The sequence below is a fragment of the Microtus pennsylvanicus genome, chromosome 2 (assembly GCF_037038515.1).
Source record: "Microtus pennsylvanicus isolate mMicPen1 chromosome 2, mMicPen1.hap1, whole genome shotgun sequence".
Classification (NCBI taxonomy): Eukaryota; Metazoa; Chordata; class Mammalia; order Rodentia; family Cricetidae; genus Microtus; species Microtus pennsylvanicus.
Genome location: NC_134580.1, coordinates 92,394,396 through 92,459,459, shown reverse-complemented (window position 1 = coordinate 92,459,459; position 65,064 = coordinate 92,394,396). Strand labels below are relative to the sequence as shown.

Sequence of the window (65,064 nt, the reverse complement as noted above, 5' to 3'; positions counted from 1 at the left end):
TGGTAATCACAGCACACAGAGGGGACTCCCATACCATTGAAAACCCACTTTCTTCAAAATCTATCAGCAAGAAAGGATAAGCAAGAGGCTGAGGAGATGAGCCAGTGCTTAAGAGCACTGGCTGCTCTTTCAGAGGACCTGGATTCTGTCTGTAGCACCAACATGGTGGCTCATGACCATCTATAACTCCAGTTCCAGGGGTTGCAATGCCTTCTTCAGGCCGCTGAAGGCACTAGCCAGACATGTGATGAACAGACATACATGCAGATAAAACACCTACACATGTAAAATAATAAAATAAAAACATTTTAAGAGAAAGTAAAAGCCATGAAGAAAGTGTCACAGTCACTTGATTGAGCCTCACATGGCTCTTGTGTACAGAGAAAAAGTAATTAATGTTTGTGAACTTGGAAGATGACAGCGGGTGGTGGCACTGACTTCCAGGGATGATGGCCCAGAAAGGAATCATACTGGTCTAACGCTAGAAAGATGTTTTAAAAGGGAAGGAGTACCAGACACTAAAAAAGGAAATGAGAAGTACGATTTGACAAGGGAAATCAGAGATGATATTTGCGGCCAAGGTCTGACTGTAGAATGCAGGGGAGGAGGCAAAAAGGAAGAAGGAAATGCTGTTAAAATCTTTGGCCGTTATACTGGGTCCATAGTAACCATAATCCAGGTTTGAATTTTCCTATCTTCTGAAACTGAGTAGCTTTTCATGTGTTCCTTGGCTGTGTAGACAGACCTCCAGCAGGGGACCTTCTAATTTGGGAGTAAACAGATAATAAAATTGCAACCCAGGAGACAAGTGGACAGGCTGGGATGGCTCCTGGTATGTCCGGAGAATAAAGGAAATCTGAGGGATTTGATTAGGACAGAGTTCATCTATGCAGGTTATTTTGACAACAGGTTCCCTGGCACTTGGGATGGCCTTAGGAGATTGGCAAAGTGGTTGACAAGTGTTGGCAATGACTGGGAAACATAATCCTATGTCATAGCTGGCAGTTCTATATTTAGTTGTTAAGTAAATTTATTATTATTATAATATTATCATTTATTATTATTATTTTTTTTACTTTACCCCTTACAATGTAGTGCTAGGGATAAAACCCTGGGCTAGGATGTATTCTAGGCAAGGTCTCTACCATTGAGCTCTGGCCCGGCTCAACTTAGCACTCTCCCAAGAAAAGAGGTGATTTCAGTGGGTTAGTTCTGTAAGGTGCCTCCTGAAGCAGGAAGCCAAGGACATTCATTCCCAGAGTCTTTCATCCGTGTTTTAGGGGGAAAGGCTGAAAGGACCCCCTTTTCACAGCTGTGTGAACAGTTTTTGGAGCCATGCCTCTCCTAATCCTTCAGTCTGTCTTCATGCGGGCTTGTCTGTGCTTCTTAAGGATTGACAGGCATTCCCTGTCTATCCTGGATTGGAGTCCCTTTGCTGCATGGATAGCGCTGTGAGTTCCTCTCCCCCACGATGTCACTCACCTTTTTGGTCTCTTGGGTGACTCTCAGAGTCAATGTGTCATTGTTCTGTTTGTCATTTTCATTTGAGTCAGGAGAGTATTTTCTGTTAAAGAAATCTGTGCTTAAATATATTACTCTGTGTTACGTTCTAGGAGCATAACTCTTTAACTTAGTCATTATCTATAATTCACTTAGAGCTGATTTATGTATGTAATAATACTGTAATGTTCATTTCCCCCCAAATAGCTATCCAATGGATTCAGAACCATTTACTTAAAAGGCCATGATTTCCTCAGTGTTGTTTGAGGTGACATGTGTTTCAGATCAAGTATGTTTGCATATATACATATATTTATACACACACATACACACAGTATTGTCTAGATTCTCTATTTGTCTAATAATATGGCATCAATATTCTTTCTTCATTTTATAGCTTTATAATAAATTTCAATAACCTGTCACTCCAACTGTGTTATTATTTAAAGTTATCTTTGCTTTCCTTAGTCCTTTGGGATCCTATGAAATTTTAGAATCAGCATTCACACAAACACACACATACACACAGAGTAATAACTTGATATCAGGACCCATGTCCCTTGGCTTCTTTTTGTTTCTAGTGGTAGTGAGGTGAATACCTTTCTTTTACTCTGAGCTCCTGCACTGTGGCTTATTGCTTTATTACAGCTACTAAGCCAAACAACGGTAAAATAGAAGTCCCAGAAACCATGGTCCCAAGCAATCCTCTTCTTCATGTATTTATCTCCAGTACTCTTTCACAGCTACAGAATGATAATGTTATGACATCATACTCTTTTTATATTTCCCTCTCAAATTTTCTGTACCTTGGTATTTTAGGCACACCATGATGGTGGCAACTCTTATAAAGGCAAACATGTAATTGTGGTTGCTCGCTTACAGATTCAGAGGTCCAGTTCATTGTCACTATAGTGGGAAATGGTGGCGTGCAAGCAGACATGGTGCTGGCTCCATGTTGATCAAGAAATGATCTCTGACACTGGGAGTAGGCGAGAACAGAAGATAAGACCAAAGCTCACTCTCACAGGGACACACTTTCCCCAACAAGGAAACAAAGCCACACCTCCTAATAGTGTCACTCCCTTTGGGGGCCTTTTTTTTTAACCACCACATCTAGTATGACCATCTTTCTCTTTCAATTGGATTATTACTTCACTTATAATAATGCAGCTTTTGAGTCTCCCTAACCCCAATCTCTCAATTCTACAAATGCTGCTAAATGTAATACATTTTGAGTACTGATGTACAACTGAAACTGAGTGGTACTCAACCGATGATACGGAGAATGAAAGTATTTTCAATCTCCCCAAAATCCAAACCTAAGATGCTTCTCTCCCTAAGCATTTTTGAAAGAAACATAGGAGTATTAGTAATGTATTTATCATCTTAAACTTTGTCTAGCCTTTTCTAGATTATAGATGACAGATTTATTTACTTACTTACTTTGATTTATTGATTGGCTCATGGCTTGACATAGTTTTCTTAGTCTATCCAATCTGACTTCGAATTTACATCCCTCTGCCTTTGCCTCCAGAGAAGCTGGGATTGTAAGTGTGAGTCACCATCCTCATCTTTGATTCAGTGGGTTCATTATTTCATTTCTTCCCTTCTATTGACTTATTACAAGTGTACTCATACTCTTATGGCTTCCCAGTATAATGTAACTTTTATTCTGACTTGTCATAGACTAACACATGTTCATTCTTTCACATGTCCCGGCCAATGCAAGAACATTTTGAACTCATTAGCTTAATTCCCACTCAGCCAAATCTTCCTTCTACTTGTTACCCTACTCCCTGTGGCTTTCACGTTTGCTCCTTTCCTGCTTGAGGCTGACATGCCCTTTTCTTTGGCTACATTTAGGAGTTCCTCTCGCTTCCAGATGCTTCAAAGAATGCGTTTCATCTGGTTTTCTATGCATTTGCTCCATTTAAGTTCATAGAATTTGGCCACCAGGTTGAGTATCTTTCTTCATGTGGGGGTAATTCTTGACCTTTGTTTTATTTAAACTTTGGTTTTTGCCACATTGTTTTCTGCTAGTAACCGATCTGGGATCCCAAGGAAATGGCCACATGGTCAAACCTATTTCATGAGGTGTCATTACATGAACCTGTCTTCTGCCAATAAAAATATGTGGTAGAGAGTTGCATTTGGTTGGCTTTTAATGGATGAAAATACAACAAAGGGATCAGATGTATAACTTTGTTTTTCTCTAAATGAAAGGCTTTGTTGCACTGTGATCGTCATGTTGGGTCCTTGAGTCTACATAGGCTGTGATGATATGCATTTTAAGCCAGATATCCCATACATTATTTTATTCATATGATTACAATAACATAAGTGGTAGATTCTATTTTTACAAATCATAGGTAATTTTACTTGGTGCACTAGACATGATTGATCACAAGTTCACTAAAAGATAACAAGAGGAGCAGTAGGTCAGCACATGAGGCAGAGGAAGAGCCATAGCAAAAGACGTTGGTTATGGTCAAAGCAGGTAGAGCTAGAAGGAATGGTAAGGTTACTAGGATGAGGTCAGGTACACTAGCAATGGCAAGGAAAGGAGCCTGCAGCAGGGTAGGAGATAGCCAAGCTGTCCGCACAAGATGGAGGACATTGGGAATATCTCCAGTACTGGCAAACCAGAAGGTGCCAGTGTTTCCCTGTGGAGTGGTCACAGACCATGGCTGTCCTTTCACCTGCTCTTGCCTTTCTCTGCAGTTAATTATATGAATTGAAACATTTTAAAACATCATATTTTTACTAGTTCTTTGAGAGTTTTATAGATGCATACAGTGTATTTAAATACTATTTGCCCTCCCCCCAATACTGCCTCCCAGATCCAACCTCCCCTGCACATCTCCTTTTAACTTTGTATCATTTTGATAACCCACTGAGTCCATTTTGTGCTGCCCATGAACTCACTGGCATGGGGCCATCCACGGAATCACAGTCAACCTACCAGAAGCTACCCATCAAGAAAACTGATGTTCTTTTCCCCAGAACCATCTACTGACAATAGTGACTCACTTAAGGGTAGCAGCTGATGGTACCCCCGCCCACGTAGATATAGGATAATTGGCATCCCAGGAAGGAAACTACTTCCATAGGCAGGAAGCCAGATAGGAGCCACCAAGACAAACTGCAGCTATGTCCTGGTAGTCGTGAAAGGTGTTAGCACCCTGTTGTAGTAAAACTACAGGCATAGAGAGGAGAATAAAGAAAGCAGAGCCAATCAGCATCTGCCTAGTTCTGAGACCAGTAACACCTTCAAAGTCAGCAGATAGCAACACCGGCCAGGGCTAATGACCAGCAGACAGCTAAGGGCAGCAGCTAACGAAGTAGAAGCCAGAGGTGGACAGAGAGAACTTTCAGCCGTTCTCCTAGCTTTCTTAATTAAGCAAGCAGCTCATGACTGGTACATGATCATCTCCCCGCGTGGCCCAGGGAGACAAGGGTAGATAGCATGGGCTCTCATGTGGCTCACCTTGCAATAGTTCAGATAATGAACTAATCTTAATAGAAATTATCTCAGTCTTTGTCTGGGTTTGGCCATAAATTTGGGAAATAGCTTCAATAGCACAGTTCCGTAGGTTTTCCCTTGCCCAGGGCCCCTTCCCATATGGGAGGTGATCTAACCTTTACGGTCACCATCTCTTACATCCCCTCCCCAGTCTCTCTGCTTGATTTGCAGAATGCTGCCTTCTGCAATAGATCTTCAAAGTTTCTTCTTTTAGTTTTCTCTCAATAGGAAATCTCTTGTTGATTTTGTTTACATTTGTCTGTGTGTGTCTGTATACGTGTGTGTGCATGCACGTGCGTGCATGCCACTGCACTTGTGTGGAGGTCAGAGAATAATAGCATATAGTAATTACTTCTCTCTACCCTCTCGGCACTGAGAATCAAATCCAGGTCTTGGCAGTAAGCCCCCACTGAGTCATCTATCACCTTAAAAAACTCCCTATTGAGCACAGCCTTCCAGCTGTCTGTGAATTTCATTCTTCAAATCTGCAAAACAAGGACCTGAGCTGCAGGCTTGGAGGAAACTGTATGTGTCTGCGGGGGTCCAAAGTTTCTCCTCCTGAGTTATGGAAACCCGGCTTGCAGCAGCCTTTGCTTTTCTTATTTCATGATCACCTTAGAAGACAAAGCTCAGGTTTTGGATCTTTGTCCTCCAAGAAATTGTGGGTTTGTGGCCGAGGTAAAGATGTTATGAATGGCTCCACTTCAGGATGCTGGAAGCACACAAAGGGAAATCTGGTCTAGGAGGATGAGCTTACATTGACCACAACTGCCAGTTTGTCATGTTACAGACATCCTATGTCATAGACATGCTGAAAATAAGAAACTCTCTGAAATTTTTGGAATCCCGGGCATTTCTAATCCCTAATATGATTGTTAGCATAAATAGCTACTCATTGTTGTACTAGTATTGTTTTGTAGTTAACAGCGTGACTTTTGGAGTCAGGATGACTGGGTCTAAATTCTAAGCCTGTTCTAACAGGTTTCAATTTGAAGTAAAGGTAAGTCATATGTCTGAACCCCAGCTTTCTCATCTGTAAATGGGAGAAGTAATCCTTCACAAGATGGACTTGGGGTTAAATTAACATCATATAGATAATGCATTTATTGCTGATAAACTTTTAAAATTGGGCAGAGCAGCAGCCTTATTAGTAAATAAAGCAGTTTTTCTTCTTTTGTTCATGGAGAAATTCAAGTTTAGTGAGAGTTAGTTACAATCATATGGTTGCTAAGTGACAGAGGCAACAGGGAGATTTAGGCCTCCGTGAGTTTGTTCATTGGTTTGTACTTTTTCTCTGTCCAGATGTTTGCATCAACCACAGTGGCTGGGGAAAAGAGGAGGTAGAGATGATATCTCGATAAACATGTGCCTTCAAATGAGTCAGAGTGTTCATAATCGTCTGGGAGTTTTTGGGAAATGGGCACCTCATGCTTCTATTCCAGACATGCCCAGTCAGAAACTGCAGGGCTGATCTCACTCTGTTGTTCTCCAGGTCACCTGGATGTAAATTTAATGATGGTGTGCCTTAAGGAGAGTTCCTTTGTGTTTATGGAGTTGTAAGAAAATTTCAGCCATGATGACAAGTGTTAGCTTTTTTGTTGAGCCACAGTTCCTAGGATTGTTTATATTTTTAGTGCATTTTTTTCTGTTCATATTGCATGAATCCTACTGATCTGTGCTTCATTGTACTGATTCTATTTTTTCATTTTCCCATAGTTTAATTAGTTTTGTTCATTTGAGATAAAACCTTTAAACTAGCCTGAAACTCATCCCATGGTCCAGGCTGTCTTGAAATGATGGCAACCCTCCTGCCTCAACCTCTTGACTGCTGAGATTAGAATTGTGGTGATCATGCTTAGGTACTGGTTTGTTTGTTTCTGTCCATTTGGGGTGTAGATGTGCATGTTCTTGGCAAATGTGTGCTCATGCACATGTGTGTATAGACTATGCACATGTGTGTAGACCATGCACGTGTGTGTAGGCCATGCACATATGTGTAGACCATGCACGTGTGTGTAGACCATGCACATGCTTGTATAGATCATGCACATGCTTGTGTAGACCAGAGGTTAGCAACGGATGTTCCTTAGGAGATGTCCACTTTAGGTTTTGAGACAAGATCTCTCACTAGATCCCCGGGGCTCTCTGCACTAGGACACCAAGACATCAAACCCCAGGGATCCTCCTACTCCTGCAGTCTTGGTACTGACTTTACAGGCACGGCCACCATACTTGGCTTTCTTTTCCTGTGGGTTTTGGACCTCAAGTTCAGGGCTTCCTGTTTGTGCTACAAGCATGTCACTGACAAAGCTAGCTCCTGTTTTATTTTGTTACATACAGTCATATAAATCTATCTATCTATCTATCTATCTATCTATCTATCTATCTATCTATCTATCTATCTATCTACCTGTAGTAATATGGGCGGCGGCAGGGCTGCGTCCCCAAACACCCCAGCCGCCTGCCCTGCCCGGCTAGCTTATGCCCCAAATAATTACACGGACACTGTATTCATTTAATCACTGCTCTGGCCCATTTCTACCTAGCCTCTTCTAGGCTAATTCTCACATATTAATTTAGCCCATTTCTAATCATCTGTGTAGCGCCCCTAGGTGCGCTTACCAGGAAGATTCTAGCCTAAGTCCATCCTGGGTTGGAGCTGGGGCATGGTGTGCGTCTTCCCTGGAGCAGGTAGCATGGCGTCTCTCCTGCGTCTGCTCTGGAGAGGAGAGCTGTCGAATCTGAGCTCACTTCCTCTTCCTCCCAGCGTTCTGTTCTGTTTACTCCACCCACCTAAGGGTGGGCCTATCCAATGGGCCTAGCAGTTTCTTTATTGCTTAGCCAAAGAAATCAACAGATTGATATATGACACTCCCACATCACTTCCCCTTTTTCTGTTTAAACAAAAAAAAGGAAGGCTTTAACCTTAACATAGCAAAATTACATATAACAAAACAGTTATCAAGTAAAAATTACATCAGAAACATTTATACATGTAACAAAATTGACCGTAAATCTCTATCAATACAAATTATTCATACCTATATCATTTCCCCCTTTTAATGTAAAAGAACATTTATAAACAATATTTGGGAACATGGGCGCAGTTTTTTCTCTCCAAACTGCTTCCTGCTGAATGGGGGCGTCGTTAATTAGGTCTTTCATGGTATAACCTGTGTGCTAGTTTCATCTCAGTTGGCAGTTGAGCAAAGCAATTTTCTGAAGATGTTCACAGCAACCCTTCAGGAGGACGTGGTCCATCATACCAGATCGGGATTGAAGAAATGAACAGGGTCTCATCCTCTGTGAAAACAAAACAAGAAACTCCTTTCCAAAGCATCATGTCCTTAGATCCAAATTTCGAAATCGTAATACCCTTATATCCATTCTGGTTTAGCTTGGCAGCCCATGTAATGAAATGTCTCTCTGTACTTAGCTCCTTCACAGTCAAAAATTTTAAAGAAAACACAATGTACATAATCCAGACTCTCTGTGAATTTTTCATTTTTACGCGGCTTATTTATTTTTTATTTCTTTTAATCTCTTAACTATCTGTACTCTGTCTCTTTAAAGACTTTACCTTTTACTTTTTTCTTTTTAAACCATTAACTTTATTCTCTATATTCCTTTTCTTCTCTCTCCCAAGCCTACGTACATTCATCCAACAGTGTGACTCATTCAGTGGTCTGAATCTGTCCTATTGTGAATCTGCAATTTTTTACTATCCAGGAGCACTTTTGATTTACGCCTTTAAATCACTAGGCGCTTAAGAATCTAAGCTGTGACATTCCTACGTTAACTTTTTGCTTTTTGAGCTTACATCTGTAGACCAGGCTGTCTTTGAACTCTCAGAGATCCACCTGTCTCTGCCTCCCAGGCATTGGGATTAAAGGCATACATTACTACACCTTGAACTCACAGAGATCTGTTCGGCTCTGCCTTCTAGGCACTGGGATTAAAGGCGTGTGCTACCACACCTTGAAGTCACAGAGGTCTATCTCCCTCTGCCTCCCAAGTGTTGGGATTAAAGGTGTGTACACACAACAACTCTCTTCCTTTTTTGTTTTTTGCTTTAAGAACTTCAACTTTTAGCTTGCATATATTTTTAACACACTTTAAACCATTCAGAAATTTTCTCTGTCTTTGACGCTCTCTTTACTGTATCTCTCTCTGTTTTTCTGACCACATGAGTCTTTAATTTACCAAGCAATATCAGTAGGACTAAAGGTGTGGCTTTGCCGGCTGGATCCTTAGCTTTACAGACTCATGGCTGAGGTACTGGCTGTAGCCATGTTTATAGCCACAACTGGCATTTCAAGGTCCCTGCCAGCCAGCGAGCTACAACAGACAACACTCAAGTCCTCTCTCGGTAGCCGGCCCTCCTGCCTCAAACAGTCAGAGTTTGCCCTGGCAGGATGGCCCAGAAAGCCGGCATTTTTAAACGCGCAGCTTTTTTCCTGCTACGGCTGAAAACCGAAAAGCATGTGTTCAGCTTTTCGTCAACACCATTTAAGTGTTTCGTGGCAGGACCTCTTAATGAGCTGCAGGCTTTGCAGCTGAAGCTGAGTCAGGAAGCCTCTCTTAGATGAGGCGCTTGCTTGCCTCTAGCAAGCAGAGTAGACCCAAGAAATCACTACTATCAATAAAACATGCTTTACTCTTTACCAAGCTTTCTCAGGCTTTCTGTGGACTCAGTTAGCCACACGTCTGGGCGTCATCTGTAGTAATAAGGGGCGGCGGCAGGGCTGCGTCCCCAAACACCCCAGCCGCCTGCCCTGCCCGGCTAGCTTATGCCCCAAATAATTACACGGACACTGTATTCATTTAATCACTGCTCTGGCCCATTTCTACCTAGCCTCTTCTAGGCTAATTCTCACATATTAATTTAGCCCATTTCTAATCATCTGTGTAGCGCCCCTAGGTGCGCTTACCAGGAAGATTCTAGCCTAAGTCCATCCTGGGTCGGAGCTGGGGCATGGTGTGCGTCTTCCCTGGAGCAGGTAGCATGGCGTCTCTCCTGCGTCTGCTCTGGAGAGGAGAGCTGTCGAATCTGAGCTCACTTCCTCTTCCTCCCAGCGTTCTGTTCTGTTTACTCCACCCACCTAAGGGTGGGCCTATCCAATGGGCCTAGCAGTTTCTTTATTGCTTAGCCAAAGAAATCAACAGATTGATATATGACACTCCCACATCATCTACCTAATCTTATCTATTTAGCTGCTATTTCTTTGCTATAATTTTCTATTTATTTAATTTATTTCAAAATAATTTATAAATGCTTATTGAAATATTTTTAAGAGTAGCATCTTTAAAATTCTTGTTTGATACTTACAGCATCAGATTTGTATTGATGCTGGCTGCCTATTGCTTGTCTTTTCTCTTTATATTTTATTTTTCACTGTAGTGCTAGGGGCTGGACCCAGGGTCTGATACATGGTATGGACACACTCTACCACAGAGCTATATCCCCAATCCTAGGCTGAATTTTAAAATTATATCCTGACAGTCTTGACATTGCATCATGACACCCTTATTTTATTAACAGGAAATTCTCCAGTTGAGTTACAGAAAGCTGGGTTCATGTCTAGATTTCTGACTCTATCTTGGCCAGAGTAGAGTGCCTAACCACATTATCTCATTGCAAAGGATGGGTGGGAGAAAGTTCAGCTCCCCTTGACCTCACTGACACCTGCCCGAGGAAAGTTAGGTCCTGACTCCTGCCATCCCATTTTCTTCAAAAGGGGATAAAATTTAGTTTCCCAATGGGAACTAACTCCATTGTCTACAGGGAGGCAAGGAACAGAAGACTGACCCATAGGGCTCTGCTGCTTCCAGGTGAGGGCATGAGGTCAGTTCCCCACTACTGAATCAGACAGGGGGAGAGAAGAGGATCCTCTGGTTTCTGCACTTCACACTCCTGTTTTCTAAAGCTGGGTAAGGGCTATAGGGAGTCAAGAGTTCCTCTTAGCTTCGTTCCTGTTGTGTCTCTTTGTTGACGGAAGCTCAGCACCCCTTTGGACCTTGCTGACCCCATATGTGGAGTACCGCCTGCAATTTGCACAGCCCCATCTTGTGAATGATAGGAGAGCATGAAGCCTCAGACTGGAGGCTATTGACACTTTTCTGTGGGAGAAGAGTAATGCTGTCTTAAGTGGAGATCAGCATCTGATGAAATACCCCTGCCACAAGGTATAGCAGAGATACCTGAGCACCAAAACCTGACGCCTCCAGATAGAGAATGGGAAGAGCCTACACCCACACTGACTGAAGCGATGGATGGAGACATAGTTTTCCCATTACTTTGTCATGAGAGGGCAGCTATTGCCAAAATGGCTTTTCCAACATTGGGTCACCCTTTGCTTGATCTTTTTATTAAGAGAACCGACTTCTCTTAGAGCTGATTTTGTCTGTACCTACTGCTAATTCAGGACATATGAGGCAACCCCAGAACTCACTGGCATTTGGTTCCCAAGCCCCAGGTTCCTACACAGTTCACCTTCTTCATTCCTCCCTGTGTTTGTTCCCTGGGGTCCGGCACTGGGAGGACTAGGATGCTCCCATCTGGGCTGGGACCAGAACTTTGATCTATACTCAACCTTAAAGGGGAACCAGATAACAGGTGTCCAGTGAATACCAACAATGAATTCATATAAATCATGTTTCAGGTAGAATCCTGTATTTTGATTGTCCTGAGAGTGTTTGGCCCAGTATCTAAATCTGTCATCTACACTTTGACACATCACAAGAGTCACTTTTCCAAATCAGAACATTCTGGAACGAACTTCTGAAGGAGCAACACAAATGCAACTATCTCTGCAGTTTTGAGTGGGAGTGTCTAGATGGGCTCGAGCCTCCCACCGACGTAGCTTTCAGTTGACCAGAAACACAGCATTCAATCAATTTGACTAAAAAACATTTTATTGCACACGAAAAACTGAAGAGGAGTTCAATTACAGAGGAAAGTTGAAAACAGGTTTAAAAATAACCATACTGGTGGAAACGATGTGAACCAACACTCAGAGTGGCGATGTCTTTCTTCAAGTACATGGAGGTTTTTGTGCAGGCTTCGCAATTGGGTAAACAAGACAAAAATAAGGCTTGACATTCAGCAAGAGGAGCCTAAGTCAGACTGCTTTCCTCCCTTCTTCAGTTCCTGAGATGAATACACGTCCCTGCAAACATATTCAAATAGTGTCTCAGCAGAAGATGAAAAATACAGTCATTTCCTCCTCTTTCCTCCATACCAACTTTATTCATATTGGAGTTCAGAGGCAGCCGCCAGCAGACGAAGGTTTCTACGGACTGATGATACTGAAATCTTCCTGGAAAATTTCCGTCAGCCATGGCAGATGACTCAGGTTAGTAGGGAAGCACTTCCGATCAGGTTCAGTTTGGCTTTGAAATTTGTAAAAAATAAGATGCAACTGTCTTCTAAAACACTACACACACATACACACACAGAGACACACATACATACACACACACATACAGACACACATACATACACACACACATACAGACACACATATAGACACATACACACATACACCCATACACACACACACACACATACACACAGACACACATACATACACACACACATACAGACACACATACACACACACATACAGACACATACACACATACACCCATACACACACATACACACACATAAGTACACATGTGCTCATACATACACACACTCTCCATTTGCAAGGGTCACTTGGTAGCTATCAGTAACACTTAGGTTGAACTCTACAAGGAACCTCAGAACTGTCGTCTCAGAAGAATGGGATGTGGTCTCACTGGTCAACCAGCATCCGCTGAAAAAGCAAATCTCTTTAAGACACAGTAGCATATACGCTTCTGCTTTGCTCGTGATGCTGTGTTTTGACTCTGGTCCAAGACTCTGCAGCAGTACTCGATACCAGCTTCCTTCCTTGAACTCTCACCAGTCAATGGCGGCAGGCTTAGTTGAGAGTTAGCAGAGCTGCGTCCTGTTTGCCTCCCCCTTGAAGGTCTTTGCATGAATCTAGTGGTCTCAGACTTTCATGTTAAGGGAATTAAAAAAATAACAGCTTTTAGCTAGTGTTCATGAAAAGTGGTCACAGTACCACACTACTCGAGAGAAGCCCTACACAATCCTTCCTGCATTGTCCCAGCATCCTGGGAGCCTCTGCTGGAGATGTGGAGTCAAATCTCAAGTACTGCTTTGCAGTCATGCCCTGCAGTGCAGATGCAGGACAGAAGGTACCGTATACCTGTTTGTATAAGCATGGTGGTGGGCACACTGTATCTGACCTGAGAACATTTCCTTTCCAGATGCTGTCTGGAAATTAATTTTATTTTCATTTTCATGTGCGTTGGTGTTTTTTCCCACATGTATGTCTGTGTGAGAGTGCTGGGTCCTCTGGAACTGGAGCTCCCGACTGCTGTTGAGCTGCTACATGGGTCGTGGAATTGATTCCGGGTCCCTGGAAGAGCAGCTATTGCCCTTGACTGCTGAGCCACCTCTCCAATGAAGCTCGGTTGATAAAAATTCAGAGACAGAAATTGGGGTTCAACCTGAAGATCCAAAAAGCAAAACAGTCAAGGCTCTTATCTTGACCTCAGTGCAAAAATGGCGATTTGCAAAATGAGACTGTGTCTGAGAGCTGTCTCCTCACATCTTGTATTCCTCTCTAGAACTGGGATTAAAGGCATGAACTGCCTGGTTTCTATGGCAACCAGTATGTCTACCGGGATTAAAGGTGTGTGTTACCACCGCCTGGTCTGTAAGGCTGACCATTGGGCTGTTTTACTCTATGATCTTCAGGCAAGCTTTATTTATTAAAATGAAATGAAATGCCATTCCACCCCAGCCCCCAAAAGCTAATTAAAACAAAACAGAACAGAACACCACAAAAACGCGCCATAGCAGTACCCGAACTGTGCTGCTTTCTGTTTTTGGAATGATTGATTGCTTGTTTTTCAATCAGAATGCAGTGGATGATTTATCAATTTTGTTCAGATGACCACGGACTTTGGAAAAGCTGTTGCTGCAATGATATATAACATATTAATACTGTTTTTTGCATATAAATATGTTTGTATACATATATAATTTGAATTTGTGGAAACTTTGGCTGTACTATCAACTTTGCATAACACTTCTCCAGTTTATCAGGTTGAGTCGACATTGTAGATGTATCAACAGCTGTCTTGGTCTTGGAATGTTAAACTTAATTTTTTTTTTCCATTCGTACACGAGTAAAGCACTGTCCTGAATATACGGTCTTATCTTGTGGGTTTGATTACAGAAACTAGTGTTCTTTAAATAAAAACTGATTGTGGTAGAAAATGATTTTATAAACACAGTATAACATGATAAAGCTTACTCAGTAATTCCTTCTCCTAGTGTTTTGTCTTTGAAACGTCTAGTCATTAGCACTCGTGTCCTTTCCTCTGACTCCCATGGAAAATTATGCCAAGTTGATGTGGGTTAGAATTGGGAAGGAACTATTATTCAACCAGCCTTTAGAGGCATAATTCGAATTATATAGACTATGAAGTCTTCCTAGAATGTCTAATGAGAAAAACTCTTTTCCATATCCCAGCTCCCTACCCTTGGCTTAATGCTTCTTTTACATGTGCGGCACACATTCGTGTTAAGTACTGTCTGTGTGAAGCATTGACCTGTGTTCATGCTCTGTCTCACTCATCCTGCGCCCCCTCCGTAGCCGGTGCAATGCTGTGTCTAGACATGCCATGTGCTGAGAATCAGTCAAATCAGTGGACTGCATTAACCACATCTGGCTTTCAATCGACTGCACAAACTACATCTGGATCTCAAAGGTACATCACTTCACCACAGAATCGGATTTGAGTCGTGTTCACATATTTACATTTGCTTGATAAGCATCTGTATTTTGATTGTCCTGAGAATGTTCTTTCAAGTGAAGGTCTTTATTCATCTTTTAGTCAGGCAACAGGACTCTGGGTGAAGACACTTGCGGCCAAGCCTGATAACCTGAGCTGGCTCCCTAGAACCCACATGGTAGAAGGAGACAATCAACTTGTTCAATTTCTCCTTTGACCGCTACACATGGACGGCAGCACAGAGCTATCCGCTGACTGCCACGCATGAATGGCACCAAATGAACACACTCCCAATAAATGTAAACAAATGTGCTCTATTCATCTCAAACACTTTGTCAAATTATTGACAGAAAATGAAGGTTTGGGACACGGAGTTTTATTGATCCTTCAGTTTACCAGAGAAAATACTTGAAGACCTCTGTCTACAACTCGCTGCTGAGATTTAGACATCTTCATAGTTGATGCTGAGAATTTAAATAATATTCAAAGTGATCAGGGTTGTAAAAAAATTACTTTCTTGAAACAGCACATGCCCTGACAAAAGGACTCTCCTAACAAACAGACATCTCTGGAAAGAAACCTCTGTTCATTCAAGGCCTTTCTTCAGGTTCTTTAAACTTTTCTCCACGCTGCAGCTGAGTCAGGGGCTCTGAGTTCCCTTGTCACTGCAGGGGGCAATGTAGAATGCAGAACCAACAACCCTTTCACCACAACTGATTTTCTCACGTTCACGTATGTATGTTCCCTGAGAGAGAGCAGGCAGACTTAAAGCTTAGCTTTTAACATTTAGTCAGATAAGTGCTAGTTGATCAGAGAATGGACTTTATAAACCACAGAACAGTGTTTCAGAATTTAAGATTTAGGTCTTAGTTATGGATGTTTCTCGAAGGTGTCAGAACACAGGAGCTACCGGAAGGTGCAAGGCTCCCTTCCTCATAGACTACTCATGAGCACAGTTTGCCTAAGACTCCCCTCTACCAAATAAAAGCAAAGGCTAGTCCTTGGGCAACACCTGTCTATGTTTCAGACGCAGAATATTTGGTTTAAAGAGTTTTTTTTTTTGTGTGTTTTGTTTTGTTTTTTGCTGTTTGGCTTGGTTTAGAGACAGGGTCTCCCTATGTAGTCTAGACTAGCCTCCATGTTCTTGATCCTCCTGCACCATGATGCCTTGCTCAGCCTCTAATTGTAGACATTAAAGCAATGAAGGCTTGGTCCAAAGCCAGTGATCTGCATTAGTTTAGGGGAAGAGACAAAGATGGTGACTTCTGAGTGCTGGAATCCCAAGCACGTGCTTGTTCTCTGCTTAGAAATTTTAGTTTTCTATTCACAACCTGTTGCGTTCCACCAGCCCTTCTTGCCCCCCATCTATCAGTGTGGGCCGGCAGCTTGGGGATCAGATTTTTTTTTTAAATTTCATTTTGCATTTCAACCACAGTTCTTCCTCCCAACCTCCTGAGTCCCCACCAGCCCACCTCCCATCCACTCTTCTCAGCAGGGAAGGGCTCACATGGGGAGTCAACAAAGTCTGGCACATTAAGTTGGAACAGGACCAAGCCTCTTCCCACTGCATTAAGGCTGATCATGGCATCCTATCTTAGGGAATGGGCTCCATCAAGCTAGCTCATGCATCAGCAAATAGTTCCTGGTCCTACTTCGAGGGGCCTCTCAGATAGTCCAGGTTTCACCATTGTCTTCCACATATGGAGATCCTAGTCTGGTCCCATGGAGGCTCCACAGCTGTCTAGATTCAAGATTTTCTACAAACTTAGTTCAGCTGTCTTTGTAGATTTTTCCATCATGATCTGGAACTCCCTTGCTCATATATTCCTTCCTCCCTCTCTTTAACTGGGTTCCCAGAGCTCAGCCTGGTACTTGGCTGTGGACCTCTACATCTGGTTCCATTAGTTATTGGATGAAGGCTCTATGATGATAGTTGGGATATTCACCAATTTGATTACAAGGGAAGACCAGTTTAGGCACCCTCTCCACTATTGTTAGTAGCCTTAGCTGGGGTCATCCTTGTGGATTTTTGGGAACTTCCCTAGCACCAGGTTTCTCCCTAGCCCCGTCCTGGCTCTCTCTATCAAGATATCTCTTTCATTGATGCCCAATTCCATTCCTCAGCCCCTCAACCATCCTGTTCCCTCATATTCTTATCCCCCTCCCCTTTACCTCCTCTTGCCCCCAGTTTACCTAGGAGATCTCATCTAATTCCCCTTCCCAGGGTGATCCACATGTCCCTCCTAGGGTCCTCCTTGTTACCTGACTTCTCTGGAGCTGTGGATTGTAGTCTGTTTATCCTTTGCTTTACATCTAATATCCGTATCTAGTATGAGTGAGTATACACCATGGTTTTCTTTCTGAGTCTGAGTTACCTCATTCAGGATGGTTTTTTTCTAGCTCCATCCATTTGTCTGCAAATTTCATGATGTCATTGTTTTTTACAGTTGGGTAATACTCCATTGTGTAAATGTATCACATTTTCTTTATCTATTCTTCAGTTGAGGGGCATCTAGCTTGTCTCCAGGTTGTAGCTATTACAAATAATGCTGCTATTAACATTGTTAAGGACGTGTGCAGTGGCATGATTGAGTATACTTTGAGTATATGTCCAAGAGTGATGTCTTTGGGTCTTGAGGTAGATTGATTCCCAATTTTCTGAGAAACTGCCGTACTGATCTCCATAGTGTCGGTACAGTTTACACTCCTACCAGCAGTGGAAGAGTGTTCTCCTGACTCCACATCCTCCTCAACATAAGCTGTCCTCAGTATTTTTGATATTAGTTATTCTGACAGGTATAAAATGATATCTTAGAGTCATTTTGATTTACATTTCCCTGATGATTAAGAATGTAGAGCAGTACCTTAAATGTCTTTTGGCCATTTGAGAGTCTTCTGATGAGATTATCTGTTTAGCTCTAAAAATATTAAAGTCAACAAAGTTATAACACATAATGTCCAGGAAATCTGGGACACCATGAGAAGACCAAACCTAAGAATAATAGGGATAGAAGGAGGAGAAGAATAACAGCTTAAAGGCACATGAAATATATTCAACAAAATATAGAAGAAAACCTTCTCAACCTAAAGAAGGAAATGCCTATGAAGATACAAGAAGCTTACAGAATACCAAATAGACTGGACCCCAAATAAGTTCCATTGCCACATAATAATCAAAACACAAAATTTAAAGAATAAGGAAAGAATATTAAGAGCTGCAAAGGAAAAAGGCCAAGTAACATATAAAGGCAGACCCGTCTTCTCAATGGACACCCTGAAAGCCATAAAAACATAAAACCAGAAGTCATATTATGTAAGTAAAATTCAGGGGCCTAGTGGCACATGTTAGATCCTAGCACTTTGGAGACAGAAGCAGCAAGCAGATCCCTGTGAGGTCCCAGCCAGGTCCAAATAGTGAGTTTCAGGCCAACAAGAGCTCCATAGTGAGACCCTGTCTTGAAACAAACAAACAACTGCAACAAAAACATAATATAGATGCAAAAGAAAGAGAGATAAATAAAAATAAACTCCATTTAAATTCTTAACCAAGAGTTTAGAAATACAGGTCTCTAAATATCTGTAAAATAGCCGCTTTCTGAATCCTCATAGGAAGACAAAGCCTTCGGGACCATACATATATATAGCTTAGTTTTGTCTGTGAGCGTTGATTGTTTTCAGGCTGCCATTTTGAAAAAGTCCAACAGCTGAACTGAAATATACAAAGGAGATACAAATGGTATAATCCCAAAGGGCAGACGCTGCTCCCTCTTCTGCATTCTTAGGTTTCAGCTGTTAGCTAGAGATGATTTAGATGTTAATGGCAGGAGCAAGCAATGCGTTTAAGGCACATTCCTGGCATTGCACATCTCCCTTTGAAGAACAAGTGGGCATTCTCCAAGTCACCAGGCTAGGAGGCTGCCTGTCTCTTCTCAGCCCAGCAGCTGTGCGTAGCTCCAACAGGCAAGGCCAAATGGCATTTATGTCACCCCTAGTTCCCTTCCACGGAAGTTGTAAGACAGATCTTTACAGTTCTCCCCGAACTGTCATTTGATTTTGTTCTTTTTAATCTTCCTCATCCGCTGCAATAAGCAAATATTTCTATAATGGGAGGAAGGTTAATCTAGACCCGCACCTTTATACTTACCATATCGAGAGGAGAACCAACCGTGTATGAAAATGCCACAACGAAACCCATTATTTTGTGTATTGAATGTTAAAAGAGGAAAAGAAAAGATGCTGTGGTATGTGGGCAGTGGGTCTTTTCACTAGGTGCCATCTGCTCGGTTGCGACGGAAGAAGCTTGTGTGCATTTATGATTCGTATCTGACTAGCGACGACTTGTGAAATGAGCAGCCTAGTTCCAATTTCAAGTATTTCCATCACCGTATTCATTAAGTCATTCTTTTCTAGCCCATCTATTTCTGCTTTTTTTTTTTTTTGCCCCACGGAAAGATCTATAGTAACTTCCAAAGATAGATGAGAATACAGTGAAGTAAAACGTGGAAGAGAAAGAAAGCAGAACATCAGGGATGGCTGTGTGCAATAGACCACAGCCATCCTGGTTTGTGTTAACACATGAACCACACCTGTTGTTTCAGGAGCCATAAACTCAATGTGAGCTCTGTTGCTTGCTAAGTGGTATGATTCTTGGGATTAGAGCTGGACAGGAAATTCCCCCTAAAGGTTTGTAGAGAGGTAACACTTGAAAAGCCAAAACTCCAAAAATAGACTTCACTGCTAATATGTGGAGCAAGCCAGATCTGAGCTAAGAAGGACACCTTCCCAGAAGGAACCTCCAAGGGTGAGCACTTGAGGCTTGAAGGACACACTCGTTTTTACGGAATTAGAAAGGCTATGCAGAAGTCCTTTCTGATTTCTCTGCTTTCTACCACAGCATAGGCCAATGAAAACATATCCTTAGATAATTAAGCCCACATGACTCCAAAGGGCATCTCCATCAATGCCCACCTGCCCTTCCTCCTGGTCTTGTCTGAATCTTTTTATTCATGGTTCACTTTTTATTGCAATGGCTCACTGCAATCGGTCTGATCACGTCAGAAAGCAGGGACTCCTGGAATCTCGGAATCTGTCAAGACCAGAATCGATTTAGGGTCACAATGCCGTCCCAGCTAGGTTAATCTCTTTGGTGGCTGCATAAAAAACAAGCAGTAAGCCCTGAAGATTAGCCAGGCCTGGGCACCAGGACGTGTGGGTGGCTGCATCTCTCCCAGGCACAGCACTTTCTTTTTTTAATGAAAATTGAAACTGAGCCCCTGCCAGAGGGCATGAGGATGAACAAGTGTGTAAGGAGATAAAAATGTCTAGGAAGGCTGGCCCCCTTACCCTGCTGTGGTCTGGAGACGGCCTCTGCCAGGCTTCTCAAAGGCACGTGGAATGCAGGAGGGACTGGAGGGGTAGGGCAGCTTGTGGGGAGGAATTAAGTGTGGCTTGGTCTGTTTCTGTCTTCTCCCCAAATACTACAAACACCTCCAAATAGAGGAACAGCTGAGATAAGTGACTGCTAATCCCCCGTGCAGGGGAGGAGGCTGGGCTGTTCCCTTTCAGAGCCCAGCAGATGGTGGATGGCACAGGTTTCCCCCAGGCAAGGACACAGGGAACTGTCCCACCTTCTGTCCCTTTAGCCTGCACTGCACGTCCCCCTCACCCCCTCATGGCCTATTGTGCTGGGAAGGACCTTGCTGGCCTTCCACAGCCCTGGGGACCCGCCTGGCTTTGTTATTCCACTGGGACACTCAAGGTCAGCCAAGCAGGACTCTGGCTGCCAACAGCGACAGTTTGGGCTATGTCCAGCAAAACTCTGTGGGATGGGGAAGCACAGCCAGGCACCGAGGAAAGGAGAAGCTCACCTGAGCAGTAAGGGGAGGTCCCACTAAATACAGATTCCTTTTTCTTCCAGGGTGGAATCCCAGAATTCAAGCTTGTATTAGGCAGCCCAGTGGCAGGCACTCCTAACATCCCCCTGTGAAAAGCAGCAACCAAGGAGAACAGAAGGCATGAAAAGCTGGTTTGAAATCAGGCTCACCTGGCGTCTCACTGTAGTTCTCTACTCTTTGCTTGTCTTTGTGACGTCAGGTGACAGTCCCTCATTCTGAGGACTAGGACTCTCTCCAACTTCGGGACGTAGTCATTCCTAAATTTGAAAATCATCTTAGTTACAATAAAGCATGAATAAGTAAAATGAGAAGGCTGGCAGCATGCTAATACGGGTGTACGTAACAGTACTGAACTATGGCACTCACTTGTCTCGGTTTCCAAATGAAATAAATCACTGAAAATTTGTGTTAAATGAAAAACTGAAGATTCTTACCAACTTAATTAACTTCCACTTTAAAATATGTAAAATGGAGTTTAGTGTTTCTAAAACGTGGAAATAAGCAGCGATACAATAGTAAATATTTAACGCTATGAATCTTTAAGGACAAAACCATGGGAAATAAAAGAAAAAAGGCACATAGGATTAAAAGCTAAAAATACATCTGTACAGCAAATGAAGCAATTCTCAGTAAAAAAAAAAAAAAAAAGACAGCTTATAGAATGGGGGAGATACTTGCAAACTCTGTCTGCCAAAGGATTAACATTCATATGAGGAACTAGAAGAACTCAACAGCCAAGTTAAATAAAGCAAAAAACTTTCAGTAAATTCAAATAGATATTTCTCAGAAGAAAACATACATAAATGGCTAATGGCCAGCAGGCATATGGACAACTAGGGAAACAGCATCACAAATTAGGGAAATGCAAATCAAAACCACTGTGAGGGATCCATTCACCCCATTTGGAATGAGTTATTATCAAAAAGCCAAAAGATATTTAGGAAAAGGACTCCAGCCCACTGTTGGACGGAATGTAAGTTAGTGCAGCCATGAAGGGAAACCGTTTTGGGTGCCTCAAAAACGTTCAATTACAGCTATCATATGATGTGGCACCCTTCCCCAGGGGATCTATTTCCAATGACAATGTCTGTATGTTCAAGAGATGTTTGCACAACAGTGTTTTATGGCAATAATACTCACCAGAGCTGAGAAATGTAAACAATCAGTGTCTAGCAACTGGTGAATAAAGTGTGGTGTGTGTGTGCACGAGTGTTTCTACATATATGCGTGTGTGTGTGTGTGTGTAAAAGGAAATTTTGTCATTCACAACAGCATGGATGGAATTAGAACTAGATCATTATGTTAAGTGAAATAAGACAAGCCCCACATGCTCTAACTCATGCAGAATCTGCAAAGGATGATGTCATAGATGATGATAGTAAGTGGTAGTTTCTAGAGGCTGGAGAGGGTACAGTCTGGGGAGGGGTGGGAAAGATTCACTGACGTGTACTAGGACAGCATTAAGTTTTTGTGTGTTGCTGCATGGTAGGGTAACTATAGACAATGCATAGTATATTTCAGAAAGTTGGAAGAAAAGATCTTGAATATTTTCACCATAAAAACTTCAAGAAAAAATATTCCTTTTTGTATAAGGTTCATGAAATTTTATATAATGTATATGAAAATACATTTTGCTTCAAGTGATAAAGGACTAACGGAGGCCTGGTGAGAATTCTCAGCAGATAAAGTGTCTACTGTGCAAGACCTGAGGTCAACCCCAGAATCTATGTGAAGGTGGAAACGGAGAACCAGCTCCACAGAGTGGAGTTTCAAGACAGGTAGGGATGTTACACAAAGAAACCCTGTCTCAAAAAGCAAAAAAAAAATATCTTGAAGATGAGTATTGTCTCCCAAAACTGTCCCTCACTGAATTTACTCATACTTCACTAGAACTCAGTGGGAGTAGGTGGCCCTAACAGTATTGCGAAGTATCAGATGAAATCACAGTACCCAGTTCCGGAGAACTTCAGCGCATACACAGCGACCATAGAGCTCTCCCGTCAGCCACTGTCAAGCAGGGACTCTCTCAGCCAAGTTCAGGAACTTCAGATCCATTCTACTTAGAAACAGCTAAGTCGGGGGTGACTGGTGGACCGTGCCTGGAATCCCAGCACTTGGGTGGAGAAGTTGGAAAGTCAGGCGTTCAAGGTCATCGTCTGCTACCCAGCTTTTTGGGATCCATCTGATCTACGTGAAACTGTCATTTCAAAAAGGCTATCTCTGAAACTCCTTTTAGATGCCCCCTGCCCCTGTCTCTAATGGCAGAATAAGACCACCTCTTCCTCCCAACATATACCATTAAGTGTCTCTGACTTCCACAATGACCACTGAGGAGGAGTCCTGCTGTGTATTATTCATCACTAAATTTTCTCTCATAATAAATGGAACATTGCTGAATTGAGGAATGAATGGCAGTGACCCAATTTTTCAAAAACAGAAAGCTACTGCCGTCTCTAAAAGTATCATTATTGAATGGTAATGGCTCAAGTTAATTTGTCTCATATTTGACTTAAACTGCTTGTCTCTTATTGGGACACTCCTCAATAACCCCTGTTAAAACTGAGTTATTGTGCTTCTTTTTTGAGGGGTTGGGAATGGGGTCTCAATGAGTTAGTTAGCCTGCCCAACACCAAATGTACAGTATGTAGTGATAGGGGCAGGATTTGAAGCCCATCAATCACTCTGCTTCTTCCGTTCTCTGACCTCTGCATCTGTCAATGGACATTCTCATTGTAAACCGTTGATGGCACAGCGGGGCTTGATCTCAGGCAGGCAGCTCTCTCCCCTGTCTCCATGGCCCGGCTGCCCCGCCGCCGTTTCATCCCCAGATCATCCCAAACATGGTTGGGAAGCTCTGAGGGGAGGACCCAGCATTCCCCGGCCACAGTAGTATCTAATCAGCAGCCCTCCTCAGCATATCAATCCAAGCCCACTCTAGACAGAGATGCCGGTGCCCAGCTTTCTATTTTTAACTGGTGTGAACTGAAGGAAAGGCACAAGCATTAAAAGTCCAGGCCCTAGTCAAGAACCAAGTAGACAGGGCACTCCAGGGCAAGCTAGTGACCTGTGTCCTTCTACCTCCTACACCGCCCCGCCTCCTCACTTCAGGCTACCTTTCTTTTTCTTTCTGAAAAAGGCACAGGCCCTTCCAAGTCTGTTCCCCACGAAGGAGATGACACTCGATTGTAGCAATGCTTTGCACATTTTACTGCCAATGCTAACCATGGGCTGTACCGTGAACCTGGCTTGGTGGGGCCTGGGATGCTTCATTTCTAGCTCATCCGAATTTGAAGGTGCTCTTTGCCCACAGCCATTTGAGTAGGAGAACTGGCAAATTCTCCTACCCTAAGTGGCTATGATCTTCCCCACAAAAGTGTTTGCTTTTCAAGACCTGTTTACTGGGGATGGAGAACTTCATCCCCCATTTAAAGGTGCCCATCTATCTGCTAGCAAGTGTCGCCACTGATTTTTGGTAGCGGTGCCTCCGTTTACTTTGGAAGCAGAGGACCCCTTTCTGGCCTAAATGCTAAGTTTGAGTTTGAACAAAACCCTTACAGAGTGGACGAGGGCTATTTGTCCTCAGGGCTGGACTCGGACAGACCCTCAGGCAATCCTTCTCAGCCTTTCCCGGCCAGCTCAGGTCCATGACTGGGGTGGACCCAAAATTGGTAAATTCTAGCTTTCCCATCTAGGTGAACTTAGCCCCAGCTCAGGCTAACCAAGACCAGAAGGCACCCTGTCCAGGTGCTTCTTTTGCATCCAGGTACTCAGATGTGCTACCAAGGTGCTCTCTGTGCCAAGAGACTGCCGGGGACTCTGCTCCTCTGTCTCTCAGTACTGGAAGATGAGAAGCTGCTGTCTCTCCCCTGAAGCCCCAGTCCAGCTGTCAGGACCCTTCTCCAAGGGCAGCGTGCCAAGTCTTCCGGCTTGCTTTGTGTGTGACTTATGATCTCTTAGTCTGGCTTGGCTGGCTACACAGCAACCAGGGAGTTCCCCCACCCCAGCAAGGAGGAAGGGGCTCGTTGGAGTCACTTAGTCTTCCCCTGCCCCCAACCCCTTGCCGTCCAGCCCCTCCCTAGCTCCCTATTTGGCCATTGCTATGACTGCCCCCTCCCCTTCCTTACATGGTCTGGGAGCCCCCCGGCTGATCCTCTTCCCTGTCCTTGGCTCCAAGAATGGCCTCGGCGGTCCTAGATGGTGCTAAAGCAACCAAATAAGGCAAGGTGGCAGAACAGGGGCCCCCCACCCCTGCCCCCGGCTGCTCCAACTGACCCCGTCCATCAGCGTGCTATAAAGCCGCCGCTCCAGGCAACAGACACCCAGTGCCTACCGCCAGCGCCAGCCCAGCAGAAACCAGCCCGCCCCTAGCACGGTGAGTCCCAGCCTTGCTCCACCCCTGCTCCCTGCGGGACTGTCCTTTTGTGCTCTTGTGGATCCCACGCTGTTTTTCTTTTTTAAGCAAACTTTCTGGTGTCGTTTTTGGCTTGTTTTGTTTGGGATCTCATTAAACTCCATTCCACCACCGGAGCTTTTGTGGGTCACTGATCTCTAGAACTTTTCCCCCCTTCCTGGGGTGAGGTTAGGGAGGGAGAATAAGCTTTCTATTGAGGAGATGGTGAAAGCTGAAAGGGCTCGAATCAGCCCTTGGGCCATTAAAACACCGGGGTGATTAGGACTGTAACTCCTTGCAGCTGGGGTGGAGGATGAGCCTCTCCGCCAGAGAGCGTGGGTGGCTTCTTCAGCCTTCTCTCAGCCACACTGACAGTCTCCTGGCTTCTTCCAACCATTTTTTCGTTTGTTTGTTTGTTTATGTCTTGAGCATAAGGGAGACTAAGGTTGCCTCCCCACTCTACAGTCCAAAAACCCTACTGTGCCCTGTCACTTTCTCCTCTGAAGGAGAAGGCCGGCTCTGCAGGCACTGAGTATGGGCCCCTCTCCTGTCCTTAACCCACAGATTACAGAGAAGCCCTGCCAGGATGTGCGACGACGAGGAGACCACCGCTTTGGTGTGCGACAACGGCTCAGGGCTGGTGAAAGCCGGCTTTGCGGGAGATGATGCCCCCAGGGCTGTGTTCCCTTCCATCGTGGGTCGCCCACGCCACCAGGTAACACTCTGCCCCTTCTAGCCTGGTCCCGGCCACACTCTGGACCCTTTTGGTCAATTCCCTCATCCAGCAACAAATCCAAACCACTTCAAGCAACCCTTGCCAACCTCCAAATACCAAGAAGTCCACGGCAGTGGCACACCTGTTGATAGGTCCAGCTGTCTTCTTCTATGAAAGGCCATCAGCTTGTCATTCCAGGCCTGTGGATTTCCAACTGCTGTGTCTTCTCTGTCTCTCAAACCGTGGATTTCTTCTGTGTCCCCCTCCTCCCACCCTTTATCCATTCAGTTTAGTTCAGATAGTACAGCCAACTACTTTAATGTAACTACTCAGAACTAAGCGGTACCCGATCTCCGTTCTTCTCTCTTGTTCGCAGCCAGTTTACAGAGCTCCCCGGAGCTGTCATGGACTTTCCTGGGTGTTGCATTTTTAGAAGCCAGTTGTGACTGAAGCAGCAAGTGCCATGGTGATAGTGACATACCACCTTGTTTATTAAAAGAAATGTCATGCTCTCTGGGTTTGTCGCATGCCTGGCCAGACAGGCTGCCAGGGAGCAGAGCTGGAAGTCCTCAGGCTTGGACAGTGCAGGGCACTCCAGGCTGCTCTGAGTGGTTTGACTTTTCATCTAAGCGATAGCGGCCTGTCAGCCTATGTACACCGGATGGGTGTCGGAATCTTTTCTTAAGAGCACCAGAAGCTGTGATGACATCATTGGTTCAGTTATTCTAAAAGATAGCAGTCTATTTCCTAGGTGACATCAGTGATGAGTAATTTAATGAAGACATTATGCTATTTTAAAACCAAGAGACTCTGCTTCTTCAATAAAACCCCTTTATTCTTTCCTCCACAGTTACAATCCAATTAATTGAGATACACTTCCTTGTGTGGAGATAAAGCATAACATTGATTCTAAATGATACATTGAAATTGGGATTATATCTTAACTCTTGGAGGTGGAGTCCCACACTATAGCCCAGGCTTGCCTGGTACTTGCTGTATAGCCCAAGCTGAGTTTAAAGTTGCAGCCCGTTTTAGCTTTTTGAGTACTCGGATTATAGGCATGAACCACCATGGCTAACTTTCTAATTCTACCGTTACCATTTCTAGTACTTTATAGCTATTTGTTGCATTGGGAGTTGGATATAAGTTAGTAAGGCCTGGACTATATTCCTGTCTTGGTGGGAACATGATGTCCTCATTTTTTTTCTTTTTTACAGGGTGTCATGGTAGGTATGGGGCAGAAGGACTCCTATGTAGGTGACGAAGCCCAGAGCAAGAGAGGTATCCTGACTCTGAAGTACCCCATTGAGCATGGCATCATCACCAACTGGGATGACATGGAGAAGATCTGGCACCATACCTTCTACAATGAGCTCCGTGTGGCCCCTGAGGAGCACCCGACCCTGCTCACTGAAGCCCCACTGAACCCCAAGGCCAACCGTGAGAAGATGACCCAGATCATGTTTGAGACCTTCAATGTCCCTGCCATGTACGTGGCCATCCAGGCGGTGCTGTCCCTGTATGCTTCTGGAAGAACCACAGGTTTGTTTGGGTTAGGGAACAGTAAACACTTAATCATATTCTCAACTCACTGACTTTGCTATGAACCCAAATCTTCACCTGACAAAGGAAGGCTCCCCTCCCTGGCCCTCTCTAGCAAGGTGTCTGTGCCAAGAGGAAGAGGTAACAATAATTGCAAGGTTGGTTTCAGACAATATTTATTGTAAGATCTAATAGCCTATGGAGTTAGTTCTTTCCCTTATTCACAGCCCCTGGGCAGACATAGTCAAGGGCACATTCCCCTCTGGGGTCTAAATTAAACAGAGAGACACATTTTAAGTTAGATTGGCCCTGAGAAAAACGTGCCTGGATGCTTACATAACATGCTAATGGCTGATAAGAGGGATGGCCATTTGAAAGTGTCCTCAGGAAATTGTTCTACTATGATATTTAGTATGACAAGCTGTGCTGCCTTCAGAGTTAGCATCCATCCACTATGGTCCTTTTTATTCTTCACATTAAGGAATCTGCTTTTGTCCAGAGCAATGCCTAGACTTGTTTCTCGTATCCAAACAGAAGCAGGTTTTACTGTGGCTAAAGCTTCATTCTCCTCTCTCTTTTCTAACAGGCATTGTTCTGGACTCTGGTGACGGCGTAACTCACAACGTCCCCATCTATGAGGGCTATGCCTTACCTCATGCCATCATGCGTCTGGATCTGGCTGGTCGGGATCTCACCGACTATCTCATGAAGATCCTCACTGAGCGCGGGTACTCCTTTGTCACTACTGGTGAGTGAGAGTGTGTGTGTATGTGTGTGCGCGCGTGCGCATGTGTGTCTTATCTGACACAACGTATACCTGTTGGTTTTGCTTCCTTGGTGGATCCATCTACTTCCCCACAACCGATTCTTTCTTCCGAGATTGACTATGAAGCCCTTTATCTCTGCAGCTGAACGTGAAATTGTCCGTGACATTAAGGAAAAGCTGTGTTACGTCGCCCTGGACTTTGAGAATGAGATGGCTACAGCGGCCTCTTCCTCCTCTCTGGAGAAGAGCTATGAGCTGCCTGATGGCCAAGTCATCACCATTGGCAATGAGCGTTTCCGCTGCCCAGAGACACTCTTCCAGCCCTCTTTCATTGGTAAGGGAAAGGTTCTGGTGTTGAAGTTCAGCTTCTCTAGAAATTCTGGAGTCTTCCAAAGTAATATCCATTTTAATTAGAACAACAGCAGGGTTCTTGAATCAGTCTGGCATCTCACCCAGCTCAGCCTTGCCTCCTGATATCTCAGTACAGAGAAAGACTGAGATAGCTGATCTAGGGAAAAACTGAGGATGTTACACCGAGTTTACCTCACAGCAGAGAATGAGACTGAGCAGCCACTGAATCGCGCATGCCCAATTACTCAAGACGGCCAATTAATTCCAGCAAGTCCCATTATCAACAGGCTAGACTTTAAGTTATTCACCGTTAAATGAAACCACAACTCTATTCATTATGGTAACTGGATACTTGATGTCACCAAATATCTTTCCTACATACATATTTCCAGAAGAAGCTGGAATCTGATGTTAGTCCGTAAGTTAAAAGTATAAGCCAGGTGTGGTAGCTCATACCTGCAATCCCAGTGCTGAAAACTGAGGCAGCAGCAGGATTGCCTTGAGTTCAAGGCTAGCCTGGGCTACAGAGATTCATCTCAAAACCAAACAAAATAGGTTCATTTTCACTTAAACGCATGGGATCGTTTTTGCCATAGATCTCTACACTTCTGATAGCTGCAACGTGTGTTCACTCCAAACAGGCACTGAACACAGTTGTCTATCTCTTGGCATTCTGTACTGAATTATCTATTAGCACATTTTAGAGACCTCTCTCCCCACCTGTTCCCCGCAGTGTGCTGTGGGGGGAACATATGCTTTAGATATGAATGGTGGCAGCTCACCAACGCAGAGGCATGCTGCCCTCCCCCCTCCCCCCTCCCCCCTCCCCCCTTGCCTGGATTTGCTGTGAATACTTTAGAAAGAACTTGTTCCTAGGTATGGAGTCTGCTGGCATTCACGAAACCACTTACAATAGCATCATGAAGTGTGACATCGATATTCGCAAGGACCTGTATGCCAACAACGTCCTATCTGGAGGCACCACCATGTACCCTGGTATTGCTGATCGTATGCAAAAGGAGATCACTGCACTGGCTCCCAGCACCATGAAGATTAAGGTAGAGAGCGTTTGTGAGTGGGAGGGCAAAGGCAGGTCGTGATATTCTCACCCAAGCTTCCCACCCTCCTTCTCTGGTATCTTAGCTTCCTATCTTTTACGAAGGTTTCTATTTAGCGCTAACACTATTCCTGACTTTTTATTTCTAGCACTTTGCCCAAGATATGAACCTTTAAGACTGCTTCAAAATAGCAAATCTAAGCAAATATTTGAAACACAGGGTGGAGAAGGGGATAACTAAACTTACCTACAGATTTCAAAGGCCCCAGGTTTGAGCTATCCTTCTTGCATTTAGATTTTTGCCTTATTATTCTCTAGTGCACAGGAATAGAGAACTGATGAAATACAGGAAAGTTTGCTAGACCTGATTGGCTACATTGCTTTATGGTATAACATTTCCTCCATAAATTGTTTATTGTCAGTTAGTTAACCTGTGATGGTTTTTCTGAGAAGACCCCAAACCCATTGCCTGCTCCGTTGTTGGGAACTTCAGAACATACTGATGGTTTTGTTTTCTTTCTGCAGATTATTGCTCCCCCTGAGCGTAAATACTCTGTCTGGATCGGGGGCTCCATCCTGGCGTCTCTGTCCACCTTCCAACAAATGTGGATCAGCAAGCAAGAGTATGACGAGGCAGGTCCATCCATTGTCCATCGCAAGTGCTTCTAAGGTGTCCCCCTCTTAGTCTGCCTTCCATTCAGGATGATGGTGTTGTGCTTCTTGGAATCCTCTGAGCCCCCCGCCCCCATCTCTCATCAGTCATTGTACAGTTTGTTTACACACGTGCAGTTTGTTTGTGCTTCAAATATTTATTGCTTTATAAATAAATCAGACCAGGACTTGCAACCTACAGAAGACTGTCTTTTTTTTCTTGTGGGAGAAGTACCGGGATGGGAAAGGTGTCTGGGACCCTAGACGAGGGATGGGGGAGGCATTTGTTCAGGTACCTTGCCCATCATCGTATTAGGGCAACACAAAGTTTGCCCAACAAATTCATGTGACATTGAACTAGGAGACACAGCACTATATTTTGATTTCGTGTTTTGGAATAGAATCATGAATATATTTTGAATCTGAGAAGCCAAGATAAGTTCTGTGGTTTAGTTGTTCAGTTTAGTTCCATAGATGTAAGTAAAGAAGATGGGCAACACAGTTATCTACAATTAGTTACTATATTTGGTATTGAAAATTGTTTTAGCACATTTTGCCCATTTTATAACCTTATAGAAAACACACACATTGGTTAAAAAAAAAGAGGGTCAAAGTTTACTTTAAATTATCCTTTTCTCTTGTTTTGTTGTATTCCTCAGTTGTCTGGGTTTCTTGTTTGTTTGTTAGTTTTATTTATTTTGTTTTGTGTGTATGAGGGTTTTGCCTGCCTGTATATCTGTGTACCATGAACATTCCTGGAGCCCTCAGAGGTATGAAGAGGGCATAAAATCATCAAATCTGCTGGAACTGGAAATACCGATGGTTGTGAGCCACGATGTGGGTTCTGGGAATCAAACCAGGGTCCTCTATAGAGGATAGTAAGGATATTAACTGTTGAGACAGCTCTCCAGCCTCCAGATGTCTTTTGGAAGGCTATGTAAGAAACGAGGAGGTCTACTTAGCAGGTGGTGCTTTGTCTTGTTGCATATACCCACTATCCCTCAGTTTCTTGAACCTGCGTATATGAAGGTTGTAAAAAGAGATTGGAACAGTAAAAGGCTTATGAATGCACAATGACCAAATGAATTCCAAGTAAGATATCAAATGAATCCAAGGTGTATGTAACAGCCATTGCCAGTATTGTATCACATGACTTCATTGCAACATTGGTTTTGAGTACACATTGTACATATTTCACATTGTGCCTGACATCACAGAACACCAACAAACACTGCCTGAAACAGCTCAGTTTTAAGACTATTGTACACTATGAATGTACTGTTTTCATTGTATATACAAAGTTTCCTATTCTTGTCTAAACATAGCAGTTTAATTACTGACTATAGACTTTAATATTTTTCTACTGTCCTGAGCACATAAGTATCAAGTCACCATATCACTGGACTATATTATGTAAACATGTTTGATTTTTAAAGTTGCAGTCTGAGTTGCTGACAAGTTTTATTTTTGAAAATTATTAAAGCAAGGAATTTTGACCTGGGAATAAAACAGAACTTCCAGCAATTTCTGAAATGGCCCTCATTGTACGTCTGCCATTTTGTACTATTTATGAAAAACGGCATTGTCAAAACTGATTGTTGCAAAAATCAAAATATAGGTCACTTCTGGAAAATACTGAAGATAGCCTATGTCCTATAGTATCAAATATTCAGCCAAGATTTAATTCTTCATATAAAAATAAATAAGCACAATCATCTTGTTAATATGTAAAATTACTTTCATCTTTAATAAGTGGTATATGATATATACACATAAATATGTCAAAGAAATATCTTAAAATAAAATCCCCTATGTTTTATCTTTATGATTTGTATATCTACTTTACATAGCTATAGGATCACACAAGTGAAAAGGGACCACAAGTAGAAATTTTAAGAAGACTTTCCCTAAACAAATTTAGGACACTGAGCATCAGCATCTTCAAAATAAGGAGAAAAAGCCAGATACTTCTGTTCACTTGGTGAAAGATTTACAGGACAGACTTGCAGCCCGGTCATTTCTCTGCAATCTTGGAGTATTGTTGGGGAAAGTAAAGTGAAGATGTGAAAGCCAGAGGCAAGGAGAAGTTAAGGAACCGTAAAGCATGCTGGGAAGAACACTGGGAACAGAGTCTACCAGGGTCTGTTTTTTTTTTTTTTTTTTTCTGTCTGTAGACTGGTCACATGCAAACCCCAGACATTCGTGACCTTGAACTTCAGCTGATGGACAGATGTCTGTTTAAGAATTAGGATTAGGCAGAGATTGGAGACACAGTTCAGTGGTGAAGAGCTCTCTGACTGCTCTTCCAGAAGACCTGGGTTCAACTCCCAGCACCCACACAGCAACTCCCTCACTGTCTGTAACTCCAGTTCCAGGGGATCTGGAACTTCCTCATAGACATACATGCAGGCAAAATATCAATGGACATAAACTTAAAAAATGAATAAATCTTTTTAAAAAAAAGGAATTAGAATTAGATAAGAAAAGCAGGGAGAAAGCCCCAGCAGGAGCAAATGGGAAAGAAGCTAAGGGACCAGACATAATGCTTCCTAATGAGAACTGAAGAATTTTAGGAAATCTAATTGTGAAAAGTAGGTTCCAACCTGATTGCAGAATCTCAAAGTCTCTTCATTTTCAAATTATCTTGTGCATGAACTGTTGGAGCTCACAGAGTGTTTGATGGACTTAATTAAACCTCATATACTGAGAGAATCAAGATGCAGAAATTAAGCACCTGGACCAGTGTTACACAGCTCGCCTTAAGACTTAAGACAGAACTCAGATGTTTTGACACCTGATGTGATACTGCTTCTAAAAGCGTATTTTCTAACTTTGGTCATAGTTTATCATGGGTAACCCCATTCAATCACTCTCTGCCCTGTAGGACGTCTGGGTTCAAAATCTAGAGCACTTCGGGCTCCTTAGACATCTTTAGGAGACTGCTGCTGTGGTCACCATCCAAGGTCATCGTTTTGTCTTTATGTGCATCAATTTTAAATGTGTCTCTTGATCCAGGTTCAGAAGGAGGGTCAGGAGACAGAAAGTTGAATCAGATCATATTATCTGTGCTTAAGGAGCTAGGGGTTCTATATTTAGCCAAGAAGAAGGTATTTTCTGCAATAATGCATGCACAGTAATCTGATTCAGTGGCCTTTTCTTTAGATAAGGCATAAATGTCATTTTAGATATTCTCCCTTAGCACTATCTTGTAGCACAAATGGGCTGCTTTGAAAGCTGGGCATCACAAAGAAGACATATTTGGGCCATGCATATGCAGGCCCTCTCTGTCTCCTTCACCTCTCAGGTCGGGTGCGTACATATTATAAATTCCATATCTAAATATTGTATTGATAAGTTAATGCTACATAATTTGCTAGGATCTGGTCTCTTGGTATTTCTATTTATAAGTAGACATAAGATGTACATTGTCACTTGTTAAAAGTAGAAGCTTTAAGAACTAGTGTCTGGCATTTGTATTTAAAATGGTAATCATATAGATTTACTTTACACTTTAATATTCTTATCTATGCTTGAAAATTAGATATTAAGTTACTAGGACAGATGACTCTTTCAAAAACTGTGCTCAAGAAAGGTACCAAAGCAATCATAGTTTAAAAAAAAAAGTACCTTCATGTGGGTAAAATAATTTATATGTTTATAGTAATGGATTCTATTAAAATGCTATATACAGAATCTTGTATTATTTATAGTTTTCCCAGATTATAATGAAAAAAGCTGTTGTTAGTACTTTTTCATACCTCCAAATACTATTTTTTTATTTTGTGAACTGAGAAATAGGCATTTCTGTAGACGTGTTTGTATATATTCAAGACAGTAGAATTAGGGAAAAGAAAACAATTCCTGAAGGAAATAGACTATGTAAAGCACCAGGGATGATTTACTATTTTAGGGCCCAAGTCAAAATTACTGGCACTTTTTTCATTCATTCATTCATTTGTTCGTTCATTCATTTGTTCCATGAGACATGGTCTCTAAGTAGTCCAGGCTGGGCATTTGCTTGGGGCAGTCCTGGTGGACTAATACAGGCTCCGTCCATATTCTGGCCATGGCAATATTAAGATCCTTCTACAAACTCACCAGCCACTGGGATAACAAAATAAAAACTCCCTTTGAAGGTGACACCAGCAAACATTCCAGGGAGGTCTCTGGCAAGGCTTGGGGACTGAGTCATACGCAGAAGCAGCATCCAGTCAGCGTCCAGTATTATTCCCATGAGACTGATGAGAGCTGAAACCTTGACTTAGGCCACGCTGCTAGTTAGTAGCTGAGACTGTACATACCCTGTCAGCAGCCCAGTGCATCTATTCCCCAACAAGGGCAGCTGGAAACCAGAGAACATGCTATCTCCATGAACTCATTCTGTCCATAAGGAGTTCCTGAGTCACTGTCTTATTCTAAGTGTACAAATGTCTTGAAGAGAAGGGGAAAAAATCTATAAAACTGGGTATAAACCTAGGCAAAAGACTCAGTTGCTTGACATAACTAATACATACTTATTGAATTTCTTCTAGTAGGTCCTAGATATAAAATAGATATGGCCACTGCATTTGTTTGACTTACAGTCCAATGGTATGGTGTGTGTGTGTGTGTGTGTGTGTGTGTGCGCGCGCGCGCACGCATGCGCGCGCACGCGCCCATGCGTGAGTGTTGCAAGGGAGCAGTCAATAGCCAAATAAACAAATATCTGGAGCTCTAGAGAAAGAATGATGTTCAGTGACAGACTCTAACACACAGGAGGCATCTAGTTGGATAAGATGGTCAGAAAATACCTCTTAGAAAAGACCAGGGTAGTGGGAAAAGTTGACAGTAAAGAGAATATGCTCAAAGATACGCTGTGTACGGACAAGCAGGAGACAACCACTGTTGGGAAGCAGTGAGGAACAAAGAGGGAGACCTAGGTGATGTTGGGAAGGTGTTAGGATTCAGATCACATGGGGTCTTCACACCCTAGTAAGAAGTTTAAATTCTCAGTATGACAAAAGGTGTTAATGAGTCATACAGATAAGAATATACTTCAATATTTAGTTCCGTTTTTGATTAAGATGTATTAATCCTATATGTTAATACAATTCTGAATAATATTTCAGCATATGCACACAGCACATACTAGTCAAATCCAGCCTCCCTTCACTTTCTCCCTCCAGAGTTCAATTCATCACTAATCCTCAATAAGATTATTTTTTTTAGCTTTTACATATGATAAAACATGTGGTACTTATCTTTCTATATCTGATTTATTTTACTTAATATACATTAGTTCCATCCACTTCCCTGCAGATGGATTCCCATTGTGTTTACATGTCATATTTTCTTTATCCATCCCTTTGTGGTTGATCCCCCAGGCTGATTCTGTATCACTGCTATTATGAATAATTCCATCACAAACATGGTCATGCCATGATCTCTGATAGACTGGCTTCATGCGGTCATAGCTGGATGACATGGCAGTTCCATATTCAGTTTTTAAAGGAGCTTTCACACTGTTCTCCATCAGGGTTATAATTCACATTCCCACTGTCTTAGTTGGGGTTGCTATTGCTATGCAGAGACGCCATGACCACAGCATTTCTTGTGGAGACAACATTCAATTGGAGTGGCTCGCTTACAGTTTCAGAGGTCAGTTCATTATCATCATGATGGGAGCATGCCGGCATGTCGGCAGACATGGTGCAGAAGTAGCTGAAGAGTCCTACATCTTGCAGGGAACAGAAAGTTGACTAACTGTTGTCCCATGAAGTGACGCTTGAGAAAAGACCTTAAAGCTTGTCCCCAAAGTGCCACACTTCCTCCAACAAGGCCACACCCACTCCATCAAAGCCACACCTCCTAATAGTGCCACTCTCTATGAAATTATAGGAGCCAATTATATTCAAACTACCAGACCCACCTATGATTTACCTTGCCAGTATTATTATTTTTCATAACAGCCATTTCAACTGGGGCAGCATGAAGTCAAGTTATGTTCTTAATTCTCATTTCTCTGATGGTGATAAGAAATATTTGTTGGATGTTTATATTCATATTTCTTTTGATTGTTCAAATAATTTGGCCATCTTAAAATTGTTTTTGTTGTTGCTGTTAACATCAAGCAGGTGATTTTTAAAGCTCATTGTTGACCTTGGGATGTAGCTCAATGGTAGAGCACTTGTCTACCATGTGCAGAGTCCTTCATCCAATCCCCCAAACATATCATATGCCGCTCCCACTGGCATTAGATTTAAACATCACTTTTAACACAGTGTCAATGTGGATGACTTGCCGGGACGAACCCAAATTTCTCACACCAGATTGGAACTTCGAAGGAACCTAGCTTCATGGACTGAGCAGCTACCCACCAAATATTCTGTGTCTTCAGTGTACAGATGGCCCAGCCGTTCTAATGCAAACCAGTCATAAACCTACTGTGTGTGTGAATGCAGACATTGTGCACATGTGCATGGACATTATGTTTCTGTTGGGAACCTTGCTTAATACACCTCAACAAGGAACAGTTAGAGTTCAGTGTCCCTAGACTAAAGACCAAGATTGTAGAGCTAGGTTTTTCTTCATTTCTCAGAGGGGAAGCTGACTTAAATAATTTCATAAAATAAGGAGAAATGTAAAGTCATGATATGGGACTTAACAAGGAGTTCAGCTGGTAATTGCTATGATCTTACATCATACAGCATTTGGGTTTTTTTGTTGGTTTTTTTTTTTTTTAATTTAAGCTGGGTCTTTTGAAATCTCCACGTAGAAAGCACTTTTCACACCACTGTGAGTCTCCTCTCAAATTGAAGGGAACTTATTTTAAAACTCTAAATCTTACAGTAAGGGGTAGCCACATTTCCTTTTGTATCCTTTACCCTGGCGTGTTAATCCCATTGTACTGTAATAACTGGTTTGATTTTAATGCATGGAAGGGAACTCCCTCATTGAAATACAGTAGAAACCTTCTAGCTTTAAAAAGAAAACTGTAGGTTGGTAGAAATGAAGGAGTCAACAAGAAGAACCTGATTGGTATTCACTCCAAATATAAATCACCATAGGGAAGATATAAAAATTAAAATTATCTCCAAACTTGAAGAGAATGGGGTTTAGCCTACACAATCAAATGCTGACTGCAGTCCTCCCGTGCTGGATGGAAGCCTCCATCAGTGGGTCCCCATGGTGAGAATGAGTGGACACCCTGAAAACATGAACCCTTAGTGAGGAACACACTGTTTAGCCACCAATTTTATGGTTGTAACTGCCTCATTTTGCCTGCTTTCACCTCCTTTTCACATTGGGTTACTCAGTCTGTGAACCCAAAACTCTTCTTCACTTGGGGTTGTGAAGTGATTCCATACTAGATGAGAAATACACCAAGAAGAATAAATACCAGGCATGAGTTTTATTTATTTTTATTGAGCTATTTTTAATGTTTTTATTGAACTATATATTTTCTCTGCTCCCTTCCCTTCTTCCCCTCTCTATTTCTTTTTTTAAAAAGATTTATTTATTATGTATACAACATTCCTTCCATGTGCGTCTGCAGGCCAGAAGAGTGCACTAGATCTCATTACAAATGGCTGTGTGGTTGCTGGGAATTGAACTCAGGACCTCTGTAAGAGCAGCCAGTGCTCTTAACCATTGAGCCATCTCTCCAGCCTACCCCTCTCTATTTCTATCCTCCCCCATGACCCTCATGCTCCCAGTTTACTCAGGAGATCGTTTCTTTTTCTCCTTCTTCTGTAGATATATGTATGTCTCTCTTAGGGTACTCTTTGTTGTCCAGGTTCTCTGGGGTTGTGGACTGTAGGCTGGTTTTTCTTTGCTTTATGTCTAAAAGCCGCTTATAAGTGAGATCATATTATATTAGTCTTCCTGAGTCTGGGTTACCTCATTCAGTATGTTTTTTTCTAGATACATCCATTTGCTTGTAAATTTCAAGATGTCATTATTTTTACCACTGAGTAGTACCCTATTGTGCAAATGTACCACATTTTCTTTATCCATTCTTCAGTTGATGGGCATCTAAGTCATTACCAGGTTCTGGCTATTACAAATAATGCTGTTATAAACATAACTGAGAACATGTTCTTGTGGTATATACCCAAAAGTGGTATTGCTGGGTCTTGGGGAAGTGGGGTAAAGAGAACACTTCTACATTGCAAATTGGTACAGCCATTTTGGAAATCAGTATGGCAATTTCTCATGATTTTTATTTGAATTAAGGAAGTTTTTCAGGTTATCCAGGGTTATAAATGAACAGAAATGGAAATCGTGTTGCTCTTTCAGAGTGGGGTCAGTTAGATTTTCCTTTGCCCTGTGAGTGAAACTGTTGCTCCAAAGTTACCCTAGCTGTATCTTGTTGGTTTAACAGGTGAACATGATATGAAGAAAATTAAAGTGAAGGGGTTTAGCCAACCAACTGTGCTTTGGCTTGTGGCCAAAGTTTCCTTACTTTTCTGGCTCCTACAGGATTATGTTGCCATCTAAAAACAAGAACATCGTTGAGACACGATTCACACACCACACAATTCATCCATTTGAAGTGTACAGTTCAAACTTGGTGGTGTATATCCAGATTAAGTGTAACCATAATCTTTCTTTGGATACAAGGGGAGGGGCTATAACATGGATGTCAACTTTATGTCTGAGCATTCCACAGATACTTGCTCTTTGCACTTCAACCAGTTGTGAGTCTCTATATCAACCGCCACCCACTGCACATTGGTACTCCTCTGATGGTGACTGAGAGATACACTCATCTTTGGGTTCCAAGATACATGTTTTGATGCTATGTCCATATGATGAGTTTTATATTATTAAAAATGATAGCCTTTGCTCTCTGTTGAAAGAAAAGTTAAGAAAGGTACCAGTGACCTTTCCCAGTGTGACCCCTGGGAATGTGGCAGTTGAATCATGGTTGACTTGGCTTGTATTAGTAAGTCACGAATCAGGCAGCATCCCCTGAGAGTCGGTGGGCTTCACAGACATATAGACGTGAAGGAAGCAGAAATGATGACAGGCAAACCTGGTCACTTCACAAGAACTTTTCTCGCAGGTTTAAAGGGAAAGGACTTTGCTATCATACTGTCTCAGATGGACTAGGGCCCTCTAGCTGGTTACTGTGAATCCTCAGGTTTTGGAAATGTCCTGTTTCTGGGTTCAATTGGATCACATGGCCGCAAGCAGGAGTGACTTGGTCTTCACTCTACCTGGCCCAAGGAGGCTGGTGCAGGAGTTCAGACCACAGCATTAGCCATAAACCTAACAGTTCCCACAGCTGAAAGTCTTCTTGAGAGCACTCATCTCAACTGGATCTCCATCGCTTTGCCTCTCATATTAGCTCAGTTCAGAGCTCTTGTGATTTGTGACTTGATTGAGATATCATTTGTATACCACAAAAGGTGCTCTTTCAATCCATTCCATGGACTGGGCTCCTTGTTAGTCTCTGGTGTCTAATCAGGGTGTTGCCCTGTTGTAGGGTAACTCCTTTTAGCTCTCCGTGCGTGTGTGTGCGAGAGCTTTTGGATTGGATTTACATCCCACTCCACTAGATGAAAACCATAACTGGTACAATGAATGGGGTAGACATGTGACAAGCCCTGGGGGAGAGCCTATGACTCTTATATTGCTAAATTGACTTAGTATCAAAACAACTCCTAAATGACTTATTTTACTCACGCATGTATCAGTGCATCAACCAAACCTCATCTGAGAAACTTGTGTTGGTAGTAGTAAGTGGTGATTAACACAGAGACCGACAGATAGCCATGGCATAGAAAATTAGAGACTGCAAAATGCCCCGCATTAAATGGAACATTTATATCACGTCTCTTCCTCCCAAGGCAATTGTTAGCTATCGGGAGAGACCATTTTATGAGGACAGTCCCTGGTAAATTGATCACGCTTCCGTGAAAGAGAACACATCTTAGAACATTTGGGCAGCACAAATTGGTCTTGATGGATTTTTAAAATAAAAATGTCACAAAATTGGGCATGTAGGAAAGGGGATGGAACTGGGAAGAGTTGGAGGAGGGGCTGAATATGATCAAAACACGCTGTACAAACTCTCAATGAAGTAATAAATCAAAATCTTTAAAGATGAACCTATGTAGCGCCCATGATTCAATGGTTTCAAACAACTGTGTATATCCAATAGTCAGCACCAAAATCTAAATAAGGTACCTCCCAAATTGCTTCCTACTTTCAGAGCCAATCCTCTCTACCTCAGGCTTGGGTACTCCTTTATGTCACTATAGTTAGTTCTGAATGGTTTAGGGTTTCACATTGTTCATCATTAAAACACCATGTTCACTAATCTATATCTTTTCTGTCTCTACTACTAGATTCTACTTTTAAAAATTGTTTTCCAGCAGTGTCTAGAACTGAGCCTGCCAGGAGGATGGTTCTCAAACTATAGATTATCAACCTCTAGTAAAAAAGAAACCTGGAACCATCTAAACATTTGCAGGCAATGATAACGCCTTTACCATGAGTGGTAACCATCTTCCCACTTGCGTTTTTTTTTTCTAGCATCCATCTTTTCCACTCAGGCAGCCTGAATGAGGAAGAAAGTCATGAGAATGGTTATCTTCCTTTGCTTTTGGGCAAAGCATGTTTTAAGTAAACCAAATGGAATAGTCTCATCTAGTTGTGATGTTTTGAAACTTCAAACTTTATGCCTTGTTCATGAAGACATTTTTAATAGCAACTTCACATCCATATCCTGGATGCAGGCAGGAGATCGATTTGTGCCACATCCTCACTTGTAAAATACACTTAACACTTGAAAGTCCTGTCAGCAATGTCACAACAGCTCAGCTAATTTTTAGTAAACCTCTCTCCGACTATCACATAATCAAAGCGTGAATCATGCAACAGCTTTTCTTCAGAATGATTTTAAGCTTATGAACTGGCTTTTCTCCTTCATGCATGGGGCGGGGGGAGGGCACTCTTGCTAGACATCTGGGCTCCGCTGAAAGGGAAGCTGAGGTACAGAAGTGCATTGCACACAGCTTCTCTTGCTTCCTTCACATGCTTGCATGCCCAGTTTGGCAATGTGTGTATCTCCCCTCAGCTGAAGTTCCAAATCTCTCAACTATCTAGGACACATGAGAATTAACCTACTCATGTAGATTATAGGGCCCCAGCCCTCATTAACCTTAATATTGAAGGAAATACAGCTTTTGCAGTTGGAGGAACGGCAATACCCTCCTCAGCAAAATAATAATATTTATGAGTGGAAGGAGTAGTTTATCCAAATGTAAATATTTTTTCAGTTACCAAAGATTCCACACACACATAGAATATAAAGTATATGAAATTCATTAAATGCAAATTCTATACTTCTCTTGTAAGTACCACAGTTAAATATCTTCAGAGCTTTCTTTTAGACGTCAGACTTCTGCAGACGTCTGCATTCTTCTGGCTTCGCCTGACCTTTGCTACAATGGGATTTACATGCTGAGCAATTTTCAGCATGTTTTGTCCCTTCCCTCTGGTGGATAAAACTTATGTTAATCACACTGGTTGGTGGGGGTATCACCATAAGGGGAATGAGGAAGAGGACGAGAGAGAGCAGGATATAATTCACAACCTGGGCAAGTCGGAGAAACACATACAGACAGGAGATGAACTCCATGTTAGCAAGGCCAAGAAGGCCAGAGAGGACAGGTGGCTGCTTAGACGCTGAGTTCCTTCTAGGAACAAATGGATGAAAATATGGGCAGTGGCTCCTCACTCTCAGAACCGACAGCTTGTGAAGCACTCGCTTTTCACCAATCCCTGATGACACCTACCCCCAAGACGAGGCCTTGACTTTTCCAAAAATGGAGGCTAGAATTTCATGACTGCTCGTTCCCTTCCATCCCTCCTCCTAAGGCTACTTTTCTCTTGACCCAGGTCCATAGAGAGATGTTTAATTGCGGACCAGATCTGGCTAATGATTTGATGCTCTCTCTAATTGTAATTTTCAAATTGTGGGACATAATCAATGACCATGTCTTGGCATCAGTTGCCCAGGTTCCAAACATCTTAAACATCAACAGAGCAGGGCCAGTAGAAAAGCATGCAGGGAAGGTAAGGGCTTCATAGGGCTCTGTTATTGCACGCACACACACACACATATGTATAAAGCAACAACATAAGCTGCCTTTTTGGTAAAAAGTTTGAAAACAACAGGGAAATAGTAATAATAGTTTTGTGATCTTCCTTAAAACCATTTCATCAGAAAAATGTTTAGACACATATAAAGTATGGATGGTAGTAAAATGGGCTCTGATTATGCCTTCACCCAGGTTCCAAATGGTTTTGCAGATCTTTCTCATGTCTCCCAGTAGTTTATAAATATGACTTCTTTGTTCCATCCTACCAAAGGCAGATCAGATCTCTGTCTTAAGGAAAGAGACACCTCCTGCTGGGTCTGAGTTTGACTCTTAACGGTAAGGTGAGAGTTTTCCTGAAAGGTCTTAGATAAAGCCACGGGAGAAAGAAAGCTGAGGAGAGGTGAAACAAACCTCACAGAAGCTGTGGTCAGCTGAACCCAGGTCTCTACCTTTTGTGAAAGAAATGGTCAAGACATCTGCTTTAGTTAGAAAGCTGCCCTATTCTGGTTCCCTATACCTCATCCCATCTACACATTGAAAGAACAGAGAAGGGTGGAGCTGTGTGGGACCTGAGGAAATCTTTGGGTAGGTGAAGAACTGACCTCTCAAGGTTGGCAGTGGGGTAACCAAGAACGCCTTCCGTTTCTGAAAGCTAGAAGTCTTCTCCTGGTGCTGGAAATGTACTAGATACAAGAGAGCCAAGAATCTCAATCAGAGCCCCTGACCATCTCATTAGAGAATCTTCAATGAACAAGTCTTCTTCCTCCCTGCAGCAGGTCACTTCTTAAAGTCAGACTGGTGAGCAGGAAGCGGAGTCACCCATTCCCCGCCATCCTATTTCCCCAGAACTATTTTAACCAGTAGTGGTCTCTCACTGCTTTGCCAATATTGTCCCTTCCATGTCTTCACAGTCCACCCTCGAAAACACTGCTCGTCATGTTTGAAGAATGGCTCTAGGTGGTTTCAGCAGTTCTATACAGAACTTGGTCATCATTTCATAAAGGTCTGTTACATATGCAGTATGGAGAAAGATTTACAGTAAAGAGTAGACACAGTCTCAAAACCTAAGAGAATTAAACACCGAAAATTCATTAGTGCTCTTATAAAGGGACCAAACATGGGAAGCTTATGAGTCTGGCCCACACCGGGAAAATATGCAAAAGCTAGTGCTATCTCAAAATTCCTCTCTTAACCTTTTGAACCATGACTTCCACTCTTCCCCCTTCATCTTCCTTGCTCTTTAAGACTTTCCTTTTCCAGCCTCAAAAAAAGAAATCACAAGCCATGAAAAGAAACTTTGTCAGTGACAGATACCTTCAGCTGTCAGCCTGACACACCTGAGAAGAGAAAACCTCAATGGAGACATCGCCTTCTTGGACTTGATCAGTGGGTTCGTATGTAGGGTGTTGATTGGTGCAGAAGAGCCTAGCACATTACAGGCAGCATCTCTAGACAATAAGGTCTAGGGTGTAAGCCAGCATGCAGCTCTCATCTGCGTTGTTTCAAGCTCCTGCACTGAGCTCTTGCCTGTTTTCCTCGATGATAAACTGTAACCTGTAGCCCAGTTTATCATCAAGGAAACCCTTTCCTCTCCGTGTTGTTTTGGGTCAGAGTTTATCACAACAGCAAAGGTAAAGTAGGACCGTTGGAGTCTCACGCCGACGAGGTGCGGACTCATTTTTCCATAAGAAAGCACTTTGACTAAGCCTGGATTTCAATTTTAGCCACTGGCTTCTTCCTCCTTTTCACTGCCAGAATTCTCCACTGTGACTTCCCTTTATTCTACATCTTGCCCCGTCCAGTGCAGTCTGGTTTTCACTGGATTCTGTGAATACTTCTCTTGTACCGGAAGGTCTCTGAAGACATCCATCTTGCTGATTCCTCGAGGGTTTTCCTCCAGTTTATCGTTTTCTTGAGTCACCCAATCCCTCCCCTTTGTCTTTAAGCCTCAATATTCTCTTCTTTCTTTCCCTTGATCCATTCCATTGATGAGGTCTTGCATTAGACTTTTAATTTTGTTTACTGAATTCTTTGTTTTGTTTTTTTTGTGTTTTTGAGACAGGGTTTCTCTGTGGTTTTCGAGCCTATCCTGGAACTAGCTCTTGTAGATTAGCCTGGTCTCAAACTCACAGAGATCCGCCTGCCTCTGCCTCTCGAGTGCTGAGATTAAAGGCATGCGCCACCACCGCCCGGCTTGTTTACTGAATTCTTGTTTCAAGTTTTATTCCAGTTTAGGTTTTCTTCAGAAATTCTATCTCTTTTTATAAATTCTCCTTTTATATCTTGAATTGTTTATATTTTTCAGCTGTTTGTGTTTTCATGGTCTTTGTCCCAGCATTTATTCATATCCTTCCTGGGTACCTCATATATATTTATAATTGCTATTTTGGAATAATTATCTCATGTGTCCTCTAAGTTGTTTTTTTGTGGGGGAGCTTTGCTGTGAGAATACTGACTCTTGGAGGAGGTATATTGACTTGGTGATTCGTGTTGTTTGTCTTTTTGCAGTGGGATTTAGACATCTGGAGTTAGGTAGTCAGTGGTGATTTTCTTATGCATATTTACCCCACCTTTGTTGAGTAGACATCTGGATATCTGTTTGCTGATACCACAATTTGCCAGGCTTTGGACCAGTGCATGGTGCTTGGAGTTCAGTGTTAGAGTCGCTCTGTATTAATGTGTGAACAGGGTAACAGAAGTGGTCCTCCTTAGGAAAGATACAGCCTCTGAGCACAGGGGCAAGCCTCCCATAGAGAAGGCTGCAAACACTCAGAAATCTGTGGAAGGTTCACAGAGTTCTCCTGGGGGTTGTGGTCAGGGATAGGGCTTTTGGGGATGTTGCTACCTAGGGGAGGTGCATGGGGTTCAGCTTGATCCTTAGACAACAGAACTAAAATCATGGAGGAAGTGGGCAGTGAGGGTTACCTAGGTGGGGTTTGTGGGGCTCATATGGTCACGGCTTACTGTTGTCTCCTGTAGAAAGACTGTCTTTACAAGATTCACTCTTCATTTTACTCTCTACTGCAGCTTTTCTGTGATCTTGCAAGGCCAGCATTTTCTTTTTTTTTTCTTTTTTTTTCTCCATTTCTTTTTTTTTTTGTTTTTATTTTTATTTTTTTTAATTTATTTATTTATTAAGGATTTCTGCCTCCTCCCCACAACCGCCTCCCATTTCCCTCCCCATCCCCCGATCAAGTCACCCTCCCTCATCTGCTCGAAGAGCAATCAGGGTTCCCTGACCTGTGGGAAGCCCAAGGACCGCCCACCTCTATCCAGGTCTCCTAAGGTGAGCATCCAAACTGCCTAGGCTCCCCCAAAGCCAGTACGTGCACTACGATCAAAAACCCACTGCGATTGTTCTTGAGTTCTCAGTATTCCTCATTGTCCTCTATGTTCAGCTATTCCGGATTTATCCCATGATTTTTCAGACCCAGGCCAGCTGGCCTTGGTGAGTTACCGATAGAACATCCCCATTGTCTCAGTGTGTGGGTGCACCCCTCGCGGTCCTGAGTTCCTTGCTCATGCTCCGTCTCCTTCTGCTCCTGATTTGGACCTTGAGATTTCTGTCGAATGCTCCAATGTGGGTCTCTGTCTCTGTCTCCTTTCATCGCCTGATGAAGGTTAATATTCAGGAGGATGCCTATGTGTTTGTCTTTGGGTTCACCTTCTTACTTAGCTTCTCTAGAAACATGCATTATAAGCCCAATGTCCTTTATTTATGGCTAGAAACCAAATATGAGTGAGTACATCCCATGTTCCTCTTTTTGGGTCTGGCTTACCTCACTCAGGATAGTGTTTTCTATTTCCATCCATTTGTATGCAAAATTCAAGAAGTCCTTGTTTTTTACTGCTGAGTAATACTCTAATATGTATATATTCCATACTTTCTTCATCCATTCTTCCGTTGAAGGGCATCTAGGTTGTTTCCAGGTTCTGGCTATTACAAACAATGCTGCCATGAACATAGTTGAGCATATACTTTTGTTGTATGATAGGGTCTCTCTTGGGTATATTCCCAAGAGTGGTATTGCTGGATCCAGGGGTAGGTTGATCCCGAATTTCCTGAGAAACCGAAACACTGCTTTCCAGAGTGGTTGCACAAGTTTGCATTCCCACCAGCAATGGGTGAGTGTCCCCCTTTCTCCACAACCTCTCCAGCAAAGGCTATCATTGGTGTTTTTTATTTTAGCCATTCTGACAGGTGTAAGATGGTATCTTAAAGTTGTCTTGATTTGCATTTCCCTGATCGCTAGGGAAGTTGAGCATGACCTTAAGTGTCTTTTGGCCATTTGAAGTTCTTCTGTTGAGAATTCTCTGTTCAGCTCAGTGCCCCATTTTATAATTGGATTGATTAGCCTTTTACGGTCTAGTTTCTTGATTTCTTTATATATTTTGGAGATCAGACCTTTGTCAGTTGCGGGGTTGGTGAAAATCTTCTCCCAGTAAGTGGGTTGCCTTTTTGTCTTAGTGACAGTGTCCTTTGCTTTACAGAAGCTTTTGTACATGGTGATAGATATGGATCTATTTTCATTCTTTTACAGATTGACATCCAGTTTTGCCAGCACAATTTGTTGAAAATGCTGTCTTTTTTCCATTGTATACTTTTAGCTCCTTTATCGAAAATCAGGTGCTCAAAGGTTTGTGGGTTAAAGTCAGGGTCTTCTATTCGATTCCATTGGTCGACTTCTCTGTTTTTATGCCAATACCAGGCTGTTTTCAATACTGTAGCTCTATGATAGAGTTTGAAGTCAGGGATGGTAATGCCTCCAGACAATCCTTTATTGTATAAGATTGTTCTGGCTATCCTGGGTTTTTTGTTCCTCCATATAAAGTTGATTATTGTCTTCTCCAGATCTGTGAAGAATTTTGATGGGATTTTGATGGGGATTGCATTGAATCTATAGATTGCTTTTGGTAGAATTGCCATTTTTACTATGTTGATCCTCCCAATCCAAGAGCAAGGGAGGTCCTTCCATTTTCTGGTGTCTTCTTCAATTTCTTTCTTCAAAGACTTATAGTTCTTGTCGAATAGGTCTTTCACTTCCTTGGTCAGGGTTACCCCTAGATATTTTATGCTATTTGTGGCTATCGTGAAAGGTGATGCTTCTCTGATTTCCCTCTCTGCTTCCTTATCCTTAGTGTAAAGGAAGGCAACTGATTTTTTGGAGTTGATCTTGTATCCTGCCACATTACTAAAGGTGTTTATCAGCTGTAGGAGTTCTTTGGTAGAATTTTTGGGGTCACTTATGTAAACTATCATATCATCTGCAAATAACGAAAGCTTAACTTCTTCCTTTCCAATACAAATCCCCTTGATCTCCTTATGTTGTCTTATTGCTATTGCTAGAACTTCAAGCACTATATTGAAGAGGTATGGAGAGAGTGGACATCCTTGTCGTGTTCCTGATTTTAGTGGGATGGCTTTGAGTTTTTCTCCGTTCAATTTAATGTTAGCTGTTGGCTTGCTGTAAATAGCTTTTATTATATTTAGGTAGGGTCCTTGTATCCCTATTCTCTCCAAGACCTTTATCATAAAGGGGTGTTGAATTTTGTCAATGCTTTTTCAGCATCTAATGAAATGATCATATGATTTTTTTCTTTCAGTTTATTTATATGGTGGATTACATTGATAGATTTTCGTATGTTGAACCAGCCCTGCATCTCTGGGATGAAGCCTACTTGATCATAATGGATAATTTTTCTAATATGCTCTTGGATTCGGTTGGCCAGCATTTAGTTGAGGATTTTTGCATCGATGTTCATGAGTGAGATTGGCCTGTAATTCTCTTTCCTGGTTGAGTCTTTGTGTGGTTTTGGTATCAAAGTAACTGTAGCTTCATAGAAGGAGTTTGGTAATGACCCTTCTGTTTCTATATTGTGGAATAAATACATTAAGGAGTATAGGAATTAGCTCTTCTTGGAAGTTCTGGTAGAATTCCGCATTGAAACCATCTGGTCCTGGGCTTTTTTTGGTAGGGAGGTTTTTGATAACCTCTTCTAATTCTTCGTGACTAACAGGTCTGTTTAGATTGTTCACCTGGTCCTGGTTTGACTTTGGTATATGGTATTTATCTAAAAAAGTGTCCATTTCTTTTATATTTTCCAATTTTGTGTTATACAGGCTTTTGTAGTAAGATCTAATGATTCTCTGAATTTCCTCTGTGTCTGTGGTTATGTCCCCCTTTTCATTTCTGATCTTATTTATTTGTGTGTTCTCTCTCTGTCGTTTAATTAATTTGGATAGGGGTTTGTCGATCTTGTTGACTTTCTCCAAGAACCAGCTTTTTGTTTCATTGATTCTTTGGACTGTTTTCTGTGTTTCTATTTTGTTGATTTCGGCCCTCAGTTTTATTATTTCCAGTCTTCTACTTCTCCTGGGCGCATCTGCTTCTTTTTTTTTCTAGAGCTTTCATGTGTGTTGTTAAGTCCCCAATGTATGCATTTTCCGTTTTCTTTAAGTGGGCACTTAGTGCTATGAACTTTCCTCTTAGCACTGCTTTCATTGTGTCCCATAGGTTTGAGTATGTTGTCTCTTTATTTTCATTAAATTCAAGGAAGACTTTAAGTTCTTTCTTAATTTCTTCCTTGATCCAGGTGTGGTTCAGTAGTTGACTGTTCAGTTTCCATGAGTTTGTCGGCTTTCTGTGGGTAGCATTGTTGTTGCAAGGCCAGCATTTTCCTATCAGTCCTGAGGGAACTTCTCAGCACCAAGAATGGACCATGTGGTATTTCTTCCCTAAAATACATTGACCAGCTTGCCTGGTTTTAATTCCCACCTTTGTGTTCCAAACTTTCATATGTATCAGCCCTCCTGAATCTTTCTTAAATATCTCAAGGGCACTTTTATTTCAACTTGTCCAAAACCAAATTCATAAGCTTCTTCATAAACTTGGTCCCATTCAGGCCTCCTCGACTCTCTCAATGGTGATTGTCTGTTCATTCTGTCATGCATGGCACTCACCGTTGCTGTATTTTTCTCAGCAAGTCACCTGTTCTTTCAATTACCCTTATACATATCTTTTAATTCTGTCAGTGACTTCCACCTCCTTCTGTTTTCCCCCTTTTCCTCCTCAGGCTTAGACCATTGTAGAAAGTTACCGTAATCCCCATATTTTTCTGAGGCAGAATAGAAAGATAGGGAAAATTATAGGGACATGGGAAGAGAGCATGAGAATGGTCTGGCTTGCTTGCCCTGAACATGAACTCAAAGATCTTACTTTGCCTGAGAAGACAATATATGTTACTAAAAAACAGTAAATAAACTGTGCTTACTTAGGACTGAGGTGGATGAGGCTCAGGCTCTGCCCTCTATCCCTAAATCTATTCCCCTAAGTCTACCTAACAGCTTTGTTCGTGAAAGAAAATAACTTTTCTTAACTTTTAACCTTGGTGGACTACACTCTTCAAGAAATGTTGAGAAAGAGAGAAATGTTCCTCTGTAGCCTTTATGTGTAACTATAATGTCACCAAAATCTTATATATGCCTATAATAAATAAACCTACTTGTGACTCTCTGGAGAGCCTCACATCATCTGGTCAGTCTCTGTCTCTGTGTTTCTCTATTCTGTTCTCTCTCTCTCTCTCTCTCTCTCTCTCTCTCTCTCTCTCTCTCTCTCTCTCTCTGTGTGTGTGTGTGTGTTGTGTGTGTGTTTCTCTCTGTCTCTCTCTGTGTCTCTTTCTCTGTCTAATAACTTTATTCATAAGATCTATATTAAAATGCCTTTTAATAAATTTCCAAGGCTGTGTCATCTGAGCTCATCTTTTCTGAGAAATCGTTTCTCTGGTGAAGCAGGAATCCTGGTTATGGCTGAGTGCAGGTGCCCAAGGGAGGAAGGGGCATTTTAGGACACTGTCAAGGATCCAATGGGGCTGTCTCCGTCTCTGTCACTGGTGGCATTTTCTCTTGCCCCTGCAGCCCCTCCTGCCCTACCTACACCGTTTATAAGGACTGACCTAAAACTCTGTTCAGTTTTCCCCTGCTACAGTCCTCCTCAGTGCCACCCTGCTTCTGTGGTCCACGAAAGCCTGTCTTCCCTTCCAGCCCCATCTCATACCTTTCTCCCAGGCCCCAGCCCTGGCTCTCCCTGCTTTCTGCATGCCAGTCCCCCTGCCAGATTGTTGCTCCTGCTACTCTGTGCATCTAGAGAGCCCTCTCTCTGTAACACTGCCCTCCCTTGCCTCTCTTCCTGGACATTGATGACAAGAGTTTACATTTTTGTGAACGACTGTTTTCTTAACATCTGACTTCTTGTCAGTTACTTTGTTTCTCTTTATTGTGTCATCTTCAACATTCGACAGCAACTTCTAAACAACAGATGCTTCGTGAAACAACAACAAACACAGCAGGAGCTGCTTCTTACTCTTCTTTACCCCTCTTCTTTCCTGCACTACAGTGCGATTGGAGGCTGGTCTCCAAATACGTGTGTCTGGAGCTTCCATTCACTGTTCTGACTAGCCATATGCCTACTACAAACTGCCCAAGTATAAAGCAGAGTTACTTTTTCCACTGAACATTTTGAAGGGAGGTGTATCTACTTACCATCCAGTGTCTCGTGGGCCTACTCTGCTTTTCATTTCGCATATCTCCTCTTACTAAGGCTCATATAGCATCTTCATCCATTTTGATCACTAGGTCATACACCCTCGTGAGTAAGTCACAATATCCTGCTACTTCTAGAGTCAGTATTGTTTGCTTAGTGCACTTTTCGGGATGCCGGGGAGAAACTCAGTTCTGTCCTTCTGACCGACACCCTCAGGTTACTGTTGCTGATTAATCTTTCTATTACTGTGTTTATTTGTTTGTGACAGGGTCTAACTATGAAACCAATCGTGCCATTGAACTGATTACAAAGTCCAGACTGGCGTTGAACTCAAGATCTTCTGGTCTCAGACTGACAGATGAATGTGTGCACATTCCAGACTACTTAGCTTTAGCACACTTTCTGTTGGGTTTTCCTCCTTGCTGACTTTCATGAACATAATATGCTCATTATTTTCAGCCATCCAAATTTACATTCTGGATGGATTAAATATAAGTTATTGGCCCCAAACTCCTGTGATGAAGACTTGGCCTTCAGTGTTCAGAGGTGAGGATGTAGGGAAGTGATTGGATCATGAGAACTTTGACCTGATCAATGAATTGATTTGTTGACGAATTCATAATTGATGGGTGCTTGCCAGTTGGCAGAAACCAGGAGGTGGGAAGAAGAAGGTGGCTAGAAATGTGTCCTGGAAGGTTGGGTCTTATCCTTGGTCCTTCTCCATTCTTCTCTGCTTCCTGGATGCTGAGGAGTAATTTTCACCAGTCACGCCCTTCTCCCCTGCTATTTCTGCCTTGCCACAGGCCTAAAAGCAATGGGGGCAGCTGGCCTAGACTGGAAACTCTGGGTGTATGACCCAAAGTAAGCCCTTCCTCCTTTAAGTTATTTATTTCAAATATTTTATCATGAAAACAAAAACAATATTAATACTTAATAAGCACAGGTGCCGAGCCCTAACTTCCTGCATGGTGGCATCTGGAGTTGGGACCTTTGTAGTGCATTTGTAATTCTATGACGTCACGAAGGTGGGTCATCATTGCGAGACTCATGCTGTTTTAATTTGCAGACAGCATCTAACTATCTTCTCACACCCCTCCCTACCTCTCCTTTTCACTTCCTGGGTCCCACGCTCTCTCTTTCCCAGCACTTTCCACTGTAAGAGGATAAAAAAAAAAAACCCAAAAAACAAAAAACGAACTGTAAGCTAAGAAAAGAGTGTTTACTAGGGCCTGACCTGGCAGCCTGCAGTACTGTGAGAAGTCAGTATCTGCTCTCTAAGTCACACAATACAGCAGTGCATCGGCAGCTACGGGGGACAATGATGTTGACATTATTGTTGTTGTTGTTGTTGTCTTTGAGACAGGGTTTCTCTGTGTAACAGCTCTGGCTGTCCTAAAACTTGCTTTGTAGACCTGACCTTGAACTCACAGAGATCCGCCTGCCTCTGCCTCTGGAGTACTGTGATTAAAGGTGTGCACCACCACTGCCCAGTGGTACTGACTTTAACGGAACCAATGCTCTCTTTTTTCTCCTTTCTTCGCTGTTTGCTGTCCGGTCAGATGGTTTACACTGTGTTTCTATTCTTTCTGTGCCTGTCCTGAAGCATTTAATGCATGCCTGTCAACCATCTGAAATCCTGTGCCTCTCTGGCCGTGTTCACGCTACATGTCTCTCCCCATATTAACACGGGGAGTAGAAAGTTTTGAAAACCAGAGATACATATTCCACCCCCATAATCTGTTCAGTCTTCACTTCCTTTTTTTATACTTTGTATCTCTGTGCACCCCTTTCAGTGAAAATCTCTAATAGGAATTATTTTTGTTTTGTGTAAAACACAAACAACCCTGCATTTCTGCCTTCCTTCATGAATACAGGGGTCTGTAGAGGCAGAGAAAACTGTAAGACAGAGCTCATACCCGTAGGGAAAGACTGGCCATAGTTTTCTTTATGTATTTTCATATCCCAATTCTTTTATACTGAAAATTATTTGTATATTTTTATAGTTAAAAACATTAGAATATGATAGAAAATGAAATACTCTGACCATTGGTTTATCAAATCAGTACCGGATCTTTGTGTATTCTGATCATATTTCTGTGAGGTCTTCTTCAAGAGAACCATTTTATGAGATGATGTTACCATGGCAGCATGCAAGTAGTCCCTTTCTTTAGCTGTTAAAATGGAGGAGTCCTTCCCATTCTGAACTCAGGTTTCAGCTGTTCTGGGCTTTAAATGTTGTCGTCTACTTGACATTAGAAAGTCTCCTTCCCACGATGGAATGTAGCGTCTGCCTTCATTCAAGACTTAAGAGAGAGGGTCAAGAAGTCATAGGCTGCACTCACTGACTTGGGGAGAATGGTTGTGTGCTCTTTCGGCCTTTATAAGTGTGAGGGCGGCTTCAGAGGCACTGCACGCCTCTGGGCATGGATGGAAGTGCAGCATACAGTCTAGGCTTCCTCCAGAGCGCCCAGCTTTCAAAGGACCACAGAGAAAATCAGATTTCTAAGGAAACTGCAGCCAGTGCCACTGACCTGGAGTCACTGTCTCCGAGGTTCTGGTAGCTGTTCAACAGCAGAAGTCTGGTTTCTGTTTCCACAGAACTTCATTGAGTCAATTAATCCAGGCTGTTCTTTCATTTCCAGCACACTGGGTTTGGGTTCTTGTTTTTTCTTGAACTTAAATTGTTTTCTGATACTACTACATCTCAACCTACAGATTGTATGTAGTCCAAATTAGCTTTTCCTGATAATTATTGCCAAGAGATTTCTTTATGAGAATGAAAGGTATCAAATCACTGCTGATATTAGAACCCACTGAGATTGTGCCTCCAAACTGGCCAGAACTCAGCAGAGCACAGACACTCTATGTGGAAGGTATTCAAGCAGGGGCATTGTTTGCATTTGCCTCATTATGTTTAGGCTCCCCCTACTAGAGAATACCCGTGAATGCATCAATTGGAAGAATAAAATTCTGAGACTTCAATTAATAGGGGCAAGAACACATATATTTATTCCCATTCCCTTCAGAAATCACAACAATTCCAATAGCAAAGCAATTTTAACAAGGCATAAATTCCTAAGATCAAGGAGAAAAGGAAATTGACAAGTTGACAGGCAGCTGATTATAACTGACAGCTAACTGTCGAAATAGCTGCAGGAGTTAAGGATGAACGAGAATAAAGATGTAGCTAAGAGAAGAGGGATTGAAATCACCCTCTACCCACAGCTCACAGAATGTTGGAATCTAAGCCTGCACTGCCCAAGTAAACTAGTGGATTCCTATCTGAAGACTCTCATCAGACCAAGAAAAAGATAAATAGTACTGTCTTGGGGTTTCTAATTCAGTGGTCCAATGAACAAGATAGTTGTTGCTTGTTGTCTGAGTTTTCTGTCCTGCCTGGTTCCCACAATCATTAAGTCCCAAAGAAATCACACAGAGGTCTACATTACTTATAAACTGATTGGCCCATTAGCTCAGGCTTCTTATTCATTCTTACAACTTATATTAGTCCATTATTCTTATCTGTGTTAGCCACATGGCTCAGTACCTTTTTTCAACGAGGCTTGTTCTGTGGCGGGGTCAAAACTGCAGAGGAATGGGCTTTTTCTTCTCAAAATTCTGTTCTCATTGACCCGCCTCTCCTTCCTGGCTGGTTGTCCCACCTATACTTCCTGCCTGGCTACTGACCAATCAGCATTTATTTAAAATGTAATTGACAGAATACAGACCATTCTCCCATACCAGACAGTAGGGATCATGTCTAGTTTCCACTGTCTAGACACCACTAACCACTAGCATCTCCCACTGTCAATACCATCCCAGTGTCTTTCCTCTGATAGAGCACCCTGGCTTTATACTGAAGCTTAAAACCAGTAGTTCTATTCATGCCCTTTTCCAGCCACTTTCTTAGTGCTTTAAGCACTTTAGGCAATGAGGGGACAAGCAGTCTAACTATTGCAGCCAAATTAGTAAACTCCAGGTTCAGTGAGAGACCCTGTCTTAACACAAGGTGGATGCTGATTGAGAAAGACACCTATGTGACCTCTGGCCTTCACGTACATGCATATGTACAGACAGACAGACAGACAGACACACACACACACCACATAAATGTATTTTAAAAAGAAAAAGGGAAAAAATCTCCATAGGAAGAGAAAAGTCAGTGTAAATGAATTCTTAGAAAATAGCAGTATGATTTCAGAAAAAAAAAAATCACAACAAAAATAGAAAAAAAATGAGAAAATTTCCAAGAAAGTGGAGCAAAGAGATACAGAATTAAAGAAAAGATGAAGATCAGCAGGCTGGATCAGTTAAGATCCAGGTGAGAAATCCTGGGAGGAAACAACAGAACAAGAGAGAGTGAAGATGTGAAAGAAACCATCAGAAATAAGCCGCAGGCCTTTTCCCAGAATGGAGGCAGGCAAGATTTTCTCTGAATTGAAATGGCCCTCTGAGTCTCTAGTTCCATTGATAAAGCAGATGATTCACACTAATGCATGCCATTGTGAAATCTGAGAACAGAAGAGACAAAAAGGGGATTAAAAAGAATGGGAAGAAAAATCTGTTACTAGACTGAAACACAAGTTCTAGAAACCCAGCTCTCTGGAGGCTGAACCAGTAAGGGCTCCAAGCTTGCAAGCCCAACCTGAACACCTTCGTGAGATTCTGGCTCAAAATAAAACATAAAAGGAGGGTAGAGGATGGGAGCAGGGGCAGAGCGCTTGCCTGATAAACCCTAGGACCTTGCTCTGAGATAGGTATATATTAATTCCACGGCTTCGTGCAGCTGAACAAAATAAACACTGCCTTATGTATTAGTTTGGGGTCGTTCGTGGTTTGGGGCTTAGCCATTTCCCAGCTGTAAGATTTAAGCAGGTCACTTAATCTCTCTAAATCCCAGGTTGATAATCAGTGAAATCAAGAATTTTATTCACTAAACAAACAGGAGCATGTCCCTACGCCCTGGTGGATTTGAAAGGCACAATCCTTCACGTCAAATCCAAGGACAGAAGTGACCAGGAAGCTAGTGTGTACAGAGTGTGGGAGAAGGGTATTGGCTTACTTTCTGTATTGCTGAGAAAAAATGCTTGACCACAGTGACTGGAGAAAGAGTTTATCTGGGTCACAGGTCTCCAGTGCGTTGCAGGGAAGTCACGGAGGCAGGAGTGGACGGGTCACATTGTGTCTACAGTCCCAGTCAGGATGGCTGACGCCCAGCTAGCAGTCTCCTCTTGTGAAAGTTTGAGACTCTGGTCATGGAATGGCATTGTCTACATTTAGGCTGTGTCTTCGCATCTCAGTTAAATTAACCTATAAAAGTCATTACAGACTTTATACAGACATGCTCATAGTGATTCTCAATCCTATCAAGTTGACAAGAGGCAAAAAGTATCAGAGACTGGCATTTATGGAGCACTTCCTATGTATTAAGCAATATGTCATGCGCTCAACCCAGTTATATTATTGGCCTTCTAACTGGAGAAATTAGCACTCAAAAAAGCAGTCATTTCACTCTAGCAATAACTGAATGGAAGGATTTAGGCTTAAATCTATAATATTCATATTTCATTTTCTCTTCAAAAACAGACACCTCCCTAAAGGGTACTAGACCTCCATAAGGAAGCGGATAAGGTCAGCAAAGATTCCTAGAAAAGGCCATTCCAGGGGAATGGATATGTGGATTTTACTGGCCATGGAGAAATCTGGACACAAAATCTTTCTCTCCTATTAGTGTCTTAGCACTGCCCTATTTTATGAAGCTTCACTCTTAAGTCTTTGAGCATCCATTCTATGCCAGGGACTGAACTAGGCACTGACTTATACAAAAGTCAAATGAAAACAAGGCAAGAGAAACAAAATAAAACTGTGCATCAGAGAAGCTTGTAGCGTCGTAGTGAGAGGTGTTCCTGTAGAGCATGAAAGGGGATAAGCTAGAAGGAGCACCTGGCAGAAGGGAACCATGACCGGAGAAAGGTGGGAGAAGGGGAGTCTTCTCAGACGTGCACCAGGACTGAACCTAGAGGAGCAGACAGGGTGGGGAGGCAGCTGCCAGAAAGAGTTATCAAGCATCAGGCACAATGGCCTGGGCCACAAGCACCATGGTGAATCGGGGGAGAGCAGATCTCACAGTCCAGTCAGAGTGTAGAGGAGGATCTGGAAGAGATGAACCAGCTTATGTAAGATTACAAGTCCTAGAGAGTTTGGGTTCTTAAATTGCATATTAATATGGACGGAAATGGTGAGGCTTGCAATGCATGCTCACGGCAGTATGAGGAGTGCATTAGAAGGAGGGAGGCTGGAAGCAGGGAGGTCAGCAAGGAGGCTAGTGAATTATTCACAGGAAAATGGTAAGTGACCTGAACCAGGTAGTGATAGAGATGAAGAAAGACAGATGGATTTGAGGCTATACAAAAGCACTTAGTTCCCAACCCTGCCTACTCCATTTCTGTTAAGATTTCTGTCCAGATCCTCATCACAGGACATGCTCTGGAACTTGAGAGAGGACACCAGACCCACCTGCAGAATAAGTGTGTTCATTTTGTGCCCTCATTAATGCTATAGACCCCATTAAAGTTATAAAAATATGAGGTTTAGGGACAATGAGCCAGAGACTGCCAGAGGAAAAGGACAGGGATGGGCATTCTTGGCAGACATGGCGCATGGGACTGTGGGAAGGAACAGCACACCAGGTTTTGAAGCTATAGGAAGCTCTTTATGGTAAGAAGTAAGGCAGTGTGGAAACAGGAAAGGTAAGTAGACAAGAGAGTGTAGGTATGGGCCAAATCCTAAGGAAGTCCCTATAAATGGTCCAAACTACTCATGGGACTTGAAGGACTACTGGAGAATGGAAAATAGTTTGGCCAGAGCTATTATAAAAATGTCATTCCATTAGAAGTTTGAAGGAGAGCTCAGGAGATAAATAGGTACTTTTTGAGGGTTTCTATCAATAAGCTATGAAGGAGGAAGGGAAATGGAGAGGCGAGTACTTTTAGAGATACTTAGGAGGTAGATGGGTCATCATGACTTGATGAATGGGTTAAAAATATGAATGGATTCCTAGGCCTTATTTGAGGAGCTAGGTTATATTTTTAAGTTAGTCCTTCAATTAAAAAAAAATAAACCAAGGAAGGATGGCAGTGGATCAATCAGAGCCACACAGGAACTGGGTGACTCAGGTGTGATTTCTGAAAAGAGTTTTCAGTGAACGAAAGATGTATAGAAGTCAACAAGAGACAGGTGCTCAGACACCCAAGGTACAACAGCAGTAGGAAGATGTTACTCCCTGACAGTTGAAGGCACAGGAAGAAAAGTAAAACTATCATAATGTTGTGAGGTCTGAAGGGCATGGCAGAAACTGAAGCCACAGAGATTCACTGGGAACCTCACGAAGCAGGAAGGAGTCACCACCTGACCTCATGGTCCTTCTACCCTTTTATTTGTTGCTAGGATACTATACTGGCTAAACCTGAATGCGGTCTCCAAGAAGTTATCAGTAAAGAGCAGCATCCCAAGGTGTAGAACCAAGCACATAAGGGGGAAGAGAGGCTACGGAGGACAAGCCAATAGGAGAGGATTTTAAAAGCGAACACTTAATCCTGTCAATATTTTGACATCCAGATGTCTGTGAGTGAGAGATGAGGCGCAGCAGTGTATTCAGCTATGAATAAATCTTTGAGTATTGTTGCTAAGTTTAGTGATGCCCAATAGTTCCTTCTCAAGGATTCTTAGGAGAATTAGGTAAGATATCAATCCTTAAAAAGTACTTGGGGATTAAGTATGCATCTTGTATTCCATTGAGAAATTACAACAATGCCTGTAGTGTGTACCTTTCAGTAGGAGTATGGGAACTTGTATATTTCAATAGTTGGCAAGATTCACGAAGTGCTGTGGAAGAGGGAGCAAGGCAACAAGCCATCTCTGTGGTTTCTTTTGTGATGGGAGTCTTGCTCTAAGGCCCAGGCGAGCCTTGAAGTCCAAATTTTCTTGAATGCTTAATTGCAGGCATCTGCTTAAACGTCCATCCAACCCTCTCTTAACACAGACTATGCTCTCCAAATCTTTGTCATATTCAACACCCCTTTACACACACATATACTTCTGCTTTGGGGTAATTTATTTTCTCTATGTTTTTAATCTTTAAAGATGCTATCTAATGACATATGTAAATATAAATACTATCACTTTGACTATAGTCCTGGGAATGAAGTGTAGTTCAGTACCCTAAGGCTTGCCTAGAAACAATGTGTGCATATGCCTATATATTTGTGTCTCTTATGGACATGTGCAGTATTGGAGATGAAATTAAGGGCCTGAACACTCTATCGCCAAGCCCTATATCTAACTGGAATATACTTTGAATGAAACCTATTCAGCATTATGTCTTCATCCACCAGAAAATCTCCCCTGCTGCATCACCAGCTATGCATCTGACAGTGTGAAGTGCCCCAGACTGTGCTGTGGCTCCTCATGCACCTGGAAGGTCATGTGACAGCATTGCCTGCTGCTACTATCCTTTTGCCACTTGCTGACTCATGATTACGATTCTTTTCCCTCTGGAGCTGGTGAAAGTATTTATAAGTATCCTCAGTAGTGGCAAACACATCTCCTGAAGAGAAGATTGATTTTGTATATAGCTAGAAGCCATTGGACATTAATGGTCAGCATGGAGAACCTTCCCAACTTGTAACTCATCGAAGGTAGAAGGAAAGTGGACCCCACCTCACAGTTACTGCTATGCAATGCATGGACAAGTCATTTTATTTTTATCTTTTTTAAAATTTAGACCTATTAAAGCATGCATTTTCAGAATCTACTAATGTAAATACATTTGGGTAAACAAGCTGGCTCATATAACCTGTAGAAAGAAAACAAGGTGACTTGTTGTTTTGTTTTGTTTTGTTTTTTTGAGAAAAGGTTTCTCTGTGTAGTAGCCCTGGCTGTCCTGGAACTCACTATGTACACAAGGCTGTCCTCAAACTCACAGAGAGTCTCCTGCCTCTGCCTCCTGAGTGCTGGGATTTAAGGCATGCACCACCACCGCCCTGCTGCAAAATAGCTATTTTAAGTGATGAGGATTCAGCTTATCTGCTAGCAAGAGCTCTGAAGATAGCCCCCAAATAGGAAACTCGGAAACACTCTTAAGTTATGGCACCACGCTTGGAGCAAGTGTGTGTTTTCTTGTGAGGATTATTTGTTAATAGCCGTGTTAGTCCTACTTGGTAGGTGAACTCTTTAGTCCTACATAACAGTTGCTACATCTTTCAATAAATCTTAAGACACTGCCAAATATTAATGTCACAGCGTATTTCTTCCTATAAAGATCCCCATCCTCCAACTAGTCTTCACTCTAGACTTTGCAGACCTATAGAATGGAGCCAAACTTGAACTTTAATTGGAGGGGTAGAAGAAGAGAGAGAAAGAACACAGAAGCCTGAACTCTTTAATTGGGGTGGCCATTCTGACTGGGTCTTGAATTTATAGATACCAGAGAGCTGTCTTCAATGATTTGTCTCCTCTGGGTAAAGATGAACAAGTTTGAATGCGGCATCACAATGGGCAATTGCTGCTAATATGTATCCATTTGTGGTTTACATAAGCCAGTATAATGAGGGTCTATTTGTTTCCTACATCAAGAAATGACATTATAAACCTGGGATGCTTTCTGAGAAGTCATCTGACTCATTTACCTGGTGGAAGATGTAATCATCTGCTAGATCTAGAGATGTGCTTCTCTGCTGTAGACATGGTCATTGAAGAAAGACGGGCATGTGCATGAGGATCCACACTGAGTCAAAGCAGCTGGACCTGCAGTAACGGTAGCCCACTCCTTCTTTGACTCTCTTCTTGCTCACTCTCTGTGGTGGTCAGAATGCCCTATATACAAGCACAAGCTCAAACATTTGGCTAGCAGATGGCACTGTTTGGGAAAGTTGTGGGACCTTTGGGAGGCATAGCCTTGCTGTGGAAACTTTGGGAGATATAGTAGTCACTGACTGATTCAGGATGGGGTGGCATTTTGTAGGTAAGTACCACTTCTCATCTATTCCCAGTTTCCTGACTGAGGGAAGTCACATACATCTACACATCATTATTTTTAGTCTTAAAGAATAAAAAAATGATAAAGAATAACAAGCAAAGTGACCATCCAGCCTAGAGATCCTGCCATCATGTCTCTCTCAGCATGACGAGTATTGCCTCAAACTGGGAGCACCAAAATGAACATGCCCTCCTTAACTTGCTCCTTGTCAGCTATTTGATGACAGAAGCTAGAAAAGAAATGCATCTCTCCACCCGAATCTCACTGAAATGCAAATAGAGCACCCCACTAAATTTTAGTGAACAAACCTTCCAGGGTCTAGAGAGAATGCTCAGGGCTTAAGAGTGTGTGCTGCTCTTACAGAAGAGCCAAGTAATTCCCAGCATCCATTTGGGGTACCTCACAATCACCTGCGACCTCAGCTCCAAGGTATTTGACGCCCTCTTCTGGCCTCTGAGAGTGGTACACTCACATGCACATACCCACAGAGACACATACATTTACACATAATTATTTTTTAACCTTAAAGAGTAAACTCAATTGTATCCTTCCTTTTCTTACATGCCTTCAAATGATATGTATGACTACTAACAAAGACATGTAAGCTTTTTTAGCCTAGCATATTAAATTCTGCTTGAATTAATGCCTACCTGTTTCCCCAGTCTTGTCTCAAGCCTCTCTCTGGTTGCTAAGCCATGGAGACCACCTAGCTCTTTAAATATGCTGACGTATCTTATCTGAGGCCTGTTTTGTTATTTCTCCAGCTTAGAATGCTGCTTTCTTCCTCTTCTGCTTGAGTTTCATTTACTGCTTTTTTAGATCCCAGCTATAGAGTATCTTTCACCACCCAACCCGTCCCCACAGAGTTGGTCAGCCTCTCCCTGCTCCATTACACATCATGGGCTGTATATCTCAGAGCTATCACTTAATAGTTTTTTTTTAACCACAGTTTTAAACTTAAACTTTGGCGTTTGAGATTATTTGATTCATTGCTATTTGGTTAAAATGCAGATGTCTTTTCTACTAGATTTTAAATTCAATGAAGTCAAGAGACCATGTTGCTCTGCTCACTGTGATCTCTTCCTGGCACACAGACATCAATGAGTAAGTCTCATTGAACAAATGCCTGAATAAGAAGGTCAGAAATCCACATGGGCAGAGGTCAAGTATTAGCGATTTGGGAGAATGCAGTTGAATCCATAAATACAGACACATAATAGACATTTGGGAACATCTATTGATTGTTAAAAATATGCTCCTGAGCAATGGGAGGTAGGAAGGAGGGTTATTAGTTAGCAGAGTGAATACTATGCTATTTGTCCATCAGTCACCTTCCGTCAATCTTTGTTCATTCTGATGCCTACTCAACCAAACCACTTCACAATAATATAACCCAGGCATGTGGCTCTCTGATTATCTTGTTCTAGAGATGTGAGAGAAATGAGAGAGCAAAGTGCCTAGCTCAATTGCTTCTCTCTTACATCAGTTAGAACAAATCAATCAATACTATAAACTATATTTTGGGTATTTGAAAATGGAGTTACACTTTTGATTGACGTTTCTATGCTACGGTTGCTAGGCAGCAAAATTATGATTTTATTATCAGCTGCAATGTATTTGATTTATTTTCTTACCTTAGTGAAACAACAATCCCACCTCTGCATGATACAGAATAACTTAATTGTTGACTTCATGACAGAAACAGCAATGCTGGCGAAGAAAATTCGTGGACGGTTCTTGTGCTCTGAATAAAAGATGTAATCGGATGCAATCATTTCATTAATACACACATGGCTCTGTAATGGAAATGCTGGGGAGCAGATGGCCAGGAGTGGACTGAGATAAAATGAGATGGGTGTTTTCAGTTTAGCAACTAACTACTTAGCCTGTGTGGATTACATTAAGTACTTACAGACCACATGAACACATTTCAGAATGAAATTCTGGCTTTGTGTCCAGTAGCAACTATTGCTACCGTGAGGAAAAAGCCCACTTCGCTGGGTTTGTTAAAAGCTATCACGCTCAGAAGTTAATAGTGTACATTATTGCAGTAGGGTTCGAATGTGACTGCCTATTGGAGTCAGAATAAGCTAAATACAAATGCATAGATGTCACTTCCGGGGATGCTGATTTAATTGGTCTGGAGGATAGCTTGGGTACAACTGGGTTTTAAAACACCCTGGTGACCTTAAGATGAAGCAAATATAAGAATCATTGCATTTGTGTAATTCCCGTATTTTCACATGTTAGACCCTTTATAGTTCAATAAATGAAGCAAGTACTTTTGTGGTATACCATTTGGAAAGGCTTAGATATCCCTCGCTCCCAAATAGCCGTTCGCTTCTTAAAGCATAGCATTTGAACAGCTACCTCAAAACGTTCATTTCTTTGGATGAAGGCTTTGCAACTTAAATAAGGCTAATTCCTCTGAGAGGGATAATACATTAAGTGGTTATCAGTTATTAACACTCCGTGTGTGTTCCCTTATTGGATTACTTCCCTTTGTGGTGGTAAGGGGTGGGAGTGGATGAAGTGTGGTGAAGGAAGACTCGGGGATCAACAGGACATGGAATCAAGGTGAGTCCCAAACATGGGGTATTAGTCCAGTCTATAATAAGGATCAGTTTGATGATGAGTTTATACCGAGAGTCTCGACCTTGCTAATGCTGCGACCCTTTAATACAACTCTCCATGTTGTGGTGACCCCAACCAGAGACTTATTTTGCTGCTACTTCATAAGTATAATGTTGCTGCTATGGATCGTAATGTAAATATCTGTTATGCAGAATATCTGATAAGTAATCCCCTTAAAGGGGTCACAATGCACAGGTTGCCAACCGCTGGATTAGACTAAACATGGGCTGAGTGGCAAGTGGCCTGTCGCTAGTCTGACTCATCCGCAGAAACAAGAGGCCCTCCACAGCAGTCTTTGCTGCTGGTGCTTAGGAGAGAGCAGAAAGCTGGTTGGTTGTCAAAAGCAACCTCTGATCTAAACAACGCTGAGTCTCCGGAATCCTGATGAAGCAGATGTTGGCTGAACTTCTGGAAGTCAAGAAGCAGGCAGCCAGTAGAGTCCACATGGGGCTTAAACTTAACTCCTCTTAGAGATGCTTCCTCTACGGACTCCTCCCTACCCCACCTTATCACACGGGAAGCTCCAATAAAGCAGCAGGAAGAACTCAACTCTCAGGTCTGACTTTCAGCATCACAGTCTGGTGTAAAAGAGGCAGAGGCACGGGGGCTGGAGAGATGGCTCAGGGTTAAGAGCATCGCCTGCTCTTCCAAAGGTCCTGAGTTCAATTCCCAGCAACCACATGGTGGCTCACAACCATCTGGAATGAGGTCCGGTGCCCTCTTCTGGCCTGCAGGCATACATACAGACAGAATATTGTATACATAGTAAATAAATAAATTTATTAAAAAAAATTAAAAAAAATAAACAGAGGCAGGTGCATATGACAACCAAAAAATATTCTCCCAGTCAGACCATTTCCCAAGGGCAGGCCCTACCCACATGCATTTCCCCTGTAATTTCCTCATCTCTTTTATACAGACTGGAAACCCAGCAGGAAGCCTGGCTATAGCCTGTGTGGCTGGGGCTCTGGGTGGACAGTGACAAAGAGATCGTGGAGAGGCAGGGACCCAGACGCCAGGATGGCTCTTTGGCACTGTCGCTGAATAACTTCTGAATAGCTTCAACTTAAAAGAAATCTCTTCCTGCGGGTCTAATGAGCCTCCCTGGGAAGCTCCCAATGTGAATGGGAATCACGACTTGACATAAACGGAAAGATTATGTGTCAGCAGGACTGATTTGATTCTTAATGGAGTGTTAGTTTATTTGCTGTGATTTCACACTTCTTCCTTGGCCACAATGCCATATTGCGTTAATCCCTGAGACATTACTGCACAAGGCATATTTATTTTATATACAAGGTGAATGAGAAATGGGAAATTTGTACTTTTTTTTAACGTACATTCTCTTTATTCAAAGGACTAGCAGGAGGAAGATGGTAGATTTGACCATCAGTTAGAAACATGATTTCTTGAGGCTAAGTCACAGTTTGGAATTTGGGCTCATGGATGGTGACAGATTCTGGCCATATTTAGGGCTGTTTATGATCAGTGGGTTGTACAGCTTTATTCCCCTTTGAG

At 42.4% G+C, this 65,064-nt stretch overlaps 1 protein-coding gene across 1 annotated transcript; it reads left to right on the top strand.

The window, feature by feature from the left end:
* Positions 1-25,005: 25,005 nt before the first annotated feature.
* Actc1 (actin alpha cardiac muscle 1) lies at positions 25,006-30,439 on the top strand. Its single transcript, XM_075961737.1, has 7 exons — positions 25,006-25,144; positions 25,727-25,877; positions 27,095-27,419; positions 28,006-28,167; positions 28,328-28,519; positions 29,413-29,594; positions 30,119-30,439. The coding sequence occupies exons 2-7, from the start codon at positions 25,749-25,751 to the stop codon at positions 30,260-30,262; spliced, it is 1,134 nt and encodes a 377-aa protein (XP_075817852.1). The 5' UTR covers positions 25,006-25,144; positions 25,727-25,748; the 3' UTR covers positions 30,263-30,439.
* Positions 30,440-65,064: the final 34,625 nt, after the last annotated feature.

What these genes read in the sequence shown, in the direction of transcription:
- Actc1 (XM_075961737.1), top strand. Translation starts at nt 25,749, where the DNA reads ATGTGCGACGACGAGGAGACCACCGCTTTGGTGTGCGACAACGGCTCA. An exon ending in TGGGTCGCCCACGCCACCAG is followed by an intron (nt 25,878 to 27,094) that starts GTAACACTCTGC and finishes TCTTTTTTACAG; the next exon opens with GGTGTCATGGTAGGTATGGG. An exon ending in GTACTCCTTTGTCACTACTG is followed by an intron (nt 28,168 to 28,327) that starts GTGAGTGAGAGT and finishes TTATCTCTGCAG; the next exon opens with CTGAACGTGAAATTGTCCGT.